This window comes from Amborella trichopoda, chromosome 13 (assembly GCF_054954075.1).
Source record: "Amborella trichopoda isolate Santa Cruz 75 chromosome 13, AtrichopodaSantaCruz75HAP2 v2.0, whole genome shotgun sequence".
Lineage (NCBI taxonomy): Eukaryota > Viridiplantae > Streptophyta > Magnoliopsida > Amborellales > Amborellaceae > Amborella > Amborella trichopoda.
The window spans coordinates 10,676,797-10,748,885 of NC_142348.1; the positions used below are offsets into that span (position 1 = coordinate 10,676,797).

The window sequence follows — 72,089 nt, forward strand, 5'->3', positions numbered from 1 at the left end:
TGCCTATCTTCGTCACCGTCCAAAGTTCATCGTACGGTCACGATTGTCCAGTAGTGTTTCATTTTTCATTTTTTTTTATAAATCGTAATGATTTGAAATTTAGAGAGTGTGTTCATAAAAAATAGTCGTATCTATAAAAAATATCAAAAAAATATTTTACATGAAATAAATTGACTAAAATACCCCCAAAAAATTTTAGAGATATTTTAGTCATTTTTTTTTATATTTTTATTACGTGTGCCTCACTAAGATGTATACGGGCTCCAAATTTTAGATCATTCTGATTTCTAGAAAAATTATATTAAAAGTAAAACATTGTCGGACAATCGTGACCGTGCGATGAACTTTGGACGGTAATGAGGGTAGGTGAAATCACTATTCATTTTCACCTATAGGCATTGGTAAGACTTTTCCTATATATATATATCGTTGATGGACCTTTTTTCTGTCACACAAAATCTTGACCTCCCAACGACCTTTTGCAGTATGGGCATGAGCTGAGCGGTCTAGGCCTGGGTTGTATCCGCCTTGACCCTAGCTTGGCTCTTGTCCTCATAGGGCCGGCCCAAGCCTAGGGCCAAATAGTCATTGCCCAGGACCGCCCTATCAAGGCAGGAAAAAAAAAAAAAAAATTGTAGCGCATGCCCTAATTTTTTGGGATTAGTCTAACCCAGTGTTTAACAAATTCATGACCCGATCCAGATTGAGAATCGTCAAAAATGTTGTTTTCTAAGAATCTAATAAAAAATGAGGGTACTACATTAATAACTTTTATTTTTTTTACACCAACATGCGAATATTGAGATGTTATTTCCTTGTATGAAGATTCTCATCAAACATTTATTAAAACCTAACTAAATACAATATCAACTAAATATAATATTTTAATATTGCATCAAAATAATTTAAGAATATTAGTGAACATTTCCATTTTAGAAGATTAAAAATAATAATTTCTTATAAAAAGTGAAATTAGTATCATATCAAACGTGTATTAATTCTCTTTACTCATCTAAAATTATCACAACCTAACTAATTATAGTATTATACATTGAAATTAGAATTATTAGTTTATATTTTATAATTATATTACTATACAAATAAAAATAAATTTGAAATTTGTCTTCTAATATCGTTTAATTTAAAAATCTAAACTTACAACTATAACAAAATAATAATATTTATAGTGTACATAAATTAATAAATAAATTAAATTGGGATGGATGCCTAATAACTTAGTTAGGAAGCATAATAAATAAATAATTTACCAATGGTTAACTTTGGCGTAAAAATAATGGGTTCGCGTGCATTAAGAAATAGATATGGCGCAAAGTTTGCGCTTTTAAAATAGGATGTGGGAATACCGTCCCAATTTGTCGATTTTAAGAGGCCTCGTGTCGTATAAAAGGGCCATAGCTCTTCTAAGCTAGGCGGGTTGGGAGGTTATAAACCGTACAGTTCTTAATGCATTACGGAACCCGGAAAAGCTATGACGATACTTGATTCGAATTCGTCCGATTTTGGATTTTAAAAACGGTTTTGGAGGCCTGCATAAATTATGTTTCGGTACTATTCTCGATCTGATTCGCCTCATTTTAGATTTTAAACATGTTTTGGGGCCTGTATAAACTATGTTCCTAGATTATTTGCTCACTCTCACCAACGAAGATTTTGGATTTTAAACATGGGGCTGTATTAACTATGTTCCTATTGGATTCCATTATTTGCTCGCTCTCACGAACGAAATGTATAAACTATGTTCTGGGCTATGACGGTTCTCAATCTGAATCGTCCAATTTTGGATCTTAATTTCGGATTTTAAATACATTCTCAATCTGAATCACTTGATTTCGGATCCCAATTCCGGATTTTAAACACTGCTTTGGAGGCCTATATAAACTATGTTCCTACTGGATTCCATTACCCGGATTTTAAACATGGCTTTGGGGGCGTGTATAAACTTGTTCCTACTGGATTCCATTATTCGCTTGGAACGAAATGTATAAATCAGTGTTTAAAAAAACGCCGAGTCCACGTCCGGTTCGACTCGGGAATCGCCATGGACGGATTGAATCGGCGAAAAAAACAGGAATCGTCCGGTTCTAGAGAGAACCGGACGATTCTGTACAGTGACTCGCCGATTCACTGTACGGAATCGGCGAGTCGTACAGTGAATCAGCGAATCCCGAAGGTTTTTTTTTTTTTTTTTTTTTTTTTTTTTTTTTTTTTTTTTTTTTTTTTTTTTTTTTTTTTTTTTTTTTTTTTTTTTTTTTTTTTTTTTTGTAATCCATGATAGATTTTTTTGTAATACTTGATCGATTTTTTTGTAATCAATGATCAAATTGTTTTTTTTTTTTTTGTAATTCATGATCGAATTTTTTGTTTTTTTTTTTTTTTTGTAACCCATGATAGAATTTTTTGTAATCCATGATCGAATTTTTTGTAATCCATGATCGAAATGTTTGTTTTTTTTCTTGTAATCCATGATCGAATTTTTTGTTTTTTTTTTTTTTTTTGTAACCCATGATAGAATTTTTTGTAATCCATGATCGAATGTTTTGTAATACATGATCGAAATGTTTGTTTTTTTTTAGTAATCCATGGTCAAAATGTTTGTTTTTTTTTTTGTAATCCATGATCGAATTTTTTGTTTTTTGCTTTTTTTGTAACCCATGATAGAGTTTTTTGTAATCCATGATTGAATTTTTCGTAATCCATGATAGAATTTTTTGAAAATTTGTGATTTTTTTTTTTAATCCATGATCGATTTTTTTGAAAATTTGTTATTTTTTTTTTTTAATCCATATTATTCAAAGAGAAAAAGAGAGAGATGATGATTCTGAGGCCACCCTATCCCAGCCATATTATTCACATATCGAGTCCCAACAGCAACAGTGTAGGGATGAGCACGACAGTGCAGGTGAGCATGAAGGATGGACAATCTTCGGGGATTTTAGATTGGGAACACAACAAAATACTAACACTCAGGGATTTGGGAATAGTTAGACGCCTGCTAATATCGATGATTCATTTTTAGATCGAATCAATAAATTATTAAACGAATTCAATCAATGGCACCAGCGTGACCAAGAAGAACAATAACGTCGTCTATCATTTTATTTTTAGATCATATGTTACTAATTTTATGCTTTATTGTAGTCCATGTATGTTGATATACTTATTCCATGATAATTATATGTTTATCCTTTTGTGTGATGTAAATTAAATGCTGAATGGCGGTTCATGCAGGGAAAGAACATATCAATATTCGCATATTCATTTAAAAACATGAAAATTCTTAATGGAGTACCCTCATTTCTTATTGAATTCCTAAAAAACAATATTTATAATGAATTTTAATAATTTTTTCGGATTTTTTTAAAGCTTTATTATGACTGATTCACCCGATTCCCGATCCGGATCTTCGATTCACCGATCTGGATCGGTTTTTTAGAAGCCCGATCCGGGTCACCGATCCTTTTTTTAAACCATTGGTATAAACCAGTGTTTAAAAAAACGTCGAGTCGAACCGGACTCGCCCGGTTCGACTCGAGAATCGCCATGGACGGATCGAATCGACGAAAAAAACGGGAATCGTCCGGTTCTAGAGAGAACCGGGCGATTATGTACAGTGACTCGCTGATTCACTGTACGGAATCGGCGAGTCCGTACAGTGAATCGGCGAGTCCCGTACATAATTTTTTTTTTTTTTTTTTTTGTTTTTGTAATCCATGATAGATTTTTTTGTAATACTTGATCGATTTTTTTGTAATCCATGATCGAATTGTTTTTTTTTTTTTTGTAATCCATGATCGAATTTTTTTTTTTTTTTGTAACCCATGATAGAATTTTTTGTAATCCATGATCGAATTTTTTGTAATCCATGATCGAAATGTTTGTTTTTTTTTCTTCTAATCCATGATCGAATTTTTTGTTTTTTTGTTTTTTTTTTGTAACCCATGATAGAATTTTTTGTAATCCATGATCGAATGTTTTGTAATACATGATCGAAATGTTTGTTTTTTTTTTGTAATCCATGATCGAAATGTTTAAAAAAACGTCGAGTCGAACCGGACTCGCCCGGTTCGACTCGAGAATCGCCATGGACGGATCGAATCGACGAAAAAAACGGGAATCGTCCGGTTCTAGAGAGAACCGGGCGATTATGTACAGTGACTCGCTGATTCACTGTACGGAATCGGCGAGTCCGTACAGTGAATCGGCGAGTCCCATACATAATTTTTTTTTTTTTTTTTTTTTGTTTTTGTAATCCATGATAGATTTTTTTGTAATACTTGATCGATTTTTTTGTAATCCATGATCGAATTGTTTTTTTTTTTTTTGTAATCCATGATCGAATTTTTTTTTTTTTTTGTAACCCATGATAGAATTTTTTGTAATCCATGATCGAATTTTTTGTAATCCATGATCGAAATGTTTGTTTTTTTTTCTTCTAATCCATGATCGAATTTTTTGTTTTTTTTTTGTAACCCATGATAGAATTTTTTGTAATCCATGATCGAATGTTTTGTAATACATGATCGAAATGTTTGTTTTTTTTTTGTAATCCATGATCGAAATGTTTAAAAAAACGTCGAGTCGAACCGGACTCGCCCGGTTCGACTCGAGAATCGCCATGGACGGATCGAATCGACGAAAAAAACGGGAATCGTCCGGTTCTAGAGAGAACCGGGCGATTATGTACAGTGACTCGCTGATTCACTGTACGGAATCGGCGAGTCCGTACAGTGAATCGGCGAGTCCCATACATAATTTTTTTTTTTTTTTTTTTTTGTTTTTGTAATCCATGATAGATTTTTTTGTAATACTTGATCGATTTTTTTGTAATCCATGATCGAATTGTTTTTTTTTTTTTTGTAATCCATGATCGAATTTTTTTTTTTTTTTGTAACCCATGATAGAATTTTTTGTAATCCATGATCGAATTTTTTGTAATCCATGATCGAAATGTTTGTTTTTTTTTCTTCTAATCCATGATCGAATTTTTTGTTTTTTTTTTGTAACCCATGATAGAATTTTTTGTAATCCATGATCGAATGTTTTGTAATACATGATCGAAATGTTTGTTTTTTTTTTGTAATCCATGATCGAAATGTTTGTTTTTTTTTTTGTAATCCATGATCGAATTTTTTTTTTTTTTGCTTTTTTTGTAACCCATGATAGAGTTGTTTGTAACCCATGATTGAATTTTTTGTAATCCATGATCGAATTGTTTTTTTCTTTTTTTGTAATCCACGATTGAATTTTTTGTTTTTTTTTGTTTGTTTTTTTTTGTAATCCATGATCGAATTTTATGTATTCCATGATCGAATTTTATGTAATCCACGATCGAATTTTTTGTAATCCATGATTGAATTTTTTGAAAATTTGTGATTTTTTTTTTTGTAATCCATGATCGAATTTTTTTTTGTAAGCCATAATAGAATTTTTTGAAAATTTGGGATTTTTTTTTTTTAATCCATGATCGAATTTTTTTTTGTAATCCATGATAGAATTTTTTGAAAATTTGTGATTTTTTTTTTTTAATCCATGATCTTTTTTTTGAAATTTTTTTTGTAATCCATATTATTCAAAGAGAAAATGAGAGAGATGATGATTCTGAGGCCACCCTATCTCAGCCATATTATTCACATATCTAGTCCCAACAGCAACAGTGTTGGGATGAGAACGACAGTGCAGGTAAGCATGAAGGATGGACAATCTTCGGGGATTTTAGATTGGGAACACAACAAAACACTAACACTCAGGGATTGGGAATAGTCAGACGCCTGCTAATATCGATGATTCATTTTTAGATCGAATCAATGAATTGTTAAACGAATTCAATCAATGGCACCAGCGTGACCAAGAAGAACAATGACGTCGTCTATCATTTTATTTTTAGATCATATGTTACTAATTTTATGCTTTATTGTAGTCCATGTATGTTGATATACTTATTCCATGATAATTATATGTTTATCCTTTTGTGTGATGTAAATTAAATGCTGAATGGCGGTTCATGTAGGGAAAGAACATATCAATATTCACATATTCATTCAAAAACATGAAAATTCTTAATGGAGTACCCTCATTTCTTATTGAATTCTTAAAAAATAATATTTATAATGAATTTTAATAATTTTTTCGAATTTTTTTAAAGCTTTATTCTGATCGATTCATCCGATTCTCGATCCGGATCGACGGATCCAAATCGTCGATTCGCCGATCCGGATCAATTTTTTAGAAGCCCGATCCGGATCACTGATCCGTTTTTTAAACCATTGGTATAAACTATATTTCGGGCTACGACGATTCTCTATCCGAATCGCCGCGATTCATTTTAAACACGGGTTTTGGAAGCCTGTATAAACTATGTTCCTACTGGATTCCATTATTTGCTTGCTCTCACGAACGAAATTGCCAGTCCGAAAGACATTGAACTTTTTGTAAAAACTATGTTCCTACTGGATTCCATTATTCGCTTGCTCTCACGAACGAAAATGCTAATCCGAAAGATATTGACTTTTTGTGTTCTACTTTAAATGATGATTAGATCTTCAGAGCTGAAAATTAAATGGTCAATATTAAAGGGTGAGGTTCGTATACGGTGGAGGTTGCCTTACTATAGAAGTAAGGTGAAAATTACTTAGAAATGTCGTTTCGGCGCCAAACCTTATGATAGCATCAAAATCTCTTTCTCATAAAAGTTAAAATTTGAAAAAGGGAAAAGTCTATGTAGAGCCTAGGCTCTAAACAATTAAATTAGAGCTTACTTCAAAAATTTCACTTGAAGAGATTTTGATATCTAAATATCTTCAAATTGATCATCTCATCATCAAGATGCATGGACTTGAGAAAAAATGGATTTTAAGTTTTGAAATAGTGCATCTTGCAACGTATTTTTGGACAGTCAATTTTTAAGTTATTCAAGTTTTCATAAATATGCTCGATCTACACTATTTTTAAAGCTTTAAATTTTTAAAAAACATTTATATAAGGTTGCAACCTTAAAATGTAGAATCACAGATGCACCTCAAAAATCCATCGGAAACAGTTGTTTTAATGTTTTTCAACCCTCTAATTGATCATCTCGACATCACGATGTATGAATATTAAAAAATATATATTTTAAGTTAAAAAATCGTGTCTCTTGCAACACATTATCTAGATTGTCCATTTTCAAGATTTTCTCATGTTTATAGATCCACTTCATTTTAACCATTTTTAGAGTTTAAAACTTTATAATTAGATATGAAAATAGATTTTGAGATAATCCTAAAAAACATTTACACCAAAATTATATATTATGATAAAATATGGAGGCCCACCTTAATTGGATTGTTTAAGGTTGCAACCTTATATAAACCACACCCTAAATTTAATAATTAAAGATAAAAATATATTTTAAAGCTAGTCAAAGATTTTCAGTATCGAAACCACATTTCTCGACACTATTTGAAGGTGGATTCTAATTTGATTACGTAGAGCTTAAGCTCCAAACAAACCGCACCTTTTGAAAAATGGTACGGATCGAGCCGATCAAGAAACACTTAAAACTCTTAAAAATAAACGGTCTAAAAAACGTGCTTTTTTTTTTCTTGACGCCTATTCATCTTAAGGTCCAAGTTGGAGGGTCATCCTACGGCGGAACACTCTCCTCCTGTAGGGATTTTTTACGTGAAGTCTTAGTATAAAGTTGCAACCTTATATAAATAAACTTCTTTCCTATATTCAAGGAAAGACCGGGCTTTACGTCTCTTCCAGAGAAAATTTGTTTACGTACGTTTACTTTTGGTCATTTCACTACGGGCTATTATCGGCTCTACCCTGCTCTCTCTTCTCTTCCTCGTCTTTCCTCTGTTTTTGCCAACAATTTCAGGCTTTTCTTTTGCCAACAATTTCAGGCTCTTCTTTTGCCAACAATTTCAGGCTTTTCTCTCTTCTCTGCACGTTTTCCGCGGCCTGTCAAATGGCGAAACTCGGAGCATCCTTCGCTCCTTTCTTTGCCTGAACCACCCTCGACGGAAAATTCAGACCATGGAATTTGATTAGAGTTCTTGGCGATCTTTTAAATACATGTGATTGCCGATATTTTGGCCGGAAACTTCATCAATAGCCGGAACTCGAGCCTGGAATCACCGGCGAGCCGTTTTTCCGGAGCACCAAGAAGGGGGTCCTATTTCTTGTCATTTCCTTCCCTGTGCTGGTCACTTTTTTCAATAAATTTCAGTTCTCCATTAAATAGAAAGAAAAGGGCGTGATTTTCACCATTAATGACCTGAACTGAACCCTGGAGTCGGTGTCGAAGTCAAGCATTGACTCAAGAGCTGGAAAAGGGAGCTCTACCTTTTGTTATTGCACACTCTTTTCTCCATTAATTTTCAGTTAGTGGGCAAGGGAAAAGGAAAAGAGAAGTGAATTTCATCATTTTTGAGCTGATATTCTTGAGATTATTTTCTGCGTGAAATACAGTGGAGTTTTTTGCCGGAATGTGTGGGTGGCTTGATTGGAAGAAATGGACGAGAAAGAAAGAGGGTGATGATGAAGTTGCAGAAGATATTTGGAGCTTGTTCTTTGATCTAAACACCTTAAAAGCTGCTACTAATGACTTCTCAGAAGATAATAGGCTTGGAAAAGGGGGTTTTGGCCCCGTTTATAAGGTATTTTCTCACTGCAAAGTGCAAACTCTTGTAATTGTAGAGAAAATTCTTTCTGATTTTACTGCAAAAAAAGTTTGAAATTTTCCGGTGAAAATCTGGTTTTCCGGTGACTTTAAGGCCGCGTAAACTTGAACGTAGGACTCCATGGCTCATGTTTTTGGGAGCGAGATCTACTGAAATTTTGGATAAAATTTCCGTTAAGACTTCTCGTCTTCCCACCAAATATCGGCCTGAATTTAAGGAATTCTCCATTTAAAACTTTATTCTTTCAAGAGGAAAAGGAAAAACCATCGTTTGAGAATGCGCAATTTTTTTTTTTACAATTTTTTTTTTTTTTTTTTTTTCTGAAAAAAACAGTATATACCCCTCTGATATTATGCCAGTGATATCATTATCCAAAAAAAAGGAAAACAGAAGTTAAAATGAAATTAAAATTACTTACTTGGTATCTATTTCATTTGATTCTCTCTCTTTACAATTTTTACTTTTATCTTGCATTTGATCTTCCATAGCTACCTATTCATAAAACTTGGTATTCATGCTTTGCTATTTTAGCCTGAATTTTAGTTTATCAAATGAGTTTTTCTACCTCCAAAAAATGATAAGGTCTGCTCTACCACTTGATTACTGACATTCGGAAAACATGTCTCTGGTTTACTTCAATTCTTTTTTTCTTTTTCTTTTTAATTCCTCACAAGACAAATTCTCCAAAAAAAAAAGCATATACATATACCAAATTTTGGTTTCGATTTTGAGGGAAAACCCAAAATATTCACCTGTTTTTCAAATTTTTTGTCACTCTTTGGCTTTTCTGTCAATTCATTTTCTTCTACCACAGCTGGACTAATACGGGTTCTGATAGATTTATCGCCACTTGGCCATTTGCTAACCGTGCTTTGACCTTGGTATTCATTGTTCCACATGTTTCTAGACACGTAGAACTTTCAGTAGACAGGCAAAAGCTGACTTTTAGTGAATTTGCTTTCAGCTGAAAGGCCAGGATTTTCTTTTCGTGAAGTTTTTGGCCAAATTTTGCCGAAGCTTTCAAACTTCATGGGATTTGATGAGTTGGGATTCACCAAATATGAACCTGCTTTCTTGAATTACATGCTTGCTTTGAATTTCAAAATTTGAAGCATACATTATCACCCATAATTTTTTCAGTAATTGCAATGGTTCATTTTTAATGTTTTTGAAAATTTGAAGCACCCTTTCAATTGTGATGGTTCATTTTTTATGTTGTCGGTCCTGTCACATTTGAAATATTGTGCGAGTGGAATAAACTGATTGTGAGATTTGATTGGATGGGTTTTGCATTTTGAAGGGGAGGATGGAAAATGGTCAAGAAATTGCAGTGAAGAAGTTATCACTTGAATCAAGACAAGGGTTAAGGGAATTTGTCAACGAAATCAAATTGTTGTTAAAAGTCCAACACAGGAACCTGGTCTTGCTACTGGGTTGCTGTGTGGAAGGAGGGGAGAAGATGTTGGTCTATGAATATTTGCCCAACAAGAGCTTGGACAAGTATGTCTTTGGTAATCTCTCTCTCTCTCTCTATCTCTCTCTCTTTATATATATATATATATATATATATATATATAATATAATCTCACACTACAGAGCCCCTAATTTGTTTGAAAAAACTACACAACAATTGGTTGATTTGTCAGAACTATAGAAACAACCAACCCATGCTATCTTTAGTCGTAATATTCTAAATCTTTTTATCTTTTTTCAGGTTATTATTGGTAGAAGTTATATCTTCACACTCTATGCTGCTAACATAGCTATCATCTAGGCATTTATGCTAAATATAGAGGAGCTTTTTTTCTTCAGCTTTGATGTTGAACCTGGTTGTCCTCTCTGTGTGACAGAGGAAGTGTCTTTTATTCATGTCATCCCTGATGTTGTGGAACAGTGGAAGTACTGGCATCTTTGACTTCCTCTTATTTTGACAACTGCTGCTTCTCTTAATTCAACTAGATGGGCCATCTCCATGATGAATGCAGTAGATGTTTATTCCTCTAAATCATCTAAAATGCTTTACATTACCACTATACCATGAATTGGACATGGCAACAGTCATTGCTGGCTCCCAAGCTTTCCATTATGAGAACATGATGAATCTAGCATTATAGAAAACATGTCAGAGCAGGGCATATAGGATTATTTTTAGGATTCACTTTAGTTTTCCAAGTTTTGAAGGGATTTGTTTTTTCCGAATTTTGTGGGAGATTCTTTTCCTATTTTGGGGGGAGACAATCATTAGATTTTAGGAATTAGACATTTTTCATAAGAGAAACTCATTTAAAGATGTTTATGGAATAAGCTTTTTCACTTTAAATAAGTAGATGAACTAGGGGTCCCTTGTTGAATCTCTTTGGGATTTCATTTTTTTCTCTATAAATAGCATTGTCGAGAGAGAAACGATCAAGGGTGTAGAGAAACCTTGGCCTGCGTGTAGAGAGAGAAAAGCTTTGTGAGAGATTGAGCTTGTTTCTGGTTCTCTCAAGTAAAAGTCATCTTGTAATTTTCTTTCTATTGATTGGTGAAAATCCATTGATTGTTTTCGCATGTGGATATAGTCACAACTGTAACGAGCCACGTAAAACCTTGGTATTTTTTTTGCTTTATTCCTTTTTTTTTTTTTTTGCTTGTTGCTAGTTTTATTTTTCTCGTTCTTACTTTGCCAAGAACTAACTTGTTAGGTTTTAGAGCTTCCGCACACAACAAGTGGCATCGGAGTTTAGGTTGAAGTTGTCATAATGGTGGTCAAGATTTCGAATGCAAAGTTCCAGCTAGAGAAATTTGATGGCAAAAACAACCTTGGAACTTGGCAAATCAATGTTCAGGATTTGTTAATGTAACAAGATTTACGTAAATCTTTGAAGGGATGACAAAGAAACTAGAGTCCATGTCAAATGGGGACTTGGAAGACTTAGATTTGAGTGCTATAAGCACTACTCGATTGTATCTATCGAGCAAAGTGTTGTATAACAACATCAATGAGGATTTGGCATAAAGCCTTTGGTCAAAGCATGAGAATCTATATGTGACGAAGTCCCTCACGAATCGGTTGTATCTAAAGCAATAGCTCTATACCCTGCAGATGAATGTAAGTACGGATATCCATGAGCACCTGAATCAATTCAAAACAATTAGTTTCAATTATTGAGTATTGGTGTTAAGATGGATATGAGGATAAGGCTATAATCTTGTTGTCCTTGCTTCCTTATTCGTATGAGCATCTAATCACAACCTTGCTCCCTCATTCGTATGAGCATCTAATCATAATATCACTTTATAGAAAAGATACCATAGAGATGGAGAATGTGATTTCGACTCTTCTCTCGAACGATTTGAGGAAGAGATATGATAATGCTCAGCCACATGCGGATGGATTAGTGGCTAGAGGGAGATTGGTTGACAGAAATAAAAGGAGACGTGAAAGTCAGCGCAGGTTCAGATTGAAATCCAAATAAGAAAAAGGTAATATTCGATGTTCTTACAGCAAGAAAAAGGGACATGTTAAGAAAGATTGTCAAAAGCTCAAAGAGAAGGAAAATAGAGCCTTTCATGTGGTTAATATGTTTATGGTGGCTCGAAAAGCAGATAAGATAATGTGTCGTCAGTCTCAATAAATTGTGATTACTTTAAAGACTCGTGACTTCTTGATTCAGGATGTTCCTCCCATATGTGACCTCACCAGAATTGGTTCACGGCATACAAGAGCCTTGATGATGGATCAGTTTTAATGGAGAATGACGTGGCTTGTAAGATTGTTGGCATTGGGACATTAAATTTTAAGATATATGATGGAGTTGTGAGAACCTTAATTGATGTAAGACATTTTCCAGATCTGAAAAAAAATCTTATATCATTAGGTGCCTTAGACTCTAATAGCTATAATTGTTTTGGAGAAGGTAGAGTCCTGAAAGTTCTAAACAGTGCCTTGGAGGAGTGTTTAAAGGCAAAGAGATTTGGACTGAATTTTTATGTGCTGCTTGGGAGTACTGTCACAAACAAAGCTGCTGTTTCCATATCTGATAGTAATGATACTGACTTGACTCAATTGTGGAATATGCAGCTTGGTCATATGAGTGAGTGAGTTGGCGAAATTGAGCAAACGTCAATTGATCAATGGCATAGAAGTGTAAGTTGGACTTCTGTGAGTACTATGTCCATGACAAGCAGTGCAGGGTACAGTTTCGCAGGTCGGTACATACAATAGTTACCAGGAGCCGGAGTGGGAATGGCTCCGGGGTCGGGAGTGGGAGCGTTGGATCGATGGTTGCCCAAAGTTCTGGCTCTCAGGGAGCGAGTTCCGATAAGGGTAAACGTAGCGGAACAAGATCCATATGAAGGCGGAGCGCGTTCTCAACACAACGGGATCTAGATCCTTACTTAATGGGGGACGTGGTCCATATACAATGGGATCGTGTTACCATATGCAATAACATCATGCTTCCATCCGGAATAGGAACTAGATCCCATTTGAAGTTGATTGCGTTTGTATTTGGAAAGGATCGAACTCCATTCAAGGACGGATCGCGTTCCTTGCATGATTGGTCCACTCTTCCATCACAAAATTCCACTTGTATCAAGAACCCAACCCCATTACACAAGGATTCATGTTCCCACTAAGCACTGCAGCTCGTTCTCATATAAACAAGATCTTGTCTTGGTTTATTCTAGAACTCATTGTCCTATGTAGCAATGGCCCATAGGGCTAGATCGATGCACGACCAACCCTAGATGTCCATGGATTAATTGAATTCCATTAATCTTGTATGAAATAAATTCTTTCAATGCCTTATGCAATTATATTTTTGCAACGGTTAATGTTAGTATTGTTCAAAATCTCATACATGATACGCATATGGACATCATGTTGGTCGTTTGGGTACTTGGAAATATATTCTCTGTGAAATAATTTTTTTTTGACAACGTTACATAGGAATGGAACTTGAGACATTGGGCAATGAAAACCTATGCCTCTACCATCTTGAACCAAGCCCATTTCCTTTGTCAGTGAAATAAATTACTAGCGCAGTACATTACTAGTGTAATATATTACCTGAAAATGGATGTTGTTGTTTGGGTAGCATCTGGATGCAACCTAAGAATGCATTGCTACTGTTTAGCTACGTCTAGAAGAAATTTGGGAAATGCATTACTGTTATTTTGGGCTGGAGATATTGTATGAAAATTTTGCTTAAAATATAATTATTTTATTCTAAGAGTTAAATTTATTTAAGAAGTTTCTTTTAGGAAATTATAAATTGGTAAAATAGTTTTATTCAAAATTATAAAAAATTTATTGTCTTTGAAGTAAAGGATGAAGTTCCGTGAACACAGGGATCGTGTTCCTAAATTTTAGGGATCATGGATCTTATTTATTTGGGAACAAGATCTACAATCTTCTGGAACGTGCACCGTGCGATGGTGGGATCGAGATCATCGGGATCCTTTGTTCATAGGATTGGGTACCCAATAATTGAACCTAGATCTCGAAATAAATAAATCGTGTTTTGGGCGAGATCCCAGTCATGGAACACCGGAGCTGGATTCCGGAGCCAGAGCGTTATCCTTTTGGGGTGCTTCCGGTAACTGTGGTGTGCTTCCGGTAACTATGGTGCATATCATTCTTGAGTATGTTCTTTCATATGTATAGGGCCTTGCATCGGTTGTCTCAGAAGGACGATCTCTGTACTTTGATTCCTTCGTAGATAATTTCTTAAAGAATGTGTGGATTTACACATTAAAGAAGGTAGTTGTAGTTAACGCATTCAAGCATTGAAAAGCTAAGGCGACAAATAGATTGGGAAGAAGGTTGAGTGCATGATGAATGATAATGGTGTAGAGTACATTATTGCTAAGTTCATAAACTCTTACAGGAACGAAGGTATTACTCATCACTATACCACTCGAAAGACATTGCAACAGAATGAAGTTGCTGAGCGCATGAACATGACACTTCTAGAGAAGGCCCACCGCATGCTTAGTAACATTGGTTTGTAAAAGGACTTTTGGGAAGAGGCAGTCACTACAGTGTGTAATCTCATCAATAGATCACCATCTATTGCAATAGAGTGTAAAATACCACAAGAGGTATGGTCTGGTAAAATTTTTTATTATTCTCATTTAAGAATTTTTGGTTATCTTGCTTATGTTCAAAAGGATGATAAGTGGTTATGTGATCAAAGAAGTGTGTTCTCCTTGGTTGTACTGATGAAGTTAAGGGATTTAGAATGTGGTACTTGGATCTTAAGTCGCTTAAGTTTATTATCAATTGATATTAAGTTTGACGAGTGCCATGTTGAAGCACATTCAAAAGGGTGCTGACAAGAGTGGTGATACCATTGAAGTGGAGTTGACAACTCCAGAAAATACTGCAAAACATGTGCCAAAAAATCCCAGTGAAGGAGTGGAGGAGAATGTTGAGGAGGTTGCTAAGCCTACTCTACATGAGGAAGAGCCTTAGCTTGGAAGGGGAATAAGAACCAAGAAGCCTATAATGTGGTACGGTTTTGAGGACATGTTGGCTTATGCCACAAGTCAATAGCCATCAAAGCTACACAAGATATTGAGATTAGCAGGTGGAATAATACCACGAATGAATAAATGGAGCTCTTCATAAGAATTCTACTTGGGATCTTATGAAGTTGCACAAAGGCAAGAGAGCCATTTGATGTCAATGCGTTTTTAAAAAAAATGAAAGATCACCTGAGTTTGGTAGTATTCAATTTAATGCATGGTTGTTGCAAAAGGCTATATGCGAAGGGAAGGTGTTGACTATAATGAAATCCTCTCCATTTGTGAAACACACTTAGCCATGGTTGTATTGTTTGATTTGGAGTTGGAGCAGCTTGATGTCAAAACTGGTTCTTGCATGGAAAGTTAGAGGAACATTTTGTGGTTAAGGTCAAGGAAGACCATGTGTGCAAGTTGAAGAAGTCACTGTATGTCTAAAGTAGTCTCCTAGGTAATGGTATAAACACTTTGATAAATTCATGATTAGTCATAGGCATGTTAGAAATAAGTATGATAATTGTGTCTATTTTAAGAGATTTTCTAATGCTTGATTCATCTATTTTTTGCTCTATGTGGATGCTATGCTTATTGCTGTGAAGAATTCTTTAGAAATCAGTCTTGTTAGAGAATTTGAGGTGAAATATGTTCAACAAAGAAAATTCTTAGTGTGGAGATATGTAGAGATAGAAAGTTGGGTAAATTGTGACTATCTCAGAAGGAGTACATAAGAAAGGTCTTCACTAGGTTTGCGATGGAGATTTTAAAGCCCATGGGTACTCTTCTTGCTGCATATTTCGAATTGTCGACATCATTATCTCCAAGTACATATGTTGAAAAACAATACATCTTGTGTTCCCTATGCGTGTGCAATTGGAAGCTTTATGTATGCAATGCTTTGTACTGGTCCAGATATTTCTTATGTTTTAGTGTGGTGAGCAATTATATGGCTAATCCAAAACAGGAGCATTGACATGCAGTAGATGAATTCTGCATCACCTAAGGGGCACGTCAGATGTGGTTCTGGTGTTTGACAGTAGTAGCAAGTTTGCTGACAAGGTTATTAGTTATGTTGATGTTGACTTTGCAGGTTATTTAGATTGTAGAAGATCTACTACAGATTATGTGTTTTACACTTGTAGGAATTCCTATTAGTTCGTTCATCTATTATTGCTTTATGTGGATGAAATGCTTATTGTTGCGAAGAATCCTTTAGAAATCATACTTCTTAGAGAATTTGAGATGAAAGATATTCAACAAAGAAAATTCTCAATATGGAAATATGTAGAGATAAAAAGTTGGGTAAATTGTGGCTATCTCAAAAGGAGTAAATTGAAAAGGTCCTCACTAGATTTGGGATGGAGCTTTTAAAGCCCATATGTACTCCTCTTGCTGGACATTTCAAATTTTCGGCAACATTATCCCCAAGTACAGATGTCGAAAACAATACGTATCGTGTTCCCTATGCAAGTGCAATTGGAAGCTTCATTTATGCAAGGGTTTGTATTGGTCAAATATTTCTCATGTTTTAGTGTGGTGATTAAATATATGGCTAATCCATGACAGGAGGATTGGCATGCAATAGATGGATTCTTCATTACCTAAGGGGCCTGTCAGATGTTGTTCTAGTGTTTTGACAGTGGTAGCAAGTTTGCTGACAAGATTATTGGTTATGTTGATGTTGACTTTGTAAGTGATTTGGATTGTAGAAAATTTACTTCAGGTTGTGTTTTACTCTTGTAGGAACTCCGATCGGTTGGAGATCGATTCTACAAACTGCAAGTGCTTTGTCTATGGCCAGAGTAGAATATATGGTTGTTATTGAGGCAGTAAAAGAGTCTATCTAGCTAAGGGGGTTTGTAATTGAAGTGGACTTATAACACAATGAGATTATTTCTATCGTTATAGTCAGTGTGCAATACATTGGCAAAGAAGCAAGTATACTGTGCATGGACGAAGCATATTAATGTCAGGGCATCATTTTGTCCATGAGATTATAGTTGAGGGTGACATATTGTTACTGAAGATTGACGAAGATTAATGCCACAAAGAATATTGTGGATAATGCTGTCAAAGCCTGTTCCATTATAAAAGTTCAATCTATGCTTAAATTGATTAATGCATTATCAACGTGACTGCCCGTGAGGGTGCATGTGGAGAAGATGGCCGATCGGAATTTCTTTTTGAAATTCAAGCCAAGGTGGAGATTTGTTGGGATATGTCTTGAATCTCAAGTGATATAGGATTATTCTTAGGATTGACTTTAGTTTTCCTAGTTGAAAGGGATTTTTTTTTGTTTCTTAATTTTGTGGGAGATTCTTTCCTATTTTGGAGGGAGACAATCCTTAGCTTTTAGGAATTGTATATTTCCCATAAGCGAAACTCATTAAAAGATAGGAGCTATTGAATATCACATTAAATAAGAAGAAAAAACTAGGAGTCCTATGTTGAGTCTCTTTGCGATTTCCTTCTTTTCTCTATAAATGGCATTGTAAAGAGTGAAAGGGTCAAGGGTGTAGAGAATCCTTGGGTTGTGTGTGGAGATTTTATTTCTAGGAATTAGTGAAAAATTATTGATCTTTTTCACTTGTGGATGTAGTCACATCTATGACGAACTACATGAAATCTTGTTCTTTTTGTGTTATTTCTTTCCTACTTTATTTTTCTTGTTTATTGTTTGTTTGTTGCCGGTTCTATTTTTCTCGCCCCTTTACTCTACCAAAAATCAACCCATTAGGTTTTAGAGCTTCCATGTGCAACACATTTAGTTGTGACCTTGCACATGTACTTTTGAGAGAGAGAGAGACAGAGATTCAGATTTGATTGAGAAAGTGAGGCTTTTAATCCTACAAAGTTATCTGCAGGTTCCTCATGTCCCATTGGGATCCAGAAGTTCATCTTTTACAATTTGCTGCTTGATTAGCGCTTGAAGGACTCACAGTTGCATGATGGTTTGTTTCAGATAAGAATAGGAGTATATTGCTGAATTGGCCAAAACGTTTCGAGATAATTTTGGGGGTAGCAAGGGGCCTTCTCTATCTACATGAAGAAGCATCAGAGAGGATCATTCATAGAGACATCAAGGCAAGCAACATACTGTTAGATAATCAGATGGTTCCTAAGATATCAGATTTTGGGTTGGCAAGGCTCTTCCCTGGTGACGAAAGCCATGTCAGCACATTTAGAATATCTGGCACACAGTAAGAATGTCGAGACTGTCTTCTGCTTTCCTACTTTTCTTTTCTACTTTACTGTTTTCTTTCCAGGAAGGGCCTAAGTTTTGTGTGTGTGTGTGCACGCACTTTGAGAGATACTTTGGCTGAACTTGGCCATGTTGAGAAATGCTTCACGGGCAATATAAGAATGTTAGCTGCTCTTTTGAACTTTTTAACACTGGAAATATGGACAAATTCTGTGCCCGATATTCCCCCTGTTATAGATTGCTTTTGTCCCTGAATATTTGGCAAATTTCAGTCATGATTTAAATAGAATTTGGAGCTCTGCCATGGCTGGGCCCAAGCAGGTCCCAAGCCTAGAGAAAGGAGGGTAGTGTTAGATCGCCAACCAACTAAACCTTTTTCCACAACTATTTTATGAATCCTGATCTAATGTTGGACTATGATGATTTAAATGGAATTTGGTGAAATTGGTTGCATTTTATATTAAATCTGCCAGAATTGAGTAGAATTGCTCAAACATAGAATTCCCCCAAGTTTAGTAAAGTTATGATTGAATCTCAAACAATTAATTCTGAATTTTAGTTATAGGTAAGAGCTTTGTTTTCTTTGTTCCTATGTATGACCCTCAAATGTTGATATTTTGAACTTTGACATGTACAACATCTACATTTCTAGATTGGTTAGGATCCTTGTTTTAGAAATCTATGCCTATTTTAAAAGTCGATTGTCTTGAGAAAACCTATTTCTGAATAAATACAAAACACCCCTTGTACTTCAATTATGCTCACTGTGCTACCACCCCTTGTGGCATATATGAGATCAGAAGGCCCATTTCCTATAGGCATGTGCCAAAGGACCTTCTTCCTTTCTGTGGTGTCAAAAATGCCCCTTTCAGTAACAGCCATCCAGCCAGTGTGGATCCAAAGTTAGTACAGCCATTCGGCCCATGTAGATTGCATCAATGGTTCTTGGCTATCTGATTCAACAATGTAACATACGGTTAATAATAATTTATATTTTTTATGTTATATGCCTCTATTTCTAAAACGGACCAAAATGCCATTATCCGTATTTTTGTTTCTGTACTTGTCTATATTTTTAAAATGGAGCAAAATACATCATTCTTGTATGTTGTACAACTATGTAACCTAGTTTAAACACTTGAACATGGTGGCTGACTCGGTCATGACGAGGAACTTGTCAACCTGCCAAGTTGAACTGTGTAACTCAGAAAGTTTGGGGAAGTTTTTCAAATGATCAAGTGAAGTCTAATAATATAAAACATGTATAGTGGGAATTGGACCCAGTTTTCCATGTGAAGCATATTACAGCACTATCACTGTATCACATTGGAAACACCCCATACTTGTCAAAATAAATATAGATAATTGTGTATCATGATATGTTCTGATGCATATCGAACATTTCATTAATGAAACTCACCACCTGGTTAGTCAAGTTGACACGGGCAACTTTTCCAACTCGAAACAAGTTTCGATTCACTGTTTAAAATACGAAGGCACATGGCATCCAAAAGATGGTCCATGGCATTCTAGTTAGGATTCATTTAGTTGTAGGCATATGCACACAAATATAAACAATCTGTATTTATTGGTGTAAAATATATGTTCTTTCCAACAGTGGCTATATGGCTCCAGAGTATGCATTGCATGGGTTCTTGTCGGTGAAATCTGATGTCTTCAGCTTTGGGGTCTTGGTGCTAGAGATTGTGAGCGGTAGGAAGAGCTTTGACAAGGACTTGGATGAAGAGAGCCAAGAACTTCTGGGCTATGTGAGTTTATTATACTATTCTATGACTTTAATCATAAAATACAAAATATTGGCACATTTTATTTGTATACCATTTTTTTGGGAGAGAAAATGGTGGACAACCACTATCGACAGTTTTGATTTTTGAAATTTGGAAGCATTTGTGTGCTATTGCATATGCTTGTTTTGGATACATAGTTTCAATGCCTCAGCCCTAACTACCTTTATGTGTGTGTGTGTGTGTGTGTGTCTATATATATATATATATATATATATCAGTAGGTTGTCACCTAAAATGAATAATAGTTTAGTTTATACTCCTAGCCATCAGGTCTCGATTGGCTGGTTGAAAGTGGATGCTACTATTTGAGTTTTAATCTTTTTTCTACAAATTGGATTAAGCTGAAATTTTAGTTGTATATTTGGTTCCATCACACACCACAAAACCTATCATGTAGTACACATGCCCAAAATTTTATCTTGATTCAATGTGTAAAAAATATTAAAATTGGTAGTAACATGCATTTTCAATCATCCATTCAAGATTTGACAGTTGAGAGTATAACCTAAACTACTATTCATTTTCGATGACAACCTATTGGTAGATTTTTCCATTTATACACACACACACACATGCACACACACAACACACAAGTAACTTTTGATGACCAAAGGGTTTACAAAACGGTTGGCACGATATCCCAGATTGAATCTAGGCCAATTTACATGGTGCCTCAGTGCTTGAATATATATATATATATATATATTAATCTAATGGATTTGGAATTTTGGGGGCATATGTGCCTCAAATTTCAGTTTAAATGCTTGCTGATAAAGATGATGATGATGATGATGTGCCTCACCAGGCAAACCATAACAAAATATCCAAAAAATAATACACAAATATGAAATGACCAAATTACCCCCACCCTTATAAGGGTGGGGTCTTTTGGTCATTTTAAATTTTGTGTACCATATTTTATGGTTTCTCTTGGTGAGGTGCACTTGTCGCCAAACTTTCTGGTCTAATGGATTTATAAAAAATCAAACAGAATCCATGTGCGTCTATCGTCGCATCTGTCAAGATTGAATTTGGGCCATTGGGCTAATACAGTTCCATTAGCAATTGGGTTAACGAAAGTATTTTCACACTCACAAATATAGAGAGAGATTCTTTTCATGGCCCATTTCCAAAATCAATATATATTAAAAATGACATCTTGCCACTAATTTGAGCTGCTCTTTTGTGTTTGTCAGTCATGGAACCTATGGGGAGAAGGCAGAGCTTTGGAGCTTGCAGATCCAAATCTCGGTTCCTTCGCATCCGAGGAGATCTCCCGTTCCATTCAAATCGGATTGCTATGTTGTCAATCAAATGTAAATGATAGACCTACAATGTCTTCTGTTCTTTTGATGCTTTCTGGTCATTTTGAAGAATTGCCAAAGCCTGGAAAACCAGGTCTTCAAGGTCGAATAGGAAGGTTCACTAGTTCTATGGGTGATAAAACCACTAAGCATGGGTTCACTAGTTCTATGGGTGATAAGCCTAGTTTTGGTACGTCTTCAGGTGTCAAGGTTTCCCATAGTTTACCAGAGAGCCATGTCTCTATGGACTCTGTTAATGATATTTCAACGTCTTTCATGCACGGGAGGTGATTAAACTTCGAAGCTCTTTCAATTGTCTTAATTTGGTGTTGGTAATACTTTCTTTCCATTTGATTTTTTTTCTTGATTTGGGTAAAATTATTTGGCCTTTGCGTTCCTCTTTTTTTTTTTTTGTTGTTGTTGTTGCAATTTCATAGGAAACATTTGGAATCTGTAAATTTGTAGTTTCATTCATCCCAATTTATTGGATATGGCTGTGATTGCCTGCAGTTTATTTCACTTGCTGAATTATCTTTGTATATGGAAGTTGTCATATTCAGCTCTCAGATTTGGATGATCGAAATGCTATTTCATTTTTGTTTCTGCTATAAATTATTTTATCATGAAAGTTTGTAGAGAGGTATGTTTAACGTAGGTTCACCAAAAAATAAAAAGATGACCAAGATGCCTCCATTTGTTTGATGGGTGTTTTTGAGCCATCAGGCGCACAATCGTTTTGTAACTCCCTCGGTTTGCAACATCCTAACTCCAAATGGTTTGAAGCATTTTCCAGAAATAATATTTTTTCGACAATATTAATCGGATGGCTAAGAGTGCATATCCGTTCTTGAATTCTAAAATTGAGCTAAAATTTTATCAACAAATCGATTCTAGGAATCGATTTTCACATGAAATTTTGACGTCAAATGGAGGAAATGCTCCCAACTCCTCATTTGACGTCTCTCTCTCCCCTTAACCCCTCTCTCTCTCTCTCCGACTGAAAACTGCCCCTTCTCCTCTATGACTTTCACCGAAAGCTCCAAACCCTGCGTTCTCTCAAACCCTAATCGCCTCCTCACTCTTACTCCTCCTTCCCTCTCAGTCTCCGACTCTCTCTCATCGATGGTAGAACCAGCAGGCAGTTGAGGATGCACCTCCATGGTTGGAAGGGGAGTTTAGGTCAGGGTTTCAATGCAGTAGGACTTCTACAGGAGTCTTGGTGCTCTAGTTCAGACCTAGGTATTCTCATGAGAAAAATTGTGGGTGGGGTTAGTTCAAATCTAGGGTTTGTTAATGGATTCTTCGGGATCGAAATCCACAAAAAAAAAGGAAGTGAATAATGTCAATTTTTCAAAAGTAATCCCCATATGAGTAATGAATGTTAAAAGTACACAATCTGAAACAATATGAATGATGAAGAGGCTCAAATTCATCCCAAGCTCCAAGAACCCAATCATCATCATCTTGAGTATATCAGTTATCAGTTTAGGAATAAGTCCATCAGATAGAAAATTTGATTGCTCGTCCTAACCCAAAGTCAAAGTCCTTAGGCCAATCGACCCCTCATGCCTGCCCCTACCCTACTACTTGTGCTTTGTCTCAGGTGCCCTTGTGTGTAGCCATTATCATTATATTTTCCTCTCCCTACAACTTATCCATGTTGTGCTCCTACAGCAAATTGTACTCCAACTTCAACTGGGTTCACCTCCGACTTTTGTACCTTGATGGGGCTCTTCACTTCTACCAATACCCTCTCATTAAGAAATGGCTATCTACTTCCATTAATCACTCTGTAGGTTTCTCTAAAGAAACTTAGTGTCTATTAATCATATAAGAAAAAAGTTTCTATAAGGTTGTAATCTTATAATGTAAAACGCATGTCAAGAATCCATCGGAAAAGGTTGTTTTAATGTTGAAAACCATGTGATTGATCATCTCGAAATCGAGATGTATGACTATGAAATTAAAAAGATTTTGAGTCTAAAAAATCGAGCATCTTACAACATATTATCTACACCATCTATTTTCAAGATTTTCATATGTTTATAGATTGACTTGATTTTAACTATTTTTGAAATTTAAAATTTTATAATTACATATAAAAATAGAGTTTGAGATAATCTCAAGAACAATTTACATCAAAATTATATATTATGATAAAATTTGAAGGTGCTCCGTAGTGGGATTGTTTACGGTTGCAACCGTATGGAACCACACCCATCATATAATATGCAGACTTGTCTTTTATATACAAATTACAAATGAGAAAAAAATTCATATGAATCTACAAACTTGTCTTTTATATATAAATTACAGATGATAAAAAAATAGAAATAAATCACAGACACCTAAAACTATACCGAGACTTACTATAAAATAAAGGTATTGTACCTATCCAATATAAACTGATTACAATATATACCTTCCATATTAACTTGGTACATAATATATATTTTCCTTTCACACTCCAGATAACATATACTTTCTTTTCACATAACATATACTTTCCTTTCACAAGGGGGACCTCAAAAAGATAATGATCCATAGTCCATAGCTTCCCTCCTCATTGGAGTATACAGCGACTGGAATTTGCTTTATTTTTGCTCATATCCTATGGTAGAATAGGTTTCACTACGCTTCTTGATCATTATAAACCAGTGATTTAAAAATCGGCGAGTCGCAACGAACTCGCACGGGAATCGGTTACCTCGTGCCGATTCCAGTGTAAAATCGGGAACCCCCTTTACAGTGAACCGCCTGTATGACGATTCCAATGTAAAACCGGGAACCGCCTTTTTCAGTGAATCGCTTGTAAAACTGGGAACCTCCTTTTACAGTGAATTGCTTGTATGACATCATACAAGGGTGAAAATCACCCGTATGACATCATACAAGGGTGAAAATAGCTCGTATAACGTCACATAGCGAGTCGACATGGGAATCGGTTACCTCGTGCCGATTCCAGTGTAAAACCGGGAACTGCCCTTTACAGTGAACTGCTTGTATGCCATCATACAAGGGTGAAAATTGCCTATATGACATCATACAAGAGTGGGTGTTACAGTGAACCACTTGTATGACATCATACAAGGGTGAAAATCGCCCATATGACATCATACAAGGGTGAAAATTGCCTATATGACATCATACAAGGGTGGGTGAAAATCGCCTGCCTGATGTCACCTACAAGGGTGGGTGAAAATCGCTTGTATGATGTCACATACAAGGGTGAAAATTGCCCGCCCTTTACAGTGAACCGCTCCCTTTATAGTGAACCGCAATGAACCGCTTGTATGACATTATACAAGGGTGAAAATCGCCCGTATGACATCATACAAGGGTGGGTGAAAATCGCCTGTATGATGTCACATACATGGGTGGGTGAAAATCGCCTGTATGTACAAGGGTGAAAATCACCTGTATGACATCATACAATCGCCCGTATGACATAATAGAAGGATGAAAATCTCTCGTATGACGTCATACAGGGGCGATGAAAATCGCATGTATGTATGACGTCACATAGCGAGTTAACACGTGCCAAAACACCGATTCTCCATAGTCCACACGTGCCAAAACATCGATTCTCCATAGTCCACGCGTGGAAGACTACCGTCACCCACCGGCCGTGCGTGGATTGCAGCATCGGGCACATGCGCACAAACCTTTAGAAACTTACAAACCAATTTATAGACGCAAAACTAAAACTCTCTGTTAGATGTGGGATAATTCCCACGGTGAGTTATATTACGACGGAATTTAGATAAGTACTATTAATGTAGAAACAATTACACTTGTGCTGATGCGACGGAGTGGTTATCACATCCACGGTAGAGCCTTCATGTCTTAAGTTTGATTCCGCCTTGGATACATTTTATTTTATTTTTGTTGACAATAAAAATAAGCAGAAAATAAATTTTTTTTAAAAAAAATTATTATTTTTTAAATCTCTCTCTTTCTATTAACAATCTTTTTTACTAAATTTATTCTATAAATCTAAAAATTTATTTTTTTTTAAAGAAATTTATTCCATTTGAAATCTTTCTCTTTCTATTAATAATCTCTTTCACTAAATTTATTCTAGAAATCTAAAAAATTAAAATTTTGAAAAATTAAAGTGTATTTTTGAAAATTAGTATGCATTCTAATAAGTTCTAACCAAATTTTTATTTTATTTTTTAATTTTTGCATTATAAATCATGTAATTTATTATCTTTCTTACAGTTCTCAATAATACATTTTAAATTAGATCGTATTACAAAATATTTTAGATTTGTTATTATTTGTATAATAAAATAATTATAAAATTTAAACCAACAATTTTAATTTCAGCATATAACATTATAGTTAGTTAGGTTGTAATAAATTTGGATTATAGTTAGTTAGTTTAATAATTTAGGTTTTTTTAAGGGATTAGGGCTTTCTGCCAATTTAAGATTTTGATGGCCATTTTTTATCGATTAAATCTACTCTAAATCTACTCTTTATAGTAGCCCAAGTATGATTATATATTTTATCCATGATAATTATATGATTTTTCTTATGTGTGATGTAGATTTAATGATTAACATAAGTTTCTACAGAGAAAAAACATATCAATACTCACAAATTGATGAAAAAAGTGAAAGTTAACAATGGAGTGCCCTCATTTCTTATTGGATTCCTAAAAGACAATATTTATAATTAATTTTAATAATTTTTTTGGATTTTTTTAGAGCTTAATCCGACCGAATCAGCTGATTTTCGATCCAGATAGCCAATTCACTGATCCGGATGGGTTTTTGAAGTGCCCGATCTGAGATACCGATCCATTTTTTAAATCAATGTTATAAACTATAGGTGAAGTGCTCAAGCGTCATGTAGTTCCCGCCACAGTGCCGAAAAATGAAAAAAAAACTCATTAGAAAGGTTCAAATGCCATTAAAAGAATGTGAAAAACTCTTACAAAACAACATCAGAGCTAACTTGAATACAACTGAGCCCCAGATTTCTTAGCAAGGTTAGTTATAAATTTTACTTGCACATCCATTTACAACGAAAGTGAGGAAAAAATTGACATTTAGCGGTTTAGAATGTAGCTTAAGTTGAAAAGGACCTTGAGGTGACGGGATTGTTCTTTGGAAGTATTTTTGTGGTAGAGAACTGGACGCCAGTTGTGTCAGTTATGGAGCAAAAAATCATATTGTGGAACCCGTTCTTGAAAGTAGGCTTGAAATCTAGGGGTTGGTATCGGGGCCTTGTCCTACTCGGAAGAACCTAAGACACAGGGTAGATGGGGGTCTTGGTTTCAGGTTGATTGGGTCTGTCAGGGTGGCTCACCATCCATGAGAGCGCATGGTTGTACGCTCCGATAGGCAACTGGTAATATATACACCATAACTGCTAGAAAAATCGGAAAGTTACAAGAAAGCCATCAAATGAGCTCACATTGGGGACATTTTTGCAGCTTTCTCCTATTCGGTATTAGAGGACCTCACGATAAAAGACATGGGCTTTGAGATTAGTTCCGACCCAAAACACAATAGACAGCTAGTAGAGGTTTGTGGGTCAAACCCTATCATAGATGTAGATGGCTTCAAATTAAACCAAAATCTAATATTGAAGTACCACAAAATATCCCCCAAAAATCAGGCCATTAAGATATCCGGAGGTTGATATATGCAGGCAGCAATGTTGGTAGCATGCACAACGGCCTGCATATCGATTTACAAAGAGACCCCTAAAATCGGCACCTAATAGAGCCAATTGGATACCCATTTTCATGGTTCCTTTGAAGATTGGGGAAGATTTTGAAGCCCATTTGTTGTAACATTTTTTTTTATGTTGTCAATTTTTTTACCAATGCCCACAAAAACACTCGTAAATCCCTCAATAATCAGAATTTTTGAGTGAAATTTGAGGCAAAATGCTCTTAGGTTGATTCTCTATGACTCTATAAAGCCAAAATGCAGTGTTGTTGCAGATTCTCTATGACTCTATAAAGCCAAAATGCAGTGTTGTTGCAGTGGAAAAAACTATAAACAGGGAAATTGATGAGTATATGGATTTAAAAAGTTTTAAGGGATAATAAAGGATATTTTTTTATTCTAAATTACCCTAACAAACAAATGCCCTCGACAAAAATTAACCACCCATTGATTATCCACCTATTTTTCATTTCTTTTCTACGTAAAGAGAATTGATGCAATGCAACGGTGTTATCATAGTATAATGAAACGTGAGGTGGCTTAATCTTGTCCACTAGATTGATTTGAATCCAATGGCTAAAATTAATGCTTAACATTTAATGATAAAATTAAAACAAAGAATCTCAAATTTTGAATTCAAATTCCAAACCTTGAAAACTCTAGATCTCTTCAAATCTCCCTCGTTCCCGCTTCTATCTGCGACCATTAGAGCCGCTCTCTCTATGACCATCAAAGGCCTTTTTTGGCTGAGTCTGCCCCTCCTGGTTTTTTTTTTCCTCACTTGTGAGAAGCAGCAAGATGCAAGCCCAGTGATTTTTGGAAATGGCTCTTCTTGTTTGAAGATGTAAAAAATCAGGCAATGGATCAATGGACCTATGAAGATTGAAGAGCTTTCGACACTTACAAATAAAAAATGGCTCTATCCCTCCCTCTATCTCAATCCCAATTAAAGCTGACACCCTCTCTCTATCTCAATCCCAATCAAAGCAGAAACCCTCTCTCTATCTCAATCCCAATCAGGGTAGCGCTAAAAATCGAAAGGAAACCAATTCCCAATTCAAGAGCATTTCAGTTTTAAAAAATATCTATTTTTTTAAAGGAAATAAATTTTATTCTCTAAAATTGAAATTAAGTCCGTCTATTTTAGGATTACTTTGTTTTTTGAGCTTCTTCGCTTTTTTTGTTTTTTTGATTAGATAATTTTTCCGTTAGAGAGAGAGAGAGAGATTTTCAGTTAGCTTCAATGAAATGGGCATATATTTCCTTGTTTTTTAGTAGATCCAGTAAGTCATATCTTTGTACATTCAATAAATGGATAGATTCTTTCTTAAAGAATATTGACGTTTAGTTCCCTTGAAATAATCTATATTTTTCCAATCAAATGCATGACCTGTATTAAATATCACTAAAAGTGCTCATAATATAGTCTTGATTTGTTAGTTTTTTGGGCCTTTTTGTTCTTCATTTAGATCACGTAGCTGTTAAATTCCGGAATATCAAAATAATTGATGAACATAATGATGGATAAATTTTTATTTTTAGTTTTCTGATTTTATGGAAGTTTTTAATTGAAAAAAATGCATTGTCATGGTCTTTTACATTTTCATTATCTTTAAGCCTAAAATTAATGTCTAATTTAATCTTTAATCCTAATGTCATGGTCTTTTACGGTGCCCGCATAAAGTTTTATGCATTGCCATTTTTGCAGCAGAAAAATTATCAATAAATTCACATTTTGATCGTAATTTATGGATCTTTGTTCTCATGTCTAGAAAATATTTGGATTTAATTCAGATTAAATCACATGATCAATTCATACATAAAATAAATGAATTTTACTATTGTTTTTTGTACTTTGCTAGGAGGTTTGGAATTGTGACTGTTACTTTGCAAGGAGCTTTGGATTTGTGTAGAGAATTCACGAATATCAAGCATAATATTAAGAGAATATTATTCTAAAAAAAACCAACCGCAAATATTATTCCAAACAATATCATCTTCTTCAACAAATATTACTCCATATAATCATTGTGACTCTTGACAATACAGCCATCTTGGAATCAATGAATTACATGAATCATATAAATCAGAAAATCAAATGATTGCCATTAACGTCACAAAGACATGAAGAAACATGTATGGGCTGATGCCATCTAATTTTGATGCCCAAGGAAAATATTAAGTAAAAAAAAAATCCTAGCATAACACTGGGACCACACCATTGAATTTTATTAGGTCCTTCTTGTGATCAACATCATTGAATTTTAGTAGGTTCTTCTTGTGATCATCTTTAATCAGTAGAGGTGCTTGCATGCCTATCCCCAATTTCTTTTTCTTCATCTAAAAAAGAGAGGCATTAGGAAAATTCCACATCAATGAAACCTGTATGGAGAAAAGTAGTAACCAGCTCATGATCCACAAATACAACTAGAACAGCAATGTCATGACCATGAAGCCAAGTTCACATGGAGTATTATTTGCTCCACCTCTCTCTTAGCTATCATCTTGATAGCTTCTATAAGAAGCCTCCTTGATGTTCTCTGCCACCCATTAAAAAAAATTAGAAATTAATTTCTACATGAAGGACATAGTTGGGAATTTGAAATTTTGGTTGTAACTAGACAACAATATGAAACAAAGTCTGAATAACAGATGGTGCAGCTAAAGCTACAATTTTAAACACGATGAGTTCATATTTTCAATGGGAATTCATTCAAAGGACTGTGGGATGAAAATGTTGAAAAATAAACTCTAAAAATTCATCATACTTATCTCAATCAAAGAGGAATGGAAAGAATGAAGTGACATGATGATAGAGTTCATAGTTAAATCTTGCAGTGAAAAACACGATATTAATTTTATTTAACATAATCAATTTTTTTTTTATTATTGTCTTAAACATTAGACATTAAGCTTAAAGATTATGGAAATTTAAAAGACCGTGCCAATGCATGTTTTCCAATTAAATTTTTTTATATAATCAGAATTGAAAAGTTATGCATCATTATGTTCATAAATTATTTTGATATTCCTGGAATTTTACAGCAACATGATCCAAATTAAGAACAAAAAGGTCAAAAAAACTAACAAATTATGACTATATTATGAGCACTTTAGAGACCTACTGATATTTAATACAGGTTATGCATTTGATTGGAAAAATATAGATCATTTCAAGGGAACGACACAACAATATTTTTTAAGAAAGAATCTACCTATTTACTGAATATATTAAGATGCTATGAAAAACTATTCATTTACTGAATCTACTCAAAAAACAAGGAAATATATGCCCATTTCATGAAACTAAGTGAAAATCTCTCTCTCTCTCTCTCTCTCTCTCTCTCTCTCTCAATTGGAAAAATTATCTAATCAAAGAACAAGTATTCCTAAAATAGACAGACCTTATTTCAATTTTAGAGAATTAAATTAATTTTCTTTAAAAATATATATATTTTTTAAAACTGAAAAGCTAAAAAAATCTACAATCCAAAAAATCCAATGCCTAATTTGAATTGGGGATTGGTTTCCTTTTGATTTTTAGGGCCACCCTGATAGGGATTGAGATGGAGAGAGGGTTAATTGGGATTGAGATGGAGGGAGGGATGGAGTCGTTTTTAATCTCTTAGTGTCAAAAGCTCTTCAATCTTTCATAAGTTCATTGATCCATTGGCATACTTTTTTAATCTTCAAATAATAATAGCCATTTGGACAAATCAATGAGCTTGCATCTTGCACCCCACAAGTGGAAAAAAAAAAAAAGAAAAGAGGAAATGAGTCGGTGGTCATAGATGGAGCGGCTCTAATGGTCGCAAAGAGATCGAGCCCTCTGTCGTCATAGTCATAGAGAGAAGGTGAATAGAAGCGGGAATGGTGAGCAGAGAGAATGAGGGAGATGAAGAGATTTGAGAAGATTTTGAGTTAAAGCGGGAATGAGGTAGATGGAGAGATTTGACGAGCTTTAGAGTTTTCAAGGTTTTGAATTTGAATTCAAAAGTTGAGATGCTTTTTTAAAATTTTATACATATTGAAAAGTTATATTTTGCCCTTTCTCTTTTATGTTTTGCATTTTATTGGAGTCATTCATATATATCGCATATGCTCAAGCAAATTGGGCCAATACATTTTTCCAACTATTCATGGGTTGAGAAAGAAATCTGGACAACATAAAACATTTAAGAGAAGATCTTATGGTTAATTATATGAACCCTCATCGATAATAAACCATAACCTAATTTCTAATTAACAAAATTCAAAATGGCTATACATTTTATTTATTTAAACATTTAGAATGTCACAATCATTGAACTGTTGCCAAATTGGTTTCTATAGCAAGGTGAAATATTTAAAATGGCACAAACATTGAACTACTATGACTTGACAAGCACAATAAGGTCTTCCAATTGTGAACTTTGGTGAGTGAACATGTTGCTTTGATGATGCATTTTGCTTAATCAATTGCTTTCAACATGAACCCAATTGCAGGTTTTGTACCCTTCCAATTCCCTTGCAATCTTGGTAGCCATTTACCCATTGCCTTGAGGCAATCATTCATCAAATCCTGCTTGTAACCTCAATATAGATCCCATGAATTAGAATGAGGTAGCAAAATTAGTAATGCCAAGCCTAATCAGCTCTATTGCATCATTTTGATGCCCCATTGAAGCTAGGAATAGGGAGTCGTCGTATAAACTTCGTGATCGCCGTCCTCTCATCCACAATATTTTTCTCTGTTGACCTTTTTCATGTCTTCTGATACATGCATTCAAAAAGTAAACCGTGGCTTTAAAAAGAAAGAAAAAACCATTCGAAACAAAATCAAATTCAATGGTCTTTTTTGTTGTTGTTATATTTATATTCTATGATTATCATTGCTTGAGCATCTTCATTTGTTGAATTAGAATACTATTGATTAACTGGTTACACTGTATTTATACATAATTCATTGAAGAAAAATGAACAAAATGGGCTTCTAACTGCCAGTATACCTTGCTTTATACCTTAGTTTTTCTTCTATTCCACTAATATTTAAAAAAATTCAATTTTTGGTATCTCTTTGCAGTTTATAGTACGATCCTTGTGTTTTTTGCATTCTCATAATTGCATTATCTTTGTTGCGCAGTACTATATTCTTTTTTTTTGTTGAAATTTCTTCAATAGGTGATTTAAAAAATAGTAATAAATAAATAAAATTAAAAAATTAAAATAACATTATAAGAAGCTTTGTATGCTTTCCCTACAATATAAAACTTATATACTTTCCCTTATCTAACCGTCCATTCTGAATGGAGGGTTAATATTGCCCCAATCACAATGTCAATTCTCTACACTATTTTATTTTTAAGTTTTTTTTCTATAAACCATTTTGACACCAAATTTTGGACGTCCAATATTCTATTAAACTTGCAATAGATAAAAATATAAAAACATTATTTTCAATAAAATAAAATAACCAAAATACCCCTGAAAGTTTTAAGGGGTATTTTGGTCATTATATTCTATCAAAAAATTATTTTAAATATTTTTTTTTATAGGAGCACCCGGATGAGAAGATGGCACGTACCAATTCATACAATTTGTATAAAAAAACTAAAATAAAATACTTTGAGACGTCGGATCTAAGATCAAACAGTGAATGGCTCTCTTGATCAAAATTAGACAGCTGAATGGTAGGGGAAGCATAGATCTTCTATGTTGTAGGATAAGTATAGAAACCTTTCTGATAATATTTTATAGGATAGATATTAAAAGGGGTACAATAAATAAATAAATAAATAAATAAATAAATAAATATATATATATATATATATATATATATATATAACTTTTAGCACAAGAAGGTCACGATAACTCTTGTCCTTTAAATTTCAAATTGGGTGGTTGTGAGTAATGTCATTGACTAGATTCAAAGTCCAAAAAAGAATTTCTAGAACTCCATGACATACCCCAAACCATTCAATTTGACATCTAATAGCTGCGATTAATTGTGATCTTGTAAGAACAGTAAATTGGTCTCATAGTATATACAATCCTTTTGAATCCAAAATTTTGATCTGAGCATGTTTCACAGGTTTTATGCTCCATACTTTATGAGTTAGAGCTACCACAAACCTTAATTGTTGTTAAGCTCTTTTAAATTTCTTTTTTACTTAAGGGCGATTAAAAAATCATCACAAGACATGCAGAGGGCTGCACAGGAAATCTATATCAAATGATTCCTCTTCTTCGTGAGCTTCCTCTATGCATTGATGTTGTTGCCATTATTAGTCTTAATTACTCTACAAGAAAGCAATAAAATCTAATAAAATTTGGGAATACACAATATTTTTAGAAAAACACTATTTCAACATAAATTGAATGTATTTGGGTTGGGATTTGCGTCAATAAAACTCTTAAACACCCAAAGAAAGAAATGTATACAATGAGATCGTTTACTTTTGATAAAAAAAAATCACAATCATCATCGACCATTATATTTAAAATCAGGCAGATAAGGTTGTGTTATTCTTGGGGCACAAAGTCGAAAACAAAAATTCTTCAAATGTTGTGACACACTTTCATATTTTGGACTTCATATCCAATGATTAAAAGACATTGTAACATCCTTATAAAGAAAATAAACGGTCTCATAGTATACAATCCAAAAAGAAAAAAAAGAAAAGAAAAAAAAAAAAGCAAAAAGAGAAAAAATTTAAAATTATTAAGAAAAACTTGTAATGTCAGAAAAATTCCTTGCCCTAAAAATCAAGAATAATTTGCTCTAAATTAAAAATAAACTTCGGGAAACATTCATGCTTTGCAATTCCTGTAAAGAAATTGCAAGACTTAAAAATTGCCCGAGTTCACTGTAAAGAAGTTAGAGAGAGAAGAATTAGAAGATTGATCAATCTTCTAATATGAATCAACTAGGTAAGGTCCAAGGGCGGTTAGTCCCCGTTTTGCACCCACCAGAACCTGAGACCCACAAATGCAACCAAGACAATTACTAGTCGGGCTGGCAAGTTTTTTCATCAGGGGTTTAATCCAGGTCTTATAAACAACTGGACTTGAACTCACCGCTTCGATTCGGGAATTGTTGGGGCCAGTTTGGTTCTGCCTAGATGTATGGAATAGTCCAGCCAGTTCTCTAACAAAACCAATCATAACTGCTTTCACTTTATTTTCTAATATTTTTTAATTCTTTTCCCTATTTTTTTTCATTTTATTTACTGTTTCATTAGGCCGAATCATCAATCCGAACTGATTTTCTGAAGGAGCAATCTGGGTCATCTAACTGTGTTTCTAAACCTTGGTTTAATGCGGTTGGGAATAAATTAGGGTTCTTAGCCTGGTGCATCATCCGTATAATAAGAATAAACTTACTGGGAAGTCCAAGGTTCATGAGATCAATGGACTTCTATTGTAAGAGGCATCAGGTTTTCCTTGAAAATTTGTGAGGAGAAAAAATTGTAACGGTCAAATTTCAAAGTTTTAAGGAAAAATGAAGAGTTAATTAGTTCGGATCTTATATAAGTTAGAAAAATACGATTTTTTGTTTTTATGCCCCGAAATTACAACCAAAGTCGGTCAATATAATTTTTTTTGAGCAAAATTACCCTTCAGTCCTGGGACTGCATTTTCATTTTAATTTTTATTTTTATTTTTTTTCATTCGTAGGGCAGTACTTGAAGGTTTGGGGCACTTCCTAAGCGGTCCGAGGATTCGGCCCATTGCTTCTTTCTTTAAAAAAATGAACTACTAGGCCGGTCCGAGGTCCCCATCTTCGAACAACTATTTCTTTTAGCATTTTGGTATGAGGATGGGGACCTCAGACCGCTCAAAAAAATGAATTATCAGGGTGGTCCAAGGTCCCTATCCTCGAACTGCTATTTATTTTAAAATTTCGGTTTGAAGATGGGGACCTCGGACTACACTCTTGACTAAAAAAAATGAACCGCAAGACAGTCCAAGGTCCCCATCCTCGGACCGCTACTTCTTTTAAAATTTCAGTCCAAGGATGGAGACCTCGGGCTGCTCTCTAGATTATAAAAAAAATGAATTGTCAAGGCAGTTCGAGGATTTGAAACTCGGATTGCCTGGGAAGTTCCGCAAACCTTCGAGCATTGTCCTACCAATGAAAAAACAATAAAAATAAAATGTGGTCTCATGATGGCATCCTCATACCGTAGGGTGATTTTGTCAAAAAAAATAAAAATAAAGAGTTGGTTGACCGATATTGATCGTAATATTAAAAGAAAATTACAATAAGACTACATGCAATTTACTCTTAACTATTTTTTCTCACTTTTTTCCTTTAAATACATTTATTATGCAGATACCCAAAAAAAAAAAAACCCTAAACTACAATCCCTTCTTTTTTACTTTAGCCATGCCTCCCTCTCCTTTATCCCACCAAAATAGGGGGTTCGATGCTATGTAAGTGTGGTATGGCGGTAGGGGTATTGTGTAAATGCGGTCCGACAGTAGGGGTCAGGTATTGTGTAAATGCGGTCCGATAGTAGGGCTCTGACATTGTGTAAAGTGAAGTCCGACAGTAGAGTTTCGGTATTGTGTAAAGTGAAGTCTGTCAGTAGAGCTCCGATACTGTATAAAGTACGCTCCGACAGTTACAAAAGAATTCCAAGGCTTCGATACTATGTAAAAGGCTATCCGACAGTAATCAGTTTCGATCAGGTAGTTGTCTTAAAACGGTCCGACACTTGCACTCCGACAATGTGCTATTGGGTCCAAAAAGTTATTATCAAATTTAGCCTTAATGATTTTTGTGTTTGAGAAAGGCATTTTTGTCTTAAAAATATATTTTTTTCCTTGGACGTATTTATTTTGAGAGTTTGTTTCAAAAAGTGAGAAAAAATTAAGTTGGGGTAAGTTGGATAAAAAGCATTAACCGTAAAATGTAACATGAAAGTAAGAGAGAGAGAGTAAAAAGCTGGTGGTGGTTTTCCCTGTGACAACAATCTTTCCAATCAAACCGACTATGAACGTCGCAGTTGAAGTTCACGGGAGCACGCGTCTTTGACCCTGACCATGACTTTCAGTGATCCTCTTTCTCTCCCTAAAACCTACGGCTGCCACCACCACTTCAACCATGGAAGAGTTCTCTAAACAATGGAAGAGCGGCTCCTCCTCTCTCTCCTCTTCTTATCTCTCCTCAACCCCTCTACTTGCACAGATCCACAATGGGTCCGCTGCGACAACTCCCAAAATTACACCTCCACCTCCCCCTTCTCCGCCAACCTCGCCCAATCCCTCCGCCGCATAAATGAGTCCACTGCCCACACCGGCTTCGCCGTCCTCACACATGGCAGCGGCGATGACAGTGTCACCACCCTCGCGCAATGTGAGTCTGACCTCGGGTTCAACGACTGTCAGCAATGCATCACCGACGCCACGGCGGTGATCCGACAGCGCTGCCCTAACCAAAAGGTAGCGCAAGTCTGGTACGAGCTCTGCACGCTCCGTTACTCTCATGAAAACTTCACCTCGCAACCTCTCAATGGCGTTGTATATTTTGTCGTTACCGTGGCCAACACCACCGATCCTGATAGTTTCAACAGTGTACTTGGGCATCTGTTGGGGGAGCTCTCAGATAAGGCGTCAGAGGGGGGGTCTCGGTTTGCTGCCGGAAGTTCGACTGTGTCAGACTTCCAGTCAGTCTATGGGCTGGTTCAATGCACCCGCGATCTAAGTCAGTCAGACTGCAAGACGTGCTTCGAAGAAGCTGTGGCTCAAATCGCGAGGTGTTGTGCCGGAAGAGTTTCGGCTCTGATAGGCTCAGGAAGCTGCGTCGTACGCTTTGGGTCGTCGCTGTTCTATAATTGGACGGCGGTGGAGGCCGCGCCACCTACACTGCCGCCACCACCAGTGCGAGTCGCTCCTCCGCCTGTGGAGATCGGCGGAGGTGGAGGCAGTAATAATAGGATTGGAGCAGTGGTGGGGGTAGCGGTGGCGGTGGCGGTGGCGGTGGGGGCGGCGGTTTTTTTGGGATTTTTGTGTGTAATGGGGATAAGAAAGAGAAGAAAAAAGAATCGGATTGTGAGGAAGAGGAGAAAGGTTAGTGGAGGGGCGATGAAGAGGGAGGATGGTGATGAGGTAGGAGAGGAGGAAAGCGTCTTTTGGAAATTGAGTACGTTGAAACTGGCCACAGACAAATTTTCGGACGAGAATACCCTCGGGAGTGGTGGATTTGGGGCAGTTTACAAGGTAAAGCAGTTTCAATGATTTGTTTGGAAATTAAGGAAGTGTTAAAACATGAAATGCAGGTTAAACCTAGCAATTAATGCCGTCCAGTGCTTTGTGTTATCTGCTCCAATGTTAAAAAAAAAAACATTGGATTGTATACTAATAGACATTTCATTTATCTTTGCTATATAAGGCATCATAATTACTCTAGTTATTAGATGTCAATGACAGACAGTACTTATTTTTAATATGATTTATGTATGTATCCTAATTTTTTTTTAAATAAAAACATTCTCTATTTATATGTGAAAATTATAAAGAAGGGTAACTCGCCTTGTCTTTATTTTTTTTCTAAATTTCCCTTAAGTCCGAGGGACTGAATTTTATTTTATTTTATCGTTATTAGGGCACTACCCTAAAACTTGAGGCACTATCCTATTAATGAAAAAACTATAAAATAAAAAATAAAATTTGGATCGAGATTTCTATCCTCAGATTGAGGTGTAATTTTTTGTTTTTTTTTTTAAAAAAAAAGGTGGATTGATTTTGTAATTTTCACATGTAAAAAAAAATATTTAGGGTTCATACGTAAATCACTTTTATTTTTAAGTTTGGTCAATGATATCTTTACAACCATCCGTTTTAAAATTTGACAGACAAGAGTGATTGTGACAACTTTACGCCAAAAGTAAATGGCCTCTTTATATGCTTTTCTTTAAAACAATTATATTTTCGAACTAGAACCACCTATGCGATTTAGAACTGGTGTGCCCCTCCAATTTCTTTTATTTTATATTTATATACCAACATGGCAATTGCCCAATTCAGAATAGGTCCTCTGATGAACTGGATCCAATTGTGATTTTTTAAACAATGGTCTAAAACTTGTGTTGCGTACTGATTATAAATTGTATTGATTATAAATTAGAAAAGTATCGATCATTTATTTTTGGTAAATAGTGGTCACAATTAATCTTGACCATTGGAAGTAAAATTAAGTGGCTAAATTTATTTTATTTTATTTGCAAAGCTCAAAGTTCAAAAGAAATTTTTTTAAACTCTGACATATCGAAGGTATCATATTTCACATTAAATTGTTATAAGTAATTGTGAGCTTCTTATACTAATAGTAAATGGTCTCGTAGTATACATCCCTTAGAAATTATGCATGCCATAACGTGTATATTTTTCATTAACTGACATATGCATATATATTTTAGAAAAAGTATACAATGAGATCATTTATTTTTGGTACAAGCTGGTCACAATTAATCTTAACCATTGGATGTGAAATTAGATGGTGCATTTATTCCATTGACCAAGCTCAATCTTCAAAAGAAAATTTCTCAAACTTTGTGACACATCCAAGCATTCAAATTTCACATCGGATGGTTGCAAGTAATTTTGACCACCTTGTATCAAAGGTAAATAGTTTCATTGTATGCAATCCCTATATTTCATTGGTTATTTGTTCTGACTCCATAAAATACATATTGATTTAGGGGAGAATGAGAAATGGGACAGAGATTGCGGTGAAAAGGCTAGCGGTGGGATCGAATCAGGGAATTAAGGAATTCAAGAATGAAGTGAAGCTGCTTTTGAAAGCACAACATAGGAACTTAGTCAGATTATTAGGATGCTGCATGGAAGGGGGCGAGAAAATGTTGATCTACGAATACTTGCCAAACAAGAGCTTGGACAAGTATCTTTTTGGTAAGAGAAATCCCTCTCTCTCTATCTCTCTCTAACAATGTTCCATAATTTTATTGCTTAAGAGAAAGTTACCACAATTCTAAACCAAAGCAGAATTAGACACAACAAGAGATTGAAGAGTCAACCCCCTCTTTGCATATGAATCCGCAACGTCATTAGCCTCCCAAATCACATTTATGAAAGAGACATCCAACTGATCTCCAATATCCAATGCTTCTAACCAATATGACCTCAACCTCCATGGTGATTTCCTAATCTTTGAGCACCAACTTATTACATTCAAGGAATCCCCTTCGGCAACACAAGGATAAGAAAAGTTCTTGTCCTTCAAAATTTTTAAGCCTTGAGGAGCTGCTAACATCTCTGCTTCATTAGCTGTTTTTTCACTACACGGACCAGCAAAACAAAAGAGGATATCACCATCATGATCCCTATGCCTGTTGGCCCGGGGTTCCCAAAGGAACTACCATCGATATTTAGTTTTATACTTCCTACTTTCGGGGCCTTCCAACGACCTTTCGGCCTTACTTTTATAATGTTTTGCTGCATAAGTTAACCTCTACATCCACCTTAGTAATACCAAATCTTTCCTTTGTTATTGAAAACCGGCTCCAGATGGTGTATGTTATCTTTTTCCTCAACAATTCTCCTTCCAATGTTACCCCTTAAAAAACTCACCCATATCTCTTCCAACCACACCTCCCATAGCACTGCTTCCCTTCCGATGTAAAAGATAGCACTGTGTTATCTCTCTCTCTCTTTTATTGAGCTTGATCACCGATATATATATATATATATATATATATATATATATATATATATATATATATATATATATATATATATATATATATATATATATATATATATATATATATATGGAAAAGTATTCCCAACGCCTATAGGCAAAAATAAACAGTGATTTCGTCTATGCTCATCACTGTCAAAAGTTCATCGCACGGTCACAATTATTTGGTAGTACTTCAATTATGATCTAAATTTGGAGCGTGTATACATCTTAGTGAGGCGCACCTAATAGAAATATAAAAACAAATAATTTATAAAATATAAATTGACCAAAATACCCCTATAAATTTTCGGGGGTATTTTGGTCAAGTTATATTTTACAAATTATTTTTTTTATATTTTTATTAGAATATACATTCCAAATTTTTATGAATATACATTCCAAATTTCAGATTATTTTGATTTATAGAAAAAAATAAAAATTAAAAAACTATCCGACGACTGTGACCGTGTGATGAAGTTTGGATGGTGACGAGAGTATGCGAAATCACTGTTCATTTTCACCTATAGGTGTTTTGTAGTACCTTCCTATATATATATATATACCCTATTTCTTGGATTGGTTACCCTCTCTCGCCATACACAAAAAGCTTGAACGTGGAAAACTTTGCCAAAGGATCAACAAGAGAGCATTTATGGCCCCGTGGGACGAAAAATGTATATCTGCTCCCTCGGATTAAACCTCAGGAATAATTTTAGGACTATAGAATTTCCAATAAAAGAATGTTAATGAGAGAGAGATCAACAAGACATATACGAGGTTCGACAATAGTGGCTACATCCGCGGTAGGTAAACCGATGTCTCCTTGATTGTGATTATTCTAGTTTACTAGATATATAGAGTTACAATTCTTGTCTTTTAAGAAACAAATCTCATTACAATTGCAATCCCATAAAATGTGAAACTCAATAAAGGAAATTGTAAAAAACTCAATATCTTGTAATCCACAAGATAGGAAGATTAATATTTTGCTGCTATAACCGTCAACACTCCCGCTCAAGTTGGTACATAGATATTCAAGGAGCCAAACTTGGACAATATCTAATGGAACTTTGTCTTTGCAATAGCTTTAGTAAATATGTCTGCAAATTGGTCTTCACTTGGAACATAAGGAGTACTAATATTTTTGTACTGAACGTTTTCTATCACAAAGTAACAATAAACTTCCATATTCTTGTATCTTTCTTGAAAAGCTAGATTGGAAGCTATATGTATAACAGCTTGATTATCACATAACATATCTATTGGATTGACATTTGGGAACACCATATCTTGAAGTAGTAATTGTAGCCATGTCAACTCACTCGTACTTGAATCCATAGCTTATATTCGGCTTTTACACTGGATCGAGCAACTACATTTTGTTTATTTGCTTTTTCAAGTAACTGAGTTTCATCCTACCAATGTACAATAGTCAGTAGTGGATCTCATGTTAATTGGACTTCAACCCACAAGTCTCTGAAAGCGACCCACATCTTCAAGAGGTTTTCTAAGCTTGCAATTAATCTCAACAGGGATGTCAGCGGGTTAGACTCCCAGTTTTCCAGTTTCTTTCAACATGTCTAAGACATATTTCCTTTGAGAAATGGAGAGTTCATTTTTTGAATGTGTCCCTTCAATGCTGAGAAATATTTTAGTTGACTAATGTCCTTGATGTCAAATTTCTTGTGAAGATAATTTTTAAGTTTCATGATTATTTCTTTATCACACTGTAATGATAGTATCTTCAACATAAATGAGTACAATTGTTGTACTTGATGTTCTCTTTTTTATGAACATCGAAGATTCAGCTAAACTTCTAAGAAATCTAATACTCATCGAAGCTGAGCTGAGTTTGACATACCATGTGCGAGGTGATTGTTTAAGTCCATACAAGGCCCTCTTTATATATCATACAAGATCTTTCTCATTTTCTTAAGAATGGCCTAGAGGGAAGACTCATATAGGCTTCTTTTTCAAGGTCACCTTGTAAGATGACATTTTTAACATCCATCTGATGCAGAGACCACCAATAATTAAACTGTGATACACAAAAGAGTACGAACAATATATATCTTGGCAACTAATGCAAAAGTCTCTTTATAGTCGACTTCATAGGTTTGAGTAAATCCTTTAGCCACCAACTTGGCCTAATGCTTCTCAACATACCCATTACTATTATATTTGATTTTGAAAACATATCTACATCTAACTGTTTTCTTCCCTTTAAGTAACTTGACAATGTCCTAGATATGGTTCTTGTCAAGTGTCTGAAGTTCATCTTTCATGACCTTCCTCCACACAGGTTGAGAAATAGTATTTTGAAAATTGGTTGGCTCAGAATTATTAAAAATAGAATTGAAAAACCAAAATAGCCAGGAGAGATATTTTCATAGATAATATGATTTTGAATGAGATAATAAAATGCATGGTAAATATAAAAGTCTTGAAATGTAAAGGTTGGGAGATATGAGAAGACCGGCACAATAGGGGATCAGGTGGGGCCACGACGAAATATTCTTCTTTTAAACTGGTTTGGTGAGTTTCAGATGTATCTCCAACTTCAGCTTGATCATCATAACTTCTTGCGAGTGTGTTGGACACATCACTAATACTAATATTAGATAAGGGAAAACGACTTCTTGAACTCGCCCCCTGAATCATATTTTCCAAACCACTCCAATGTGTCATGAAAATAAGACTATGTTTTAACAAATTGAACATCTCGAGAAATATATAATTTTTGGTTATGAGATCACAACATTTGTATCCCTTTTGAGTAAAAGAATATCCAGGAAGGATACATCTCCTAGAATATTTATCAAGGTTATCCCAGTTGTATTCAGCCACATGAACATAAGACATGCATCCAAATACACGCAAATGAGATAAATCAATTTTTCTATTTTTCAAAACCTCAAGGAGAGATTTATCTTTAATAATTTTACTCGAAAATCTGTTAACCAGGTAGCAAGTAGTTAAAACAGCTTCAAACCAATAAATTTTTGGAACATGCAATTGAAACATCAAAAACCTTGTAGCTTCCAAAAGGTGTATATTTTTCCTTTCAACAACTCCATTCTACTGAAGTGTTCCAATACACGATGTTTGGTATATAATACCACGATTACATAAATGCTCAGAAAAAACTTTCTTCCCATACTTTGCCCCATTATCAGTTTGCATAATTTTAATCTTGCCATTATATTAGGTGGAAATCAGTTTGGAAGGTAGAGTTGGCGTACTCTATATTGATTATCAAGTCATCAGACTTTAAGTCCACTCTAGGCTTTCGGGCTTTGGATTCCAACATTCACAATAGAGGAAGTGTCTAGGTTATATATATACCAACGAGCAAAGCCTTCGAATGGAGTCGTTTAGCCTAGTGAGACCAACTGCAAAGCAAGAGCCTTTTTTTTAGAGGAAACCTAAAGAAACTGCTTGCTTACAAGATTTTCTATACCTATGATGCTCCTCCGAATAAAAAATGGTACATTTTTCAGTGCTAATTCCTAACAAATCTTTGCGGACCTCGAATGTTATTGTCAGTCAAATTGGCTCTGGTGCCTATTGTTCTACTACTCCAAATGGCTGGCTTTAGCACAGATATGAAATGCTCAGTGAGGAATGCACATGGTTCAATTCTTTTGACGAAATCAGGGAAGGAAGGCTCATCATGAGTTATGGATTATTACTGGACCTGGCTACCTGCTGAATCAATATGGGAACAGCCATATGGAATATTCAAATAGGTCAAGCTACTAAGATGTTGCCCTGGCCTTCAAAGGATAGAAAAGGACTGGAGTTGCATTGTGCTTCCCCGACTCCCGACCACGTAATCTAGTACATGTGCTCCTCAAACGGCAACTCATAGACCAGGCGTAACGCATGTGTACCTAGCTTAGCCTGCCTTTAGACATAAGTTGCCCCATACCTTGGATGAGCTAAAAGAAGGTAGGTTTGTTTCACTGAAAGATAATGAGAAATTACAGGGCTGAGGTTCAAATCATTACCTGAAGCAGCACCATGCATCGGGTTGATGTTTCCATGTGTATGATAGTTTGATTGTGCAGTTCGCTGTACAAATCAACAAGTATTACAACGGTTCAGTCGGCACTCAATTTGGGTTTCGGCTCTTATTCCCACTGCCCATTTCAGACAAAGATTATTATCGGCTGATCTACCTAATGTCGGAGCTCCATCTGCAATTCATGTATAGGCCATATCTTCAGTGGGGAGTCTACCCCAAATACGTCTTTAACTCTCTTTTTTCATAAGAAGGATGTCTTTACCTTAAATACAAACTAAAGAAAGAGATTAAATAAAATAAAATAAAACCTTAATAAATATGCCCTCTCTCCCTAACATCTACGTTTTCTCACCCTTACCCCCACGTTATTTTCTCTCTTTTCCCATCACTTGAAGCCCATAAATATAGGAAGCCCCCACCCATCTCAACGCACTTCCTAATCTCGTTGTATTTTTCTTTCTTAATGCTTATCAACCTATTAAGAGATAACAACCTCAACCCCCACAAAAATAGAAATTATCCAACATAAAAATTTAAAATAAATATCCTAACTAACTCCCTTAGATAATTGTTTATTCTACCCCTTAAATCTTTACAACACAAAAAAATAAAAATAACCCTAAACGTAAAAATAAAAATAGTAAAAAACAACAACAACTCATTGCATCATGCTCCTGGGTTTGGAGAAGCTTGACCTCAAGTTTATGGAATTCGAAAAAAAAATTTCATTATCTTCTCTACTTTGTTCTAACTGAACAAATTTAACCTTTTCTTCTCTAACTTTTTATTATTGATTCTAAACGAACATAGTCGTAATATGCTTGAAAAATAAATTGTGATGCCAAAATCTCTTGCACCTTCTACCACTTGTATTTCGTGCCTCTAAAAATCAACTGAACTTCCGAAACGAGCTGTAATGTGTGATTAATGCTTGGATCGGTGGTTGATTCTTGATCTTCTACTTCTTCATATTCTTGTTCTTCTTGTTGTAACTTATTAAACTGATCGTGTAGATTTTGTTGTATTGCTTGTCAATATATTCTACTTTCAAATTTTTTATCCAATTACTCAAATATTTTATCTATGTGCTCCATAACTAGATCAAAAATTGTTTGTGCTTAGCTCGAATTTCAAGGCTTTGATACCAACTGATGCAGGAAAAAATAATAAATTAAAAAAATATAAATAAATATAAAATAGTGAGAGATTATGCCCTCTCTTTAGGTCTGCAAGGTAGTCTATCCCAAAGATTCTTTATAAGATAAAAAAAACTCTTTCTTTACTCAAGTCTAACAATGATGCATTTCTCTTAAATACAAACTAAATAAAGAGAAGAAAATAAAATAAAATCCTAAAAATGTTCTATCTCTTTCTCTCTCCATTTTCTCTTCCTAACCCCATGATATTTTTTCTCTCCCTCTTTTCCCATCATTAAAAGCCCATAAATTAAGGAAGCCTCCGTACATCTCTTCGCACTTCCTAGTCTCTTCTTAATGTTCATTTTTTAATGCTTATGAACCCATTAAGAAATAACAACTTCGACTCTTACAAAAATAGAAACTATGTTCTATATAAAATAAATATTCTAATTAACTCCTATAGCCTAAATCTCTACAACACAAAAAGACAAAAATAACCCTAACCTAAAAAGTAACAATAGCAATTAAAAAACTCATTGCATCAATTTGGCATGGATACCTAGAAAAGTTATCACATGAGTGTGGGACTTGACTTTTTTAGAGATCCGTGCTAAATTTAATGGTGATCCTTTGAAGTCCACGTGGGTAAGAGAGGGTCCTATAGGATCATTTCTCATATATATATATATATATATATATATATATATATATATATAAACACACACACACACACACACACATACACACACACACATATATATATATATATATATATATATATATATATATATATATATATATATATATATATATATATATATATATATATATATTATAAAGCTTTCAATAGGTTGGACTTATATCAGAGAGTAATTTCAATTAGCTTTCCCACTGTTTGATCATGATCGAACATTGGAGAATGTATTTCATACTTTAATTTTAATTTTTCTAAATATCAAATCTCCTTGAACTTTTAAGCCTCTATAGATCTAAATATTATGCATTTGATAAAAATAACCAAAAAGTATTTGGATAAAATAAACTGATCAACCACCCAGATTTGTCCGTCACTTCATGGATGACGATTATAGGTCCCCCATCCTATAAAACCCCATAAACTTTGTTTTATTTTATTTTATTATTATTATTATTTACAATATTCAAAACTTTTTATTAATCAATCAACAAGATTATAAAATTCCACCACATCATCAATAATGACTAACTCAGGAAGTGAAGCCCCCTTTTTGGCAAACTCTTATGCCAAAGCATTCGCTTCTAGGTGGACATGGTAAAACGAGACTCTACAACCAACATTGTCTCAGTTTTCAAAAAACTTTTGGCTCCTTTTTGCACCATAATATGGTATTGGTGCTAGCATTTTATTCTTTAGAAATCTTAAACTTTGTAGTAAAGCAGCCATTTCAGCCCCATTAACAGACATGATCCCACAAAGGCCAGCATAGCAGAAAATAACATTTCCATACCAATGTCTCACTACGTCTCCAATACCCCCAGGATTATCCAAAGAGCTGCCATCAAAGTTCAATTTATAACAGTCATCCATTGGTATAGTCCATATCACTTTCTGTCCAAACTTCACTTTTCCCATTGGAATGCATGATCCCGTTTTCATTTTAAAAGTATTTTCAAAATTGTCTCCCTCAATTATGGTGAATCTTGAACCACATGTCTATTTTTAATGGTTTGTGCTTTGACATAGCCCCAAATCTCTTTCGATTCAAATTTAGTTAATTTTTTTTATGTGGAGAAAGATAGATACTACAATACCATAACAATTCTCTTTTTAATTAGTGTAACAATGTCGCACTGGCCTAAGACTCACAACCAAAGGGATAGAAGAAAAACAAACAAGATGAAGTAGAAGAGACACTTTTCCCTTCAATTGTTGAAAAATGGGGTACACAAATGCATTACAAATTTGATACATGTGACCTAATTTTCCCACCACAGATATCTCTTCAAATAGATATTCTTACAACTATATCTACTATAATAACTGCCCACTTACAACAATAACTACTACTCTCACTTCAACAATAATTACTAACCACTTAATAGTTGCATAACTTTCTATTACACAAAGTTACAAATACAACTTCACTACATCACTCAAAATAAATAAAATAAATACTAATATGATTTCTTAAAAATACATTGTAACAATTTTAACAGTTTAAGCAAAAGTCACATAGGAGAGATCTCAGGTCTTTCACTCTCGACTATGGCTTTAAACAAGAAGCGCTTGAGACAAAGCACCAGTCGAAAGATGTTGGTACATGAATTATAACTAATAGCTATAAACATGATCCATCTACACTTTGTCGAGGAGACTTCTAGATTTGTGATGACGTTCAACTCAGTTTCTTGAATGAATGAGCATATACGTTTTGTTTACTTGATCAATTCTTTTAATTTTGGATGTGTTAGATAAGGTCATGTTAATTATCATGTTTTAAAGAAGATGAATACTATAGATTTAATTTTGAAGTGTGAGAATATCCAAAATGTTCTATGTGGTGTATATGTACAGTCTAAGCTCATAAGAAAACCCTTTCCTTTATTACAAAGAAGTTCCAATAGACTAGAATTAATTCATAGTGATGTTTGTAATATTGTGTATCTACTGACATGTAGTGTTGTTCTTAATGATTTTTCTAGTTATATATTTGTTTACTTGATAAGATGAAATATTTCTTAGAAATGATAGATGCAACAAGTATTGTTTCCTTAAATTAATTAAGTTTTGTAAGGAAAATTAGATTATTTATTAAGTAACTATTCCTTATACCCTACAACATAATGATGTCGCTGAAAGGAAAAGCAACAGGCTTATAATCATGTTCAATGCTATATCCATTACTTTCAATCTCCTTTTCTGGGAAGAGACATTAAGGTCTTCGTGTTATATTTTTTAGGGGACAACTTTATGATTAACTCCATTGCGACACCATATGAACTGGAATGGTGGGAACCTGGTCTATGATTTATTGACGTTTGAGTTTTTGTTACCCTTGTATGCCTGCAAGAACTTGAGAGGCTTTAACGTATATCAAAAATTATAGAATATGCTTTTATAGGCTGGAATATTTGGAATGTTTTGAAAATATATTTATTGAGGGAGAGTCTGAAGTCAGCCCGCTTGCAAATAGCTACAGTAAACGCCTGACGATAAGACTGAATTTGGGTCGATTTAATAGTCACGATTTCACTTCGTATATTAATTTTAATTTTAATTTTTAAAAAAAATCTGGTTCACTTGGAATTTTGAGTGTCTACTTTGAAAAACTCGGCGAACATTGGCATTCACTTATTCAGCTTCAGTATAATGCTACATCTATAAACATTTGCAGACAAACGATTGAGTGCAATACTAGATTGGCCTAAGCGTTGGGGAATCATTTTGGGTGTGGCTCGAGGACTTGTTTATCTCCATGAAGAATCTGTCCTAACGATCATACACAGAGACATCAAAGCCACTAACATCTTACTTGATCACACCATGAGCCCTAAAATCTCAGATTTTGGACTGGCCACACTCATTGGAGGAGAGGGTACTCAAGTTAAGGCCACAGGAGTTGCAGGAACATTGTAAGTTATATATTACCAATTAATACGTAAGAGTTATTTAATAATATGTGTATGTGTGTCGAAGTAATTTCATCAACAGATTTTAATAATACAATAAAACCATCTTTAAAAGCCATGTTAGGGTCATTTATATGGCTTCAACTTCTACCCATGCACCATTTGAAAATACATCATAATTTTTAAACTCAATTAATATAAGTTGTCCATTTAGTGAGATGCATAGATCTAGAACTTAAAGGCATTGTTTTCTTTTCTAAATTTGTAGATGGTTTTAGTACCATGTGATTGACAATGTTGAAAAAGAAAATTAATAATTTTGAGTTCGTTAAAGCCTAGATTTCTAAGTTCACCAAATAGACGGTTTAAATTCATTGTTAGAGAGGGACTCGTTTGACGATATGTAGGTGCAAATTAATTGTGGCCTTCTTATAGATGAATGCAGACATGAGATTCTTACCTTACGGTATAAATGTGTGTAGTGGATACATGGCTCCTGAATATGCACTCAATGGCATCCTTTCTCCAAAATGTGATGTCTTCAGCTTCGGCGTGTTGTTATTGGAGATACTGAGTGGGAGAAAGAACTACGATGAATATCTCGATGAATCATGTCAGGAACTTTTACAATATGTAAGTGATTCATTCCCAGGCACTTTTGTGTTTCTTTTTTGACATATGAGCTTGGATTCCAACCTTAGGGCTCATTTGTTTCAGTGGAAGAATTCTACTGTTGAATTTTCTGTTTTTCTTTTTTAGGAGGGATAGATCAATGGGGATGACAGCCCCTACCCATTTTTAGAAAGAGTCAATTTTTTGAAAGTTTTAGTAAGAACGGAGGTTGTGACCTTTAACTCGGGTGGTACTACTGCCGAAACCCCAGCCCCATTCTTTAAGTTTTCTTTATCTGTTGAGTACTATTATTTCAGGTTTGTTTTCTGGGAAAGCAGCCATCGCTATGTTTTCTTAATCTATCCCTATGCTCTATGTATTTTCATGAGCAAGTGGCTTCATATCTATTTAGGTGCAAAAGCATTTTCTCAGGTTAAAGTGAAAGCTCTCCAGTGAACTAGCTTTCGCATGTCCCCTAAAAAGTGCTTTCAATGAACATAATTGATTTAAAATTATTTATGTTTGGTAGATTTTTGTCACAAAAAATACTATGCATTTTATTCCAGGCTTCGAAATTATATAAAGAAGGGAAGCTTCTACAATTAATGGATGTGAATATTGGATCTTACCCACAAGGAGATGTACTAAGGTGCATTAAAATAGGGCTGTTATGTTGCCAAACTAATGTAACAGAGAGGCCTACAATGGCTTCTGTGGTGCTAATGCTCTCCAATTCTACCATGACAACAGCTCGTCCAGGACTGATTGGATATAATAGGGGAAACAAGAAGCCTTCTTCATTACCTTCTCGGAACAGGCACCATGTCTCTAGGAACTCAGTTACTTTATCTTCCTTGGCTCCAAGATGATAAGGAAACTATTGTTTGATTGTTTCTGCAACATTATTTACAAACTATATCTTTTGACAAATCATTGTTTTCAGGCCAATGCCTGATTTACATATTAATGGGATTTATTTATAGACAATGGAGAAGAGAAAGTTATGCTTAACTATGGAAATAATTTATTCTTTTGTGTTCTTAGAATTAATGGGAGTGTAGGCTTTACTTGTGGAGTCCCGAAGCATGTGTCCATTGAGGTGTACTTTACACTTTCCATGCTTGTAGCTCACTATATTTTTGCCAGTTATGTCGGAGGATGTACACACATGTAATATCGATGCACCGCGGTTATTTGCCAGTTGTGTCGGAGGATGTACACACATGTAATATCGATGCACCGCGGTTATTCTGAACCATTGTGATTGTTGAATGGCCAACTGATGAACAGCTATTGACAGTATGTGAGTTGGTTAATAAAAAGCCAAAATGAATAATCATAAGGCAATGAAAGTTAATAACTCCAAAGACACTTTCTCTCTCTATATAGTAGGACTTATTTTCACTACCAAAATACAATCATCTTACACATTGTATTTTTCTCTCTTCCCAAAAAGGTACTATGGTGCTTCGAGATTTTGCCCTTACCATGCATTAAATAAGATCAGCACTTGGTCTTTGTTTTAGTATCCCAAGGATAAATTTGTCAACTTTATGCATACTAATTTTTATTAATATGGAAAAAATATTATATTGAAATAGCCTATGTGCCTGAAAACTAAAAGATCTCTATTTAATTTAAGTTAAAATACCTCAGTCGAGCAAAAAAATACGGCCCACCTTTAGCCCGTTCTTACTATTTCTAACAAAATGGGTTTGTTGGGTGAAGAAATTCTTCACCAAAAATTTTGATGGCTGCACTTTTCATGCGTCTTTTTTTTTAATGATAACCACAAGATTCATTAATCCGAGAAATTACATATAGAGATTGCAAGTTAGAGAAGGATATAACCACCAAAGAAGATGGGTGTACACCACCCTTAGCAAGAGAATCAGCTTGGAAATTAGTAGCCTCTCCAAAACAATGAAAAAGCTCAAAAGAGCCAGAAGATAAAAAATGAAAAATGTCATCAAATAGAAATGTCAATCTTCATGGCGCCTTCATCTCTCCTTTAGCCCATGCTATCACATTTTTTTAATCGCCCTCAATAGTTTTATTTCCACTTAACTGTGAAAATAATTGCAATCTTTCCAATAGACCTCTTGTATCTGCTTTATCTCTTGAAATTTTTGGCAAACTCAATTTTGTTTCTAGGATGAAATCAACATGAGTATGAAAAACAAAGATTTCTTTAAATAAAGTTAACAGATTATCCCCTTTTCCATGGATCATCACAGAAAACCCATTTATCAACACCCAACCAGAGAACCAAAAAACATAGGTTTCTTATAAGGATTCACAAAGCAATCTCATTAATAAACAAGAAACGAAAAAACATAATACCCAACAACCAAAAACACGAGACTCACAACAACAACAATTACGGTTTATAGACCCAAGTAAACCAAGAATCAACAACGAGTAAAACCAGAAATCCGAACTAGCAAAGCCCACATTCTCCTCAAAAAGTTTCTTGAACAGAAGGCCATGGATACTCACATTAACCAGATAGATTATTAAAATGACGCTGCCTCCCAAAAGAAAACCTTAATCTAGAGAGGAGAATCCTCAAATGGATTGTTATTTACAGCTCCCAAAAGAAAACCTTAATTTAGAGAGGAGACTCAAATGGATTCTTGCAGATTCTTGCTTACGGCTTTATCGCAATAGCCAGTATATTCCACCATACTTTACAAAGTGACGGGGTAATTCCTGTTCCAGTCCAATGATATTTTTTTGTTCGGATTTGATTTTTTTTAAAGATCTTTTTCAAATTTAACGGTAATCTTTTAAAACCTGGTTGAAAAAATATTTAATAATAGTCCTTCGAAACCACATAAGTAGTTTAAAAAGGTTTTATAAGTTCATTACTCTTTGCTCTTTGGCCTAATACTCTCTCTCTCTACTCTAATCAGAGAGTTTATTTATGTTTTGATGAGACAGAGAGAGAAAACTAAACTGGCATTGGACTTATTTCTCTCTCATGATAATGCAATTATAAAGGTAAGTATAGACGAATTTTAGAGGCTAAAAAATATGCTTATATATAAAAAGATAGTGTTTCTTGCTGGTCTACTTTATTTTTTCTTACTTCCATTTATAGCCCATATGAATGATCCTTTTCTTCAAAGAGAAAAATCATTTTTCTCAAAAAAAAAACTATTCAATTATATTTAGACATATGCTCCACACGCTGAATATCATTTTGAAATTGTGATGCCCTCCCCTTTTCTCTTCTTAACATAGCCAAATAAAGGAAGGGTTTTGGTATGTCAATCTTTATTCGTGTTATGGTCCCTTTCCAAAATCCATTTCATAAATGAACTTTGGATCCAGAGGTGGATGATATCGACTGCTACAATAATTGTAAATAAATCAAAATTAAATCTTAAAAATAATCTATTTGAGCTTTTCTAGAATAATTATTGTAATTTTTTACAAGATCATCGAACATGTATTAATTTTGACATGCATAATCATAAAAAGTAAAAAGCATTCGGACTGATTAAGATATGTTTTATGTTCTAAAATAACAAAAAACGAGTTGGGTTCAAAGGTCATCAACGGCAACAAAAGCATTTCTTATAAAATATCGTCCCTTGAGTTCAAAGACCGGTAATTGTTAGGATTTCATAGCCCTCTTAGATGCGGAAACAGGAATCCCAAAAGGTTGGATCCCACTAAAAACATGTATTTATCTATCTAAAAACAAAATATACAAGAATACGAGCTATAATATATGAAATAAAATATAAAAGACACGCTAAAAGAACACCAAGATTTACGTAGTTCACCCAAATGGTCGACATCCATAAGCATGACAAGTTGAAATCTATTATATCAATAAAAGTTTCATCACAGATTTTGGGTTACAAAGTTACTACTTTAATCAATGACAAAAATCAATTGAGCAACCCTTTTAGGTCCACTTTCCTGGCTAGTATCACTCACCAATCTCCTATCTCTATTCCCCAAAGCATTTTCTATGAAGAGATCTATTTCTATTCCACAACTAAACTATTGTATATGAAAATACCCATCTTTGTTCTACAGCTAAAATACTATCTAGGAAGAGACACATCTATCTTCCACAGCTCAGCTATTGGCTAGAAAAAGAACCTTGAGAGCAATCGAGATTTTTTCTCACTAAGTGAAAAACATCCAAAATCTCCATAATAACCATTATTCTACATAAAAACTAGCATCTCATTATGGAGGAGACACTATCACAGCGTTTCTCTTTATAAGAACCTCTATTCTCTTTAAAGAGAGGCATGCTTCTCATGCATAGGAGGCCCCTACCTCTCTCTCTCTCTCTCTCTAGAAGAAGCCACATTTATTATATAATATATCAAATAAGGAACACATATTCTTTCCTCTCTTATGTTATATAGAGGAATAAGAATCCTAACTAAATAAGAAATTTCGCATAAATGTTATATACATCTCAAAATCCAAGAGATATAACTAAGAGTCATAATCTTTTTGGAATTTTATTTTCTTAAAAAAATTATTAATATTAATTTCAATATCAATTACAATCCCATGTAATATAAGATTTCTTTATTTTGGATATCATTATATCCAAAGATCTCCACCTTGATATGAAAATCACCTACTCACTATACCATCATCTATCGGATAGCTTTATGAATTCTTAATATTTAGCCAAATAAACCCCTTCATCATTCTTACTGGAAAGAATGAGCTTGCTATCATATTTATCCACCTCAAATGACACACTCGCATACTTTGTCATGTGCTTTTCTTCAACCAGTTGCTAATATTTACTAAACCATGCAATTTGATACCACTTGTTAGGATTTAAGAGCCTCTTAAATGCCAAAACTAGGAATTGCAAAAAGTTGGATCCCACTAAGAATGTGTATTTATCCAGTTTGAAATAAATTAGGCAAGAATATTAAAAGAAGTAAACTATAAATGACATACGTAACGAAAACATAAAGATTTATGTGATTCACCCCAAAAGGGCCCAAAATATTAATAAAAGTTTCATCACAAATTTTGGGATACATAGTTTCCTCTTTAATCATCGACAAAACTCAGTCGAGCAACCATTTTCGATTCGCTTTTCAAACTAGCATTGTGCACCGATCTCCTATCTTTATTCCATAACAAAATCACTGTCTAGGAAGATATTCATCTCTATTCCACAACTAAACCATTATCTAAGAAGAGACTCATTTCTATTCTACAACTAAAGTACGGACCAGGAAGAGAACCCAGAGAGCAACCGAGTCTTTCTCTTACTAAAAGGGGAAACCAACCAAAATCTCCATAGGAACTGTTTTTCTAAAAGAAACCAGTTTCCCACTATGCGGGAGGCATCATTGCAGTATTTCTCTCTATAGGAAGTTCTTTTCTCTCTAATAAGACGCATTGCCTCTCATACACAAGAGGCATCTTCCCCTCTCTTTAAAGGAAGTTACATTTTCCATATATATATATATATATATATATATAAGGAAAGTTCTTATAGATATTACATATCTATCAAAAAACCAAGAGATATAACAAAGAGTCGTAATCTTTTGGATTTCTATTTCATTTAGAAAACTTATCAATATCAATTTCCAAATCAACAGAATCCCATGTAATTTGAGATTTGCTTATTTTGGGTGAATTTGCATATCAGTAATGAGTCGAGTGGCACAACCTAGCCCTGTAGGCCCGACCTTGAATTACTAGGACCTAGGCCACAAAATGCGGTCCAAGGGCTTGGCCAAGATAGGACTATAACATGGGCAGCTCAAGCCGGCCTTGTGCAACCCTTTTTTTTCTTCATTTTTTTTTTCCTATTTTTATTTTTGTTATTTTGTTTGGCTGGCCTAACCCAACCATAATAGGGTCAAGGCTGGGCTTTGGCAAGGGGCCCTCTAGCACGATCAGGGCTAAGAGTCACCTGGGTCAGCCCTATGGGGACTATATCCAACAGCAATAAGTCGGGTGCCGCAGCCTAGCCCGGTAGGCCCAACCTTGGATTACTACGGCCTAGGCTAAAAAATGTCGTCCAAGGGCTTGGTCAAGATAGGACTATAACATGGGCGGCTCAAGCCGGCCTGGTGCAGCCCTTTTTTTTTCTTCATTTTCTTTTCCTTTTTTTTTTTTGGGTGATTTGTTTGGCCAGCCTAGCCCAACCACAATAGGTTCAGGGCTGGGCTTTGGCCAGAGGCTCTCCGGCCCGATCAAGGCTGAGTTGGACCTAGGTAGGCCCTATGGGGACTACAGCTGGGCTATGGCTAGGCCTGTTGCTAGCCTTATTAAATTCATCTCCTTCCTAAAATCTCATCTTCTGTAAAAGAAAAGCACCGAGCATGCAGTTAAGGCTCAAATCCACTTATGTAATTTTTTGGGAAAGGGGTTAGGGTCATGGTGGTTGCTACCACCCCACACCCTAGTCACCATATTGTGGTTTTCATTCCCACTAACACCACCTATTAATATCTTCAAAACACTCATTCCTAAACCATTTGAAACAACATGTAAGGCCTTACCTGCCCCACTAAATTACCCCAAAACAAAAAAAACAAACACCAAGCATATGGGGATTCTAAATAGGAAAAAGTCTATTATAAGTCTGAGGCGTTAAACAATCAAATTAAGGCACACCTCAAAAATTCATTAGAAGAGGTTGTTTTGATGCCCAAATATCCTAAATTCGATCATCTCAACCTCAAGATGTATTAGCATGAGAAAAATTGGATATCAAGTCTTGAAAATAATGCATTTTGTATTGCATTTTCTGGACTATCAATTTTCAAGATTATAAAGTGTTACATAGATTTGCTCGATCTACATTACTTTTGAAGCTTTAAATTTTGTAATTAGATATGAAAATAAATTTTCAGGCCATCACAAATATTTCTAGAACTGAAATAATATCTTTCAACATTATTTGAAGGCTTACTTTGATAGTTTAGAGTCTCAGCCTTATACAAACTACACCCTTCGAAATCAAAAAAAAGTTTATATACGGTGTCAACCCTATATACTATACAAGTAAGGTGCATCTCAAAAACCCATCACGAAAGGTTGTTTCCTAAGTAGAAAACCCTACAAGTAATCATATCTTCCTTGATATATATGAATATAAAAGAAAAAAGGAATCTTAAGTACTAAAAATAGTACATCTTATAATACATCATCTAGACCGTCTGTATCAAGATTTTAGAATATTCATGGCTCTACTAGATCTACAAAATTTTCGGAGCTTTCAATTTCATAATCGTGGTGGAAAATAGATTTTTAGGCCATCACAAAAGCTTCAGCAATGAAAATGCATATTTTAGTGCTGGTTTGGATGTACACAAAATTGCAATATTTTTGGATTGCAATCGCAAAATCTTGTGAAAAAGATTTGATAATTTGGACAACCACAAAATTTTACTAGATTTTTATATTGAAATAAAAAATTCTGCAATATCAAAGCAAAAGTTACTATAAGAAAAAATTCAAGTCAAACATTTTTTTGTGAAAGTGCGGCTCTCTCACCCGTGCAAATCCCACCTTGTAACCCAACAACTCACACTATGAAACCTTAGAAATCCAAAATCTACTCTCTCTTTCTCTACCTCAGAAACCCCAAATCTAGTCTCCATCTCTACCTCATAAACCCTAAATACCTCATAAACCCCAAATATATTATCTCTCTTTCTCTACCTCAGAAACCCCAAATCTACTATCTCTCTTTTTCTACTTCAGAAACCTCAAATCTACTCTCTCTACTTTATAAAGCCCAAATCTACTCTCTCTCTCTGTCTCTCTACCTTAGAAACCCCAAATCTATTCTCTCTTTCTCTATCTCATAAACCCCAAATCTACTCTCTATATGTAAACTACTTCAACTCAAAATCTTCTAAAAAAAATCAACTGTCACAAAGAAATTCTGAAGGAAACAGTCACTTGAGTTTATGTTTGCTCACAGAAGTTCCATAGTAGGCTCGAGTTTCTGTTGACTCTCTCTCTACCTCATAAATCCCAAATCTAATCTCACACTTTCTCTAAAGCATGTTTGTCTCTCTCAAGAATGACCAAGTTCCTCCCCTCTCTCTCTCTTCTAAAACCAGGGGTAGACTCTCATCATATCTCTAAAACAGAGGTAAAAGAAGAAGCTCAAATAAGACAGAGAAGATGAGAGAAAAAGAACAACAGTAACAGAAGCTTGTGTCTCTTGTCAAAGGGGAGAAGAGAAGAGGAAAGTAAGAAGATCTTTAATTCACCATTAGAGTTGCTAGCTCGTATCTCTTATTAAAGGCGAAAACATAACCATTTGGATATCTTGAATTAGGATGTCGTAGTGTTTTTGTCCTTTGCTTTTTAAACTGCAAAAAGTTATCACCACTTGAGATGGCAGTATGCCTTGTAACCAGTGTTTGCAAAATCGAACTGGAACAGTTAACCGATCATGGGCCTGGAAGCGATTTAACTAGCCTAACGGGTAAACCAGCCGATTCAACCGCTCTAATCAGACAAGTCCCGAACGATAAAAAAAAGATTAAAAAAATACAAAAAAAATCTACTAAAATATGAAAAGCATATAAAGAATATGATTAAGACAAAACACATTCAAATGAAGTTGAAAATTAATGAAAAAATGGATTTTAATAAGCGATTTGTGCCTAGGGGTATTTTTAAATTTTTTGAAAAAGCTAGGAAAATATAAAAGTAAGTATCAATGACCAATTTTTTTTAATCTTAACCATAATTAAAGAATATTAAAATGATGTTAAAAAAATCGACTTGACCAACTCCTTTTTTTTTTTTAAAAGAAAATGTCCTTTTTTTTTAAAAGAAAATGATATTTTTAAAAAAAAAAAATGAAAAAAATATTATGTTATATATATATAATATAGGCACTTATTTTTATCAATTAAGTAATTAATGGCAGATTTGTTAATGTGTCTAGTAATAAAGGACTTCATTGAAAGAGGATTTTAGTTGACCCTTCTAGTAGGCAAATAAATATTTTTGAATCAAACGAAATGATTTTACGAACCATTCTTAAAAAAAAAAACAACAATGTCGGCGAACCATTCTTAAAAAAAAACAAAAACAACGCTGGCAGCAAACCATTCTTAAAAAAGAACAACTTGTGATAGGATAGGATTTGAACTCTGATTCATATCAAAACTAATAGTTAATGCTAACTAATAAACTATTATATTACATTTGATATGAATTGGAAGTGTTAATTTATTTAACGTTTAAAATACTGATTAATCACCAAAACCAATCAAAACTAGAGTTGGTCAGTTCCGATCTAACCGGCCAATTAGCGGTTAAACCGATCGGTTTTGCCAACACTTCTTGTAACTCACAAGTCCATATGCAAATGATGCCATACTTTCCTTCAACTCTCACCATCTTCATTTCCATCTCTCTCTTCTTCTTTGGCGAGTATATGTTAGAGTGCGTGTTGAGATTTGGCATATGTCTTCCTTGGGAGGAGAAAGTGAAGCAATACCGCGTTTCGTGTGGAAATTTGAGGTCATCGTCTAGCCTCATTCCAGCTCTTTGGTAGGTATGTCTCAATCATGTGGGAGAGAGGGTGGCAATGGACCCCCCCGATCCGACCTAAGATGGATCCAACCTAAGACCGATAGGTAGACCCGATCTTGATTTGGGCATGGGTCTAAAGATTGGATCAATGGGTTGGGTTCGGGTCCCAATTTTGAACCCGAACACTATTTAGGTTTGGGTCCGGGATCATGTAGGCATGATCTGGATCCAACCTGAAGAGTGTTGATATTTAAATAATAGTTAATATATGATATTTAAGTAAGGACGAAGTTTCTATATGCTTAGACTTCATGAAAACAAAATAAAATCTCACCTCAAATCCTTTGGAAGGCACTTTCAGTATCAAAAATCTCTAAAATAACTCTAAAATAAATTTTAAACACCAAGAATAAAATTTGAAACTCAAAAAAATAATGCAGATCTTGTAGATATGTGAACATTTATTTTTAAGGCGAAATGGACAGTCTAAATAATTTATTGCAATATACACTATTTTTATAGCTTGAACTCTTAATTTTGTTAGAATCATAATGTTGAAACCGAGATGATCAATTTAAAGGTTTTTCAACACTTGAATTGCAATTTACAGTGACTTATGAAGAGATGCTTTACTTATTTTAAAGGTTTTTGAACCATTTTCCTTCTACATAATATTTAGATAAATATAACTACATATTTTTAGTTATAGTATTTAAAAAATGCATCCATATATATTTAACAAAGTTGTGAAACATGTATAAATATATAGATATTTTGATTATGGGTCGGGTCTAAATCAGGGTTTGGGTCACACATTATATTTTTAGGTCAGATTTGGGTCCCATAATACTTTTCGGGTCTGAGATGAACACTCGTTGCCCTCTTGGAGGTAGTTGAAGAAAGAGAGCGAGAAAGGGGAGTTCATTTCCTCTCAAAAGAAAGATGGTTTTAAGAGCCCTTTCCAAGAGAACAACATTGTTTCAAATAAGGCGTGGGGAGAGAGAAATAAAGAGAAAATTTCAAACACAATTTGCAGGTAACCCCAAACGAATTGAATTTGGAGATTGACCCGAGATCGTCTAATTTTTTGATGGTTAGTTCTAAATTTTTAAGAACTTTTGAAAAAAAATAATCATGTAAAATAATTATTTGATATATTCCAAAAACATTAAACAAAAATAAGAATCTAAAGGTGAAAAGCAACATTTTGCTTGAGAGAGGTATTACATGTGGGATTATCTGTAAAGGAGACCATTTATTTTTTGTACATAGATGTCACAATTATTCTTGTCCCTTAAATTTTAAAATGGATGGTTGTTAGAGTCTCATTGAATGGACATAGTTCCAAAAAACAATTTCTTAATCTTCATGACTCACTCCAAGCCATCCAATTTAATATATAATGGGTGTAAATTCCATGTCCAAAAGATAAAGGGCATCATTTCTTCAACTTTAAACAATTCAATTAAGGCACACCTCCAAATTTTATCATAACATGTAATCCTGGTGTAAAAAATTATGAGGATTATCTAAAAATCAATTTTTATATCTAATTATAAAATATTAAACTCTAAAAATGGTTAAAATCAAGTAGATTTATAAACATATGAAAATCTTGAAAATTAACAATTTAGAGAATGTGTTGCAAGATGCACTATTTTTGGGACTCAAAATCTTTCTTTTTTTTCATATTCATACATCTTAATGTCGAGTTGATCGATTAGAGGGTTTTTAATAGTAAAATAACCTTTTTTTGAGGAATTTTAAGGTACATATTTAATTCTACATTTTAAGATTGCAACTTTATATAAACTTTTTTCAAAGATAAATGGTCTCTTTGTAGACAATCCCATTACAATATAGGAAAAGGTTTATACAAAGTCGACGCTCTAAACAATCAAATTTGAGCCCACCTCAAAATATTTACTAAAGCAGTTGTTTTGATGCCCAAATATCCTCAATCAAGATGCATGGACATGAGAAAAAAAAATGGATTTCAAGTTTTGAAAATAGTACATCTTGTAACTCATTTTGGACCATCAGTTTTCAAGATTTTAAAGTTATCATAGATTTACTCGCTCTACATTATTTTGAAAGCTTTAAATTTTATAATTAAAAATAAAAATACATTTTAAGGCTATTACAAAGATTTATAGTATTGAAACTACATTTTTTGATACTATTTGAAGGTGCACTTTACTTTGATTGTTTAGAGGCTCGGCTCTATAGAAACCATACCCTTACATGTATGCTCGGCTCAAGCATGCTCCCGGTGTACATGCTATGCTCCTGTTGGAGCATAATGTATACGTACTCCCCTGACCGAAAGGAGCTCGTTCTTGCTTTGCCAAATTTTTCCTTCCACTTAACAACGATTTTTTAGTAGAAAGAAAGGAATTTATATTTTAAAATTTGACACAAACCTTCTAAAATAAGATTTACGTAATAAAAAAAAAAAATGGTTTTGATATTTATTTATCAGACACATACATATTCTCATTTAAATAAATTTTAGGATTGCCCAACACTTTGAAGCGATTACGTCCCAAAAGCATAGGGCCAAAAATATACTCTAATATTGGATCGGAGCGTGGGAATTAAGAAAAAGGAAATGTGTACAATAAGACCTGATTATTTTTTGGAAAATGTATATATATATATATATATATATATATATATATATATATATATATATATATATATTAGTTTTCGTTTACATTTTTTTCAGTTTTTGAACAACCGAAAATAGGTAGAAACTTGGAATTTGCATTTTTATTTTCGGTTGTTGAACAACAAAAAATGTATTGTTTTCGATTGTTGAACAACCGAAAATAGGATAGAAGATTGAAATTTGTATTTTTATTTTCGATCGTTCAATAACCGAAAATGTTATATTTTTTATGGTTGAACGACCGAAAATGTCATATTTATGGTTGTTGAACAACCGAAAATACAACTGTGTATTCCAAAAGCTTAAACGGGCCCCGCTGTTTCGATTGTTCAAGAACTGAAATTAGCTTATTTTTGGTTATTCAAAAACCAAAAAAAAAGATAAAAAAATCTTTTTTAAAAATTTACGTTATGAAGTGAAAAAAACGAACATTCTATTAATAATAGAAACTATTTGGTATTTTGATAATAACATATATATACGTAATTTTTCTTAATTTTTTTTGTACAAAAAAATCACAATTACTTTTGACTTTTGATTTGAAATTGGATAGTTAAAAGTGTTTCATTTATTAAACTCAAAGCCCTAGAGAATTTATTAAACTCAAAGCCCTTGGAACTTTGGGACAAGCTCTAAGGGTTCGATTCGACCTTTGACGGCCACAATTTAGTGTGACCTACTTGCTCTGAATAGAAATGGCATTAAGAAAATGAAAAAACTTATATAAAGCTAGGCTCTAAACAATCAAATTAAAGCTCATTTCAAGAAATTTAATTAGAAGATGTTGTTTTAATGCTTAAATATCTTCAAATTGATCATCTTGACATCAAGATGCATGGACATAAGAAAAAAATGGATTTCAAATTTTAAAAATAATGCATCTTGTAACGCTTTTTTGAATCATGAATTTTCAAGATTTTTAAATTTTCATGGATCTATTCAATCTACACTTTTTTTTAAGCTTTAAATTTTATAATTAAATATAAAAATATATTTTAAAGCTCTCACAATAATTACCGTATTAAAACCATATTTCTCACATCATTTAAAAGTGTGCTTTACTTTTGATTGTTTAAAGCAGCGTTTTAAAAAACGTCGAGTCGAACCGGACTCGCCCGGTTCGACTCGGAATTCACGAAAAGGGACCGGATCGGTTGAAAAATCGGAAATCGTTCGGTTCTAGAGTGAACCGGACGATTCCGCACAGTGACTCGCCGATTCACTGTACGGAATCGGCGAGTCCGTACGGTTTTTTTTTTTTTTGTGTGTGTAATCCATGATAGATTTTTTTGTAATACTTGATCGATTTTTTTGTAATCCATGATCGAATTGTTTTTGTTTTTTTGTAATCCATGATCGAATTTTTTGGTTTTTTGTAACCCATAATAGAATTTTTTGTAATCCATGATCGAAATGTTTGTTTTCTTTTCTTGTAATCCATGATCCCTTTTTTTGTTTTTTTTTTTTTTTTTGTAACCCATGATAGAATTTTTTGTAATCCATGATCGAATGTTTTGTAATACATGATCGAAATGTTTGTTTTTTTTTTGTAATCCATGATCGAAATGTTTGTTTTTTTTTTTGTAATCCATGATTGAATTTTTTGTTTTTTGCTTTTTTTGTAACCCATGATAGAGTTTTTTATAATCCATGATTGAATTTTTTGTAATCCATGATCGAACTATTTTTTTCTTTTTTTGTAATCCATGATTGAATTTTTTGTTTTTTTTTGTTTGTTTTTTTTTGTAATCCATGATCGAATTTTATGTAATCCAAGATCGAATTTTATGTAATCCATGATCGAATTTTATGTAATCCATGATCGAATTTTATGTAATCCATGATTGAATTTTTTGAAAATTTGTAATTTTTTTTTTTTAATCCATGATCGAATTTTTTTTTGTAATCCATGATAGAATTTTTTGAAAATTTGTGATTTTTTTTTTAATCCATGATCGATTTTTTTGAAAATTTGTTTTTTTTTTTTTTAATCCATATTATTCAAAGAGAAAATGAGAGAGATGATGATTCTGAAGCCACCCTATCCCAGCCATATTATTTACATATCGAGTCCCAACAGCAATAGTGTCGAGATAAGCACGAAATACTGTAAATTAAATGCTGAATGGCGGTTCATGCAGGGAAAGAACATATCAATATTCGCATATTCATTCAAAAACATGAAAATTCTTAATGGAGTACCCTCATTTTGTATTGAATTCCTAAAAAATAATATTTATAATGAATTTTAATAATTTTTTCGAATTTTTTTTAAGCTTTATTCTGACCGATTCACCCGATTCCTGATCCGAATCACCGATTCGCCGATCCTAATCGATTTTTTGGAAACCAGGTCCGAGTCACCGAACCGTTTTTTAAACCATTGGTTTAAAGCGTCGGCTCTATACAAACCGCACCCCTTTCTACGAGGGAAGCTCCCTCACAGTCGGCTCCATTTAGTGCGAGGGATACGGTGGAAATGGTCCGTAGTGGCACGTGCAAGGAGTCCAATCGAGTGGCACTCAATCGTTCGTGGCCACAATAATCTGCGGTTTACAGCACACGTGTGAAAACAACTAAACTGGCAAAACTTGACACGTACAACGTAGGCGCAATCCACACGTGGCCTATGCCATACATACATACATACGTAAATGAATCACCCATGATGACGACTGTATGATAAGATCACCGTCAAAATCAATGGGCTGGAACGTTGATGGGAGGCATTAGACGCACATTGCCCGTCCATCTATTTGAGGGGGCGATGGCCTATATGGATCATATCGTACGGTGGACATACATTGTCCAATGCATGTATGGATGCATGAGATATGATGACAACGGTAGTACATGATGTGGCGTCATGAGTGGGCCATCTAGGCATGTGTAAGTATACGGATGAAAATAACTTCCCACTATCTTTCGTACGCCCACGAAATGAAAAAGCAGAGAAAATAGCCTCTTTTTATTACCAGAACACGTTTTCTCTCTCTAAAATTCTCTCTCTCTAAAAACTCAGTCACTCTCTCAAATCGCCATTATTAGGCGGGTTTTACCGTCATTGCCCACAAATTCTCTCTCTCTCTCTCTCAGGTGGTTTTATTGTTTTTCTCATTTTTGACTCCATTTTCGAAGTCGTCTTCGACGATTTTTGATCGCTCTACTGTCTGTGTTTCCGAGGGCGTAATTCCTCATTCTGCAGAGTAAGAGCAATGCTTGATTTACTTTTTTATTTTATATTCGATTAAGAATTTTAGTTTACAACTTTACATAGTACGAGTACTTAGTTTTGGGTTTTGTATTGAGAATAGATTCTCCTTTTTGATAATATCTTCGTTTTTCTGGTTTAGAAACTCGTTCTATCGCTGATTTTGCTGTCTAAGCAAACTTGGCTTTCAGTTTCATTTGATATTAATTCGCTAATTTTGATGGGTAGTTTTACTCCACTTTCTTACTATATTGTGAGTTGTTTGTGTTATTACGCTGTACGCAATTTTTTTCTGGATATGGTATTTTTTCCTGTAAAGCACAGAGTTGTTTTTTTACATTTTCTTACTATATTTTCACAATAAGAATTCAAGATTTTTTTTACTTCGAAAAAAAAATTGAATTCAAGAGTTCGAATTCAGTTATAACAAGATGTTTGTTCGATGACTTCCCTTTTATGATTCGTGTCTGTGTATTTTGCTTGTATTGTTTGAGAATCGATCCTGAAAGCATTTTCTTCATATTTTTGGGACGAATTAATTAGCTATATAGTAGCAAAATTTACTGGATACTAAACGCCCGTGTAGTGATTTCTTTTGTGTAAAGGAAGCTTCAGATGCTCTGTAAAAACATGCTTTCTGCTTCCACAGAGTATATACTACAGAGTAATCCATGGCATTTTTTTTTTTTTATCTATTTTCTTCGTACTTTTATGGGACCCTTGAGTTGCTTTTCTCCTACATTTTCCGAGAAATTAATTCCTGCGTCAGATTTGTTGTTCATCTCTGCTCTGCTATTTATAGAGGATTTTCTTACGTCCTTTTCTCTCTCATTAATTCTGATATGTTCCTCTTCGACCTATTCCTTTCTTATTCATTTCATTGGATATGGATTGAAAGGTCAATAGATTGTAAGCTCTTAATAATAATATCTCCTTGAGCATTTGTCCTTTCAATTAATGGCTTGGCTGGTTTCGATGTAGTCCTCTGCGTCAGATTCTGTGCGCTTTTCGCCATTATCGAGCGTCAAAGCTTCAATCATGGCGGTCGTCACTCGCTTTTAAGCCCTGAAGTGCACAGAGCAACTCGGGAACTGTATCTGCAGGTCTTCTCTGCAACTATATTTATTGTTATTTAACATTCCTCTCTCTTTTATTCTCCCTTCTCTCTCACCATTCTTCTCTCCCTAGAGAGAGAAACACTTGATCAAGTCAGGCTTCTTCCTCTCTACCTTTGTTTGTTTTCTCACTCTTCTCTACTTATCATCTCTTCCCTTTCTTGCATTAATCAGTTCTCTTTTTCTTAATTTATGATCTTTATCAATCCCATTCTCTCTCCTCTTTGCATTTTCTCTCTCTACTGGGAGGGATGTGATCAAGTCAGGCTTCTTTCTCTCCCGACCTTTGTTTTTTCTCACTTATCATTTACTTTCCTCTTCTCTATTTCTCTCTCTAAAACACGCCTTCAAACATTCAACTCCTCTCACTGAGTTTCTCTCTCTCAACCTCTCTGATCCTTTTTTTTATCCTGTTCCTGTTTCTCGCTCACTAATTATTTGATCCGAAATTTTCCAGGGCGTAAACGATCGTCCGATCAAGAGTTTAAATCGGAACCGTTGGATGGAGCTTCTTTAACTCGGATCAGGTTGAAGGTATATCCTCTAAGATTTGCCTTTCTTTTCCAAGCTTTTCTTTTCATGGATAAGACTCTATGAGGAGACCGCTCAATATTTCAATATACACTCTTCCTTCCCCTGTACCTTTTTCCTGTATACATTACTTTTAAGAAGACTAAATTACTTAAATAGCCCTGATCTCGGAGACAAGATGGTTGCAAGGTTGGAAATTACTTCAGGAAATGGAGCCCTTGATTGTCATTTTATGTTGGCAAAAATATGAAAATGTCATTGATTCATAACAAAGAAAGTTTTATGCTATTTCAGTTCAGTTCTCTAGGAGATTTTTTTTTAAAAAAATTGTTTTGGAAAATATATAGACCACTGGAAGAGCTTATTTTTCTTCAACTGTATTATTTTCACTTTTTTGTTTTTTGAATTCGTACTATTTTCTCTATGTCCAGTTATTCTTTTATGGAAAAAGTTTATATAAGGGTGCAACCTTATAATATAGAACTATGGATGCACCTCAAAAATCCATCGGAAAAATAGTTTTAATGTTGAAAAACCCTTTGATTGATCATGTATTTCCATGAAAAATAAAAAGATTTTAAGTTTCAAAAATAGTGCATTTTACAATATACTATCTACACTGTCCATTTTCAAGATTTTCATATGTTTATAGATATACTTGATTTTAACTATTTTTGAAATTTTAAATTTTATAATTAGATATAAAAATAGATTTTAATATAATCCTAAGAACATTTTACATCAAAATTATATACCTGATAAAATTTGAAGGTGCACCTTACTTATACAGCTACGGATGCATCCCTATACCATATGCCTGCACTTTTCTTTTATTGACAGTGCAATTTGGATAAAATATGGAAAAGCATACCGATAGGCTATTTGCCGACCCCAAATAGTTGGAAAAAAGGCTCACAATGATACAATGAGAACACTGTAGTCACACTTAATCTTGACCATTGCATATGAAATTGGATGATTGCATTTATTCTATTGACAAGTTCAAACTTCACAAAAAAAAAAAATGAACTCTGTGACACATTCAAGCTATAAGATTTCACATTGAATGGTTAAATATAATTGTGACCTCCATTTATCAAATATAAATGGTCTCATTATATACAATTCATTTTTTAAAATTTCGCTTTGCCGTGGAAAAAAATTTAAAATAAAAACGTATTAAACTGATGTAATTCTTGTCATTCCAAAGATTGTTTCTCGAATTTTTTTATTAATAGTTGGCACACTGAAATTTGACTGGAGTAATCAACCAAACTTGAAAAATCTGAGCCATGAGTATTTGTTTACTTCTCTCTCTCTCTCTCATATTTCTTATTTGTAGTTGGCATACTGAAATTTGACTGAAATATCCTCTCATATTTTTTACTTGCAGTTGGCATAATGAAATTTGACTTAAATAACCTTCTCATATTTCCTATTTGTAGTTGGCATGCTGAAATTTGACTGAAATAACCAACCAAACATATAAAATATAAGCGTGAGTATTTGGTTACAGTTCCTCTCTCTCTCTCTTGTTTTCTCCAAAGTTAAAGTGGTACATATCCTCTTTCTCTCTCTAGAGAACTGAAACAGGGAAGGAGAGGTGGTGTAGACCTTTTGATAGACTCATAAATTGGGTGGCCGTCATAAAGCTTATCTTTTGGACGTGAGGAGTGGGAATACATTTGAGGCAAAAGAGAATGGGAGAGGTAAGTTTAAAAAACCCGGCCTTTTTCCATGACTTTTGGTCTGTCTTTGCGCATTAGGATAAAGGGGTCGGTGATTTTTGCAGGAAAAGGAAATGGAAAAGAAAGAAAACAAGCAGGACAAGAAAGTCAAGTCCGAGAAAGCAATTACAGTGGTCCTTAAAGTTGATATGCACTGTGAAGGCTGTGTTAAAAAGGTTAAAGGATATCTCAAAGGAATTCAAGGTAATCTGCTGATTCATGCGCATAGAAACACATGGTATTGTGGTTGTGTGTGGTAGTCATGAGAGAGAGAGAGAGAGTGTGTGTGTGTGTGTTTTTGTGGTGTTGATAAGATGCCTGTATGTGGATGGGTTTGCAGGAATTGAAAATGTGAAGGCAGATATGGGAGAGAACAAGCTCAGTGTCACTGGAAAAGTTGACCCTGTATTGGTGTATGAGAAAGTGAAGAAGAGTGGGAAGAAAGTTGAGCTTGTCTCTCCTCTGCCTCCGAAGAACAAAGACGGGAACAAAGACGGGGACAAGAAAAGCCAGGGGGAAAACAAGGGAGCAGAGAAGGAACAGAAGCAGAAGAAAGAACAAGTAGCTTCTTCGGCGTTATTTAATTAATTCACGACACTCTTGTTTTAAATCTAGCTGAATTTCTCACATAGCTTTACCTTATTTGATGAATCCACTGAGAGCTGTTTTTTAGTCTATCCGAGTTTCACGGTTGCTCGGCCAAATTCATGGGTTACATTGTGGATTATTTTTGCTGTATTTATCTGAAATTAGTTGCCCAAAATTTTAACTGGAATATGGAGAATTTGGAAATTCAAATCCCTGGATGGTTTGGATTGTTAAGTTCACCTGAGGTCAGTGAATTCCATCCAGTTTCAAAAGAAAGTTGGATCAGTGCTTGAAACTTGCCTGTTCCAACTGATTTTTTTTCCGGCCATTATAAGGGTTGAAACTTGGATCACGTTGCGATTATAATTTTGTAAATTCTTTTTATTAGAGGAACTCAATGAATCATTTCTTTGTATTTAGCTGAGCTTCCACACAAGTTCCTCCAAAAAAAATTCCAAGTTCTTATCATTTTCTTGCCATTACAAAAGAGAAAGTTCAGACTCTTTGGTGACTTGAATTTGTTCCGCAGGTGAAGACCGTGGTGTTAAAGATTAGATTGCATTGCCAAGGCTGTGTTCAGCAGATTAAGAAGACAGTCTCCAAGATTAAAGGTAACAGAATTTCTGGATTTTTATGCTCCCTCATTATTTTTATTTTAGAAGCGCAAATTGAACTGTAATTTATGAAAATGAACTTAAATTTCTTGGAGTTATAAAAGCAGTTCTCTGAATTTTGGAGAAATTTGGTGCCGAATTTGATGGATTTGTGGCTGAGAAAGCACAGTGTATAGAAGAGGATTAGCTACAATTTTGATATTTTGTTATAAAGTTCTGCCAAAAGATTTACTACCAAAGACATCAAGGTTATGGCCATATTTACTAAGCTAAAAGATTTCCTACTCTCGCGGGACTATACTATCCATCTACTTTCTCTTGCAAAACTCGTGCAAGGAATATCTTTGGCATTGGGCCTTGGGGTACTATTGCCGATCCTCGATCCTCATGATAAGGTCTCTTACTTCATTCTCATCAAAGGCCCAAATCCCTATTGATTTATTTTTTTTTAGAATATCCTAGGCGTAGTAGCAGCATTGACGAGCTTAATGAGGTCTATGGCTCCATTCTCATTAAAGGATAGGGTTCAAATTGACGAGCTTAATGAGGTCTATGGCTCCATTCTCATTAAAGGGTAGGGTTCAAATCACCTGTAAAATACCACTTGTTGAGAATGAGATTGGGTCATGATGGTAGCACGACTTGTACTGCAGCTGTGGTCTGGCTTACTTTCTCACCTAAATCCTTGAAAAACCACTAACTAATTTCTAGATGTCCAATAACTCAAATCTAATTTCTTACTTAGGAAATAATCAGCTAATTATAATTAGATTCATTCCAAAATTTCAATTGAAAAAAAAAAAAAATCTTCCCAATAAATGTATACCTAAGGGAGTAAATGTATAGTATGCTCCTGTGGGAGCATAGAGCTTCTGATTCAAGCCAAATCTTTCAGCCAATTAGGAGCTTGGATATTTGTTAATTTCCATTTGCTTTCCACTTTTAGATTATATCATTATGGATCAATTCCAAAATTATGAGAATATTAAATATTTATTTATCAACTTGCGAAGGGTAACCCGTATTTTTAAATAAATTAAAAGAAGCTCCAAATCCGAAAGAAGAGTATAATCCAATGCACTATGGTATATAGTGCTCCAAAGGTGCATGTTTACGGGCGACCGATCCTGGTTAAACTCCTCTGCTTTTTGGATTGGGTGGTATACACTACGGTGTAGATTCTGGATTCTGCTATGCTCCATCGGATTATGCTTTGGGCGGTGATACCTTATGGACAAAATTGTACCATGCTCCATTGGATTATGCATTCGATCGTAGTGCATGTATCTATGATGTCAAATGACAACTTTGCCCACTTTCGTAGTCGACCATTAATCATCTAAATAGTAAACAGACAATGACATTTAGGGATGCTTTATCCAAAAATGATAAATAGGCCCCTATAGTATAGGGTTGAGTCCGATATGCTCTTGCAGGAGTGGACAGCGTGGATCTGGACCTTCAAAAGGACAATGTCACTGTGAAGGGCACGATGGAGGCCGCCTCTTTGGAGGCGGAGCTGCGGAAAAGACTCAAAAGGGCTGTGGAGATCGTGGACCCGAAGAAGAAAGACGAGGGCAAAGAAGGAAAAGCAAAGAACAAGAAGGGGGAGATGGGAGAGGGTGAAAAAGACAACAATGCCCCTAAAGATGGAAATGCCCCTAAGAAAGACGAAAAGGTCCCGGCGTACGTGATCGAGTACATCCACCCCCCTCAGCTCTTCAGTGACGAGAACCCTAATGCCTGCTCCATTATGTGACTGGGAGGGGCTGCCCTGGATCTTTTCTTAAAATGACTGAATTACCCCTGGAAACCCTTGCCCCTTGACTCGTAGGACTATGATTTTTTTTGAGTTTCTTTTTTTGTGACAAGTGAAGGGTAGTCCGCGGGAAGCATGGAAGGCAGCTCAGCTGCAAGAGTTTAAGGGGCATTTTGGATAGCATAAGGATTGAGGGGGGTGATTTTGTCATTTTAAGAAAATAGCTGTTGGGCACAGGAAAGAGCCCCATAGTTAAGGCTCTTTTTGCCCTTCGTGTTTTTTTCTGCCTAGAGGTACGAATTGCTTGAAAGCTGCTATTTCTTTATCCCTCTTCTGTTTTTCATCAGGATCCAATCGAATGCTTTTACACGCAAACGGCTCCTGATTGGCGCGCTCTCTATATATGTGGCGCATTTCATTTCATGCAACGGTGATCCAATCGAATTCTTTTACAGTCAAACGGCTCTTGATTGGCGCTCTCTCTATATAAGTAGTAGGGCATTGATTTCATGCAACGATTGTATTATAAGTATAATGCAATTGCACTTTTTAAAAATAATGTTTGTGGTATTTGTATGATTTAAATTTTTACATACACTCTTCATTTCAATAATGAATCTAAAAAAGAAAAAGTTTCAAAAAAAGAGAGTATGATTTTAACATTAGATACGGCCAAAACGAGTTTGCCTCCAACAACGAACTTAGACAGTTTATTTGGTGAATTTTTAGATATTAGCTTTTACAAATTCAAAATTTTTTTTTTTTTTCATAACATTGTTCATCTAATGATAATAAAGCCATCTAAACAAATAAGAAAAGAAAAAATCTTTTTAAGATTTAGATCTAAGCATTTTATCAAAATGGACGGTCTATATTAATTAAGCTAAAAAAATATTTTATAGGGTGTGTTTTCAATTTTTTTTTTTTTTTTGTGATTGTTCATTAGAATGAAAAGAGTGTATTTTAAATTTTGGATCAAACAAATGGTATTAACATAGTTTTTGAAGATTATTGCATTATACTATGATACAACCATTTCTTGGATAAAATAAAATGGCTTTTGGTTTTTGAAGATTATTGCATTGTA

The 72,089-nt window shown here is 34.5% G+C and overlaps 3 protein-coding genes and 1 long non-coding RNA gene across 12 annotated transcripts; 3 read left to right on the plus strand and 1 right to left on the minus strand.

Moving 5' to 3' along the window:
* Positions 1-7,484: 7,484 nt before the first annotated feature.
* On the plus strand, positions 7,485-22,027 carry LOC148779028 (cysteine-rich receptor-like protein kinase 44). 4 transcript variants are annotated; one of them, XM_088854904.1, is made up of 5 exons: positions 7,485-8,663; positions 9,988-10,198; positions 18,157-18,394; positions 20,015-20,165; positions 21,401-22,027. In XM_088854904.1, exons 1-5 carry the CDS (start codon positions 8,493-8,495, stop codon positions 21,797-21,799), a joined length of 1,170 nt encoding a protein of 389 aa, XP_088711030.1. In that variant the 5' UTR covers positions 7,485-8,492; the 3' UTR covers positions 21,800-22,027. The 4 variants fall into 4 exon arrangements, with proteins under 4 accessions (XP_088711030.1, XP_088711031.1, XP_088711032.1 ...); XM_088854905.1 differs by having other exon boundaries at positions 7,730-8,663; positions 9,988-10,187; XM_088854906.1 differs by having other exon boundaries at positions 7,739-8,663; positions 18,157-18,278.
* Positions 22,028-36,172: 14,145 nt separating this feature from the next.
* On the plus strand, positions 36,173-50,278 carry LOC18432150 (cysteine-rich receptor-like protein kinase 6). 4 transcript variants are annotated; one of them, XM_020665956.2, is made up of 5 exons: positions 36,173-37,398; positions 38,880-39,090; positions 48,421-48,658; positions 49,138-49,288; positions 49,834-50,278. In XM_020665956.2, exons 1-5 carry the CDS (start codon positions 36,304-36,306, stop codon positions 50,134-50,136), a joined length of 1,998 nt encoding a protein of 665 aa, XP_020521615.2. In that variant the 5' UTR covers positions 36,173-36,303; the 3' UTR covers positions 50,137-50,278. The 4 variants fall into 4 exon arrangements, 2 of the variants coding, with proteins under 2 accessions (XP_020521615.2, XP_088711034.1); XM_088854908.1 differs by having other exon boundaries at positions 50,018-50,278; XR_016046886.1 differs by lacking the exon at positions 48,421-48,658.
* LOC148779029 (uncharacterized) lies at positions 46,927-50,220 on the minus strand. The gene is made up of 2 exons (XR_016046888.1): positions 49,897-50,220; positions 46,927-49,225 (listed from the first exon to the last, which is right to left on the minus strand). It is a non-coding gene; the product is annotated as an uncharacterized LOC148779029 (long non-coding RNA).
* Positions 50,279-64,591: 14,313 nt separating the features above from the next.
* LOC18432149 (heavy metal-associated isoprenylated plant protein 3) lies at positions 64,592-71,634 on the plus strand. 3 transcript variants are annotated; one of them, XM_020665981.2, is made up of 9 exons: positions 64,592-64,663; positions 65,650-65,771; positions 66,241-66,317; positions 67,895-68,023; positions 68,107-68,245; positions 68,382-68,602; positions 69,159-69,240; positions 70,680-70,941; positions 71,350-71,634. In XM_020665981.2, the coding sequence occupies exons 4-9, from the start codon at positions 68,015-68,017 to the stop codon at positions 71,579-71,581; spliced, it is 945 nt and encodes a 314-aa protein (XP_020521640.1). In that variant the 5' UTR covers positions 64,592-64,663; positions 65,650-65,771; positions 66,241-66,317; positions 67,895-68,014; the 3' UTR covers positions 71,582-71,634. The 3 variants fall into 3 exon arrangements, with proteins under 3 accessions (XP_020521640.1, XP_011622591.1, XP_088711035.1); XM_011624289.3 differs by lacking the exon at positions 71,350-71,634 and having other exon boundaries at positions 70,680-71,182; XM_088854909.1 differs by lacking the exons at positions 64,592-64,663; positions 65,650-65,771; positions 66,241-66,317 and having other exon boundaries at positions 67,913-68,023; positions 70,680-71,377.
* Positions 71,635-72,089: the final 455 nt, after the last annotated feature.

Excerpts from the sequence above, each read along its gene's own strand:
- LOC18432149 (XM_020665981.2), top strand. Across the intron at positions 69,241-70,679 it reads GACAGTCTCCAAGATTAAAG|GAGTGGACAGCGTGGATCTG; the intron begins GTAACAGAATTT and ends ATGCTCTTGCAG. Across the intron at positions 70,942-71,349 it reads GTCCCGGCGTACGTGATCGA|GATCCAATCGAATGCTTTTA; the intron begins GTACATCCACCC and ends GTTTTTCATCAG.
- LOC148779028 (XM_088854904.1), top strand. The coding sequence starts at position 8,493 with ATGTGTGGGTGGCTTGATTGGAAGAAATGGACGAGAAAGAAAGAGGGT. Across the intron at positions 10,199-18,156 it reads CTTGGACAAGTATGTCTTTG|ATAAGAATAGGAGTATATTG; the intron begins GTAATCTCTCTC and ends GGTTTGTTTCAG. Across the intron at positions 18,395-20,014 it reads TTTAGAATATCTGGCACACA|TGGCTATATGGCTCCAGAGT; the intron begins GTAAGAATGTCG and ends TCTTTCCAACAG.
- LOC18432150 (XM_020665956.2), top strand. The coding sequence starts at position 36,304 with ATGGAAGAGCGGCTCCTCCTCTCTCTCCTCTTCTTATCTCTCCTCAAC. Across the intron at positions 37,399-38,879 it reads GATTTGGGGCAGTTTACAAG|GGGAGAATGAGAAATGGGAC; the intron begins GTAAAGCAGTTT and ends ATATTGATTTAG. Across the intron at positions 39,091-48,420 it reads CTTGGACAAGTATCTTTTTG|ACAAACGATTGAGTGCAATA; the intron begins GTAAGAGAAATC and ends AAACATTTGCAG.